General features: G+C 39.4%; 2 protein-coding genes across 7 annotated transcripts in view; both read left to right on the top strand.

Moving 5' to 3' along the window:
- The window catches only part of LOC129727934 (uncharacterized), a 5,732-nt gene extending 4,984 nt beyond the window's left edge, over nucleotides 1–748 (top strand). For all 3 annotated transcript variants that reach the window (XM_055686223.1, XM_055686220.1, XM_055686222.1), the window contains one exon: nucleotides 583–748. The gene's annotated coding sequence lies outside the window, so the exon portion shown is untranslated. The remainder of the gene's footprint in view (nucleotides 1–582) is intronic.
- A 7,727-nt stretch (nucleotides 749–8,475) lies between these two features.
- LOC129729832 (ATP-dependent Clp protease ATP-binding subunit clpX-like, mitochondrial) lies at nucleotides 8,476–56,961 on the top strand. Of its 4 annotated transcripts, none has more exons than XM_055688672.1 (7): nucleotides 8,476–8,746; nucleotides 24,573–24,781; nucleotides 53,604–54,570; nucleotides 55,231–55,507; nucleotides 55,575–55,724; nucleotides 55,781–56,002; nucleotides 56,060–56,961. In XM_055688672.1, the coding sequence occupies exons 2-7, from the start codon at nucleotides 24,709–24,711 to the stop codon at nucleotides 56,273–56,275; spliced, it is 1,905 nt and encodes a 634-aa protein (XP_055544647.1). In that variant the 5' UTR covers nucleotides 8,476–8,746; nucleotides 24,573–24,708; the 3' UTR covers nucleotides 56,276–56,961. The 4 variants fall into 4 exon arrangements, with proteins under 4 accessions (XP_055544647.1, XP_055544648.1, XP_055544649.1 ...); XM_055688673.1 differs by lacking the exon at nucleotides 8,476–8,746 and adding an exon at nucleotides 23,919–24,029; XM_055688674.1 differs by lacking the exon at nucleotides 8,476–8,746 and adding an exon at nucleotides 24,127–24,454.
- Nucleotides 56,962–65,410: the final 8,449 nt, after the last annotated feature.

The following is a 65,410-nucleotide window of genomic DNA, read 5'->3' as shown; positions in this document are numbered from 1 at the left end:
TATTTTTCAAACTCGGTTCTAAATTTTATTTTCATCCGTGACAAAAAATCGGGAGAAGCTGCTAAGCGTAATCGGGGAAAAATGACAAAAAATTATAAAAAGAACGGAACAACGAGATGCTTTCATTAGTGTGCTTAGGTGAAAAGTCACTTATCTTTATAGGTAAGACAGTTGCAGTACGATGACGATTATTAAAAATTAAAAAAAAAATTAAAAATGGCTTATAATTGTAATTACCACAACCGCACGACAATAGTAAGCATCTATTCAGCCTATATCCATGACCATTTTAGAACCCAAACTGAATATGAGTTCTCCAAATCCGACTGAATAACGGCTGCGTAGGTGCCTACTCGACTTTTACTCAACTAATTATAATTGCTTAAGACGTATTTGTATAGCTTAAAAAATATTTCTTGGGTAGAGCGCTAGGTTGTTTTATCCAAGCAAATTGAAAAGAAGTTCGCTCATTCTGTATGTTCTTTGTGGGTAAAGCTTATTTTTTTCATTATTTCAATAATTTTATTTATTGTTTTTTTTTTTCTTTTTAAAAGCAAACTAACGATTTCACCTTTTTTCTAGCTCGACATAGATTATAGACTCATGCATGCTTCTTTGGACTTTGCACACTCAGCCATTGAGACCAAGTGGGATCATATCATCTGCGTAGCTGGAACCTACATTACTAATCGAACCATAGATGAACCTTCTCTAGAACTAATTAATATTTTGAATAACGAAGAGGCTACGAAAGGCGAGTTTTATTTTTGCTGATGTTAAGATTATAATGCAATAATGCTAAACTTTTACAGATGCGCGAATTTTTTCACTGTTACTTCTATTGAACTGCGTGCTACATCCACAGAAAGTGTCTATTAGTTTCAGACCTACGGTGATAAACGGCAGAGACGATACGATTCTCTTTGCAGAGTCTGATGAAGACGCCACAATAAAGCTACAAACTGTTTACAGCAGATAACGCGATCTCAACTTGCCGAACGCACCGAAGCTCATATTTTTTGGATCACCTGCACACCTTACCGGCGTATTCAGAGTCTACTTTGATGATGTGTTCTACAGTGTTCCTTCCGTTCAGCGTGCTGTGGATGTGTACGTGAAATTGTGTACAGTCCTTGGTATAAAACACTCCAAAATTTCTAAACTTATTTGGGTGTTTATAACACGATATGTTTATGAGTTAGTCCTTAAGGAACGTTACGCCACTGTGGAAAAGATTGAGACTTATCTAAAGGCAACAGTACCTAGTAAATAAGATCAACAGTACCTAGTAAATAAGATGTTTAGTTGTTGTATCGGAGGCTGCTTCAAAAGATTTCCCGCACCGGAATCATACATTCGACATCTGGAAAATACTCATAAAGTGCCGAAGCACCATCGTTTTCCCTGTACATTTTCGAAATGTATATCGGTATTTAATAATTTTTACAGATTTAAACGTCATATATCGAACCATAAAACTTCTTCTGTCGAAGATCTTCCTACTGAAAAACTATCTCTAAACAATGAAAAGAATGATAGTCCAGCATCAACATCAAGAGTAGACCCTACTATTATCGAAAATGAATCTATAAACATTGATTCAAATTCAGAAAGATCGTTAAAAGATATTGATACAGCATCACTAAATTTTACCCTCAAACTGCATAATAAGAATAATCTAACTAGAAACGATGTAAGATATATTCAACAAGGTGCTCAAGAAGTATACAAGCAAATTGCTGATGAGATAAACAAATTAACCGTACAACTAAGCGACGCTGAAACTCAATATAGATTAGAAACATTTCTTACAAAGATAAAGTCAACTTTCGAGTTCATAAACACAGACTATAAATTTTTTCATCATTTGCAACTTAGAGACATATACCACCCACCGGCAGTAGTTATTACCCAAGATACCAAAAATGTAGAAACTGTTAGCTTTGATCCAGAATATTGGTTTAGTATAGAACAAACTCGACCTCATGCTGTTATAATGGATCTTCAATTTCAGTTGAGAGCTTTTTTTTAAATTCCAAATGTCTTTGATCAAACAATTACATACATCAAAAAACTAGAAAACACTGGAAGAATAAGAAACTACATTAACGGTAGTACGTGGAAGAGCATTAAATCTAAGTATGTCGGTGACCATGTTCTACCACTGTCGTTTTATACCGATGAGTTTGAAATTAATGATAATCTATCTTCCCACAACAAGAAACATTCGATATGTGGTATGTACTATAAGTGTTTGGCGCTTCCTGAAAAGTTTTCTTCGAGGTTGTGCAACATTTTTGTCGCAGGTATGATAAAAAAAGTTGATATCAACGCGGTCGGTATTAACGTTATAATAGAGAAAGTTATTGAAAGATTTAAATTGGTAGAAGAACAAGGTTTATTGCTAAACATAAACAATGAGAAGATTTTTGTTCGATTTCCACTCGTGTTGGTTCAACGTGACAACCTTGGAGTACACAGCATGTTAATGTTATGTGGAGGATTTAGTGCGACTTATTATTGCCGGTTTTGCAAACGACCGAAGCAAGTGTTGCAGCAGGACACTGAGGAAATTGAATGTGATTTACGAAACATACAAAACTATAATGAAGATATCTGCTACGGAACTCAAAAGGATACAGGAATCAAGGGAAAATCGGAGTTTAGTATTCTGTCATCATTTTCTATAACAGAAAATTTATCCGTTGATGCCATGCATGATATTTTTAGCAATGGAATTTGCAAATTTGGATTTCAAAATGTCTTAAAATATCTTATTCTAACCAAAAAGTATTTATCGCTTGATCAATTTAATGCTCGAAGGAGAATAGTATCAAAACAGTCAATAGATGATTCCCTGGCAAGAATGCCTGATATAGAATGTGACAGGAATTCTAAAACATTCAAATTAAGGACGACAGCAGCAGAAATGTGGTCATTTTGTCACTTTTTTACTTTCATTGCTGGATCATATGTGCCAATTGAAGAACCTGTATGGGAATATGTAAAATGTCTCGTTAATTTGGTCGAGTTCATTCTTCTTCCATCTTTTAAATTACCTGATATAGATCGTCTGAAACAAATGACCAAGCAGCATCATGAACTCTTCTTATACCACTTCAATGAAGAAAAATTACGACCCAAGCATCATCATATTATACATTACAGAAGAGTAATCGAAAAAAGCGGACCAATTTGCAGGTTGATGTGTTTTAGATTTGAGGCTAAACATAACATATTTAAACAGTATGCACATGTAACATCTTCTAGGCGTAATATCTGTTACACGCTATCGATAAAAGCAGCTTTGCAGTTCAGTCACGATTTATTAAACAATGTATTTTTCAAAGTCGATACTTCTCCATCATTTAAAAAAATTGATATATCATCTCGTTCGTATTTTGCTCACTTAGTAACAGAGAATATAAAGCTTGAGGACTACATAGCATCATCTTACAACTGCAAAATCTACGGAACAACATACAAAACTGGAACATTTTTAACTATCATCAGCATGAAGTATCAGAGCTTTATGAAATTGTGGAAATTATAAAATTGAATAATACATTCTTTGTAGTAGGTCAATTATGGCAGTGTGCCATGTACAATGAACATTACGAGCGTATGAAGTTGTTAAATGTTCAACAATTTATAAATTAACTGCTCTCTCTGAATTTGATGGTCCGCCAATAATGGTTCATTCCATAGATAAAAAGTTATATTATAGGAAAAAATGTAATTTCGTATATGATGACAATGAAACATAATATAAAACATTTTTTATAAAACATAAATCTAGATATAAATGTTACCTATGTAGAAATGTTGCTTATGTAATGCAATGTTGTTGAAAAGAATCACAAACATTTAAATTCCAATTGATGTCAATAACTCCAATGCCAAAGTTCGAAACTCAGTCATTTATTTTATAATAGGTATAATTAATACTATGTAAATCCTTGTGATATATAGTCAAATCTGAATAATGCTGAAATAAATTTTCGAAACGAAAAAAATAATGGTAGAAATGTCGAATAATTCAAATTTCTCAGTACTTTTTTAAAACGACGTAAGTGAAAACATCAACAAAACTAGAAATGTTTACAATGCTGGACTTTCATTAGTCAATTACCTCTAGATTTGTTTTAATTTTCACTCACAGCGTTTTAAAAAAATAACTGAGATTCTGACTTCATCTAAATGAAAGAAAGGTTTCAAAATATGCAATCATTTGCATGTAGAGCTATTCTCATTTTAATATCAAATGATTAACATTCATTAAGGATTCGAAATCCAAACACTTGGTGTCTATATATTATAACACATGAATTGAAAGTGTTTTCCTTTTGAAAACGTGGTGTTGCACGGTCAATAATTCTAAAGTGTTTCGCATATGAATTCTATATGTTTTAACCAGTAGGGCGAATTCAAGTGCGAAACACTTTATAATGTCGTGTCAATTTCTTTCAGTGTAGGTATTAAAATTTCCTTTATTAAATATTTTGGCGACACTGGCAAGCCTCGTGCCGGAAAATTGAAATGTTTTATGAGGGCTATTTTGAACGAAAAGAAGAATAACTAGAAGCCACTTGTCACGTCCTGTCCTACACGCTCGTAAATAATAACTCTAAAATGAGTAACATTTGACGCATTTTCGTAAAAAGTGGAACAACTCTTAAATTGAGTAACTCCACAAATACTCAAAACTGAGTAACACTAGGCGTCTTTAAAATGAGTCATTATTACTCAAAATTTGAGTACGACATTACTCATTTTTTTGGGTACAGTTAAGTTTCTTTACTGGCTAGAAATCCGCCACGGCCAATAAACGACACCACATGTTCATCAATAATTACCTTGTAATAAAAGTAAACAGTTATAATGCCTTCTGAGGCGCACACAATTAAAAAACATATGTCACAAACTAAAGCACATCGTAACCATCTTTCAAAATGGACGTCGTTATATGCGACGTTACTCAGAAAGAAGTTATATGAAGGGAACCCAAAAAGTGAGTCAAAGTTACTCAGAATGAAAAAGGACTTCTACTCATTTTTTGACGTCTACGGACATCGTTCTAAACTGAGTCAGCGTTGCTCAGTTCATGAGTTATTATTTACGAGCGTGTAGGTCCAAGCTGAGTTCCAAACTTGTGTAAGGTTTTTTGTAGTAGCAATCCGTAACCAGATAGCGCTACCAGTGCCGCCAGCCTCGTACACCAGCGAAAAAAAATGTATTGTAGCGATGAGGTCACCAGGTGGCGTTAGTGTACAAGTGATTTACAACGCAATTTACTTTGAAAATTTACACGGAAATTTTGATCAATGTTGTTCTTGCTTGGACGTCTGTCTGTGGCGCTACATTACGATGAAGTATAGTATTCAAGATGCTTAACAACTTTGTTAATGACCTAGGATGTTTCTAAAAAAATTACAGCTGTTGAGTCGAGTTAAATGCTGAAAACCATTTCCGTAGGATTTCCGTCAGTCGTCTTCGGCAAAGTTGTTAACCATAAAAAACCAAACTTTGAAGTCGTGAATCGTATGCTTTAAGCTATTTTGAGCTCTCTAGAATAGAAAATACAAAAAATAAGTTTTGTTACCATGCCATACAAATCTTAATATACATTTGAAATGCAATGCGCCAAGTGATAAAACGAACGAACGAATGAAGATAAAACCAATGGACGTCCGATAAGTTCGATGTTCTGATCAAATTAACATTGTTAATGGGCTCCAAATAGAACAAACAAATTTGGTTATGACTTTATGCTATCAAGATTTATTTTATGCATAAAACGACGCCCCACCACTAGATAAGACATACGTAACACTCAGGAAGCAAAAACAAAGCCTTGGTGCTACATTCCGATTCAAAACTCGACCTTCTGTCCCAGCAAACAATTTTGTTGTATAACAGCTTATTAAGGTTTTGTTAAGATGAAATCCGTTTAATAGCAGCTTAACAAGCTGTAAATCAACAAAATTGTTTGTTGGGGTTTATAACACACATACTTCGCAGCCAACTGTTTAGTGTACAGGACAATCGGGTCCTAAGGGGCCGTTCAATAATTACGTAAGCATATTTTTCCACTTTTTACAACCCAATTGGGCTGTTTAGCTATATCACTTGAGATAGCTATATTGTCTAAGCAAAATGAATTTTTACAAAAATCTTCAATTGGGTTATAAAGCCATCCCAAAAAAAATTTACGATTGACGAATGTTTTGTATTGTAACCATAAAAATATGGTATTTTTACTGTAAGCTTGCAAACGATTGTTGTCATTACCATGTTTTAACAACGTTTTTTGTTGTTGAATCTACCACCGACAATAATTTTACCATGGAAAACATTGTCAGTGACTTCTAAATGTATGGGAAAAATGCCTCAAAAAATGATGTTAAGATTCATAACGACCCCCCTTTTTCATGGCAAAAATGGCAAAAACGATGGTTTTTATTGTTCTGAACAATGATATTTGTATATAATATGATAATGTAAAACTGATGTATTTACAATGAAAAATATAACTAAATTAGGGTATAACAATGTACAATTGGGTTGTTTAGCTGTTCACGGATTTACGGTTTTTATATATTATCTGAAAGAGTGTAATTTTCTGAGCAAAACGTGATTTATTAAAACTTTATATCATTATCCATCGATTTTTAAATGAAGAATAAAAATTTGCTCTAAATCGCTACAATGACAGTTGGTATATGGGCAAACTGTCATTGTAGCGATTCGAGCAGATTTCGAGCAGTTTTAAATCGTGATTTAAAAAGCGAAGGACAACGATAGAAATTTTTTTAAAATCTCGTTTAACTTAGAAAATTCAGATCTCTCAGATGATATAAAAAGCTGATATAGCTAAACAACCAAATTACAGCAACTTTTAAGTTTTTTTTGATGTTTTTTTTCGAGATACCAGTTTCTATCTATCATTTGAAAAAGCCTCTTTTTCTGAGCAAAACGTGATTTTTGAAAAATGTTTATCGTTTTCCTTCGATTAATAAATGAATAACAAAAAAATGCTCGAAATTTCTCCAATGACATTTCACCCATGTACGGTATATGGGAGAACTCATTTAAGGCATTTCGAGCAGTTTTTTATTCTTCATTTAAAATCGAAGGACAACGATAAACGTTAAATAAATTGCGATAAATTGCACTCTTACAGTTGATATATAAAAATCAGAAATTCGTGAACAGCTAAACCACCCAATTGCAGGGCTAGCGCTACGATCCTACTGACATCAACAGTCTCTCCCGAGCCGAGACTCGAGCCTACGATAACTGGCTTGTTAGGCCAACATCGTTGCCCGAGCCCAGCTGGGAGGGTTAACGCTCAGGAAGAAATCTTCCAAAAAAGTTGGTACAAAATGAACTACTCGAATGGTTCCATACTTTGAATAAAATCACTGTTTGAGTAGTTTATGAAGGCGGTGTAACGGCACAGCCCTGCTTTTATCTTGTTCCCACTCGGAAAATGCTGCATTGACTTTGTAAATAACTTTTTGACAGTTGGGACTTATGGGATTTTCTTTGGTGCTCGGTAAAGCCGAGAAAAAGAAAATTCATTTTGTTCATTGTTGGTCGAGCATTACAGGTTTTAAGGGGTAACATCTCAGCGCATGTGTAAACGGAATAACATATCACCGCCATTTCTCATACACCTTTATCTGACAGCGGGCACGGCGGGCACATATGAGATTGAGCCCAGGACATGAGTTCATTGTCATTCACTGTTACTCGATAGGTATGTCAATAGCTCGATTTGACGCGTTACCAACCTCATTGGCACTCGGACCCGAAAAGTGGTCTGTTTACCATTATCTCATGTTTTTTCGGGCAAACCGACCAAATGTTGGCTGCAATTGTTTAGCTATATCAGCTTTTTATATCATCTGAAAGAGCTGCCTTTTCTAAGTAAAACGTGATTTAAAAAAATTTCTCTCGTTGTCCTTCGCTTTTTAAATCACGATTTAAAAGTGCTCGAAATCTGCTCGAATCGCTACAATGACAGTTCGCCCATATACCAACTGTCATTGTAGCGATTTAGAGCGACTTTTTATTCTTCATTTAAAAATCGAAGGATAATGATATAAAGTTTTAATAAATCACGTTTTGCTCAGAAAATTACACTCTTTCAGATGATATATAAAAATCGGATATCCGTGAATAGCTAAACAACCCAATTATTGATAGCATATCAGATAGTTTGATCAATTTCTCGCAGTTTTGTAATATTATAAGTGATATCTAGTGAATTAGTTGTGTACCAAAACAGAGTAAAGCAAATTGTGACGGCAGAGAAAGTAGTTTTGGGATTAACGGTACAGAAATAGATGTCCGTGGCGCTTGAAGGCTACCATACCAGTCTCTTGGAAGGCACAGCGCTACATCTTCTCACGCACTGTTCAATCCCCCTATCTGTCAAACGTCATTTTCCGTTTTCGTTAGAGCTGTCATTCGTCGCACGAGAACAGGCCACCTTTGCAGACAGGAAAAAATAATCATCAATCGAGTGTCGTGTTCGCGATCTCTCGCACCCCGTTTGCTTTTCGCGTTTCAAATTCCCGTCTTTCGTGAGTTAGTCAAAGTGTTTTCAGTACTAGGAAAAGGGTGAAAATTCAACTGTCCTCTGCTACGGAATTTTAGTGTCGTGCGCTTTTCCAGTGTCTCATTGTTCGTGGAATACATCGATTCCGGGAACAACCCGCAGGAAGTGCAACGATAGAAGGTAGCTATTTTTCTCCGTTTTAGTTTACTTAATCTTCAGAGCCTAGAGGAAAAAAATCTTTATTGGCCTTTACGTTCTACTGCTGTGAATAAAAAAGGTAGAAAATAAAATGTCCGCCACTGATATCAGTGGAGAGCGCTGATGACTTGGATGATGAAATGCTTGTGAATGCCCGGTCTACAGCACCGAAGCCTATTGCTTGCCGGATTGTCCGATGAATATGAAAGACACCCGTAGAATATTCAGGGGACCTATCTGTTACACGACGTACGCGATATTGTCGTGCGGACATATGCTTTATTTTTAATGCCTGATTTTCCCTGTTGCTTTCCTACTTTTTCGTCTATCACTGTGATCCGCGAGCTTTTCTTGTGTTTCTCGGTCCCCACACAAACTTGGTTGGGGCTGTGGAAGCTGAGCCAATTGCGCCGAGGCGCTTTAGGAGGTGATGCGAAAGTAAATAAGTTATGTCGTAACTAGCCCATTTCAGCTGCGTCGGATTTCGCACTGTCTTCGTGCCTATTAGAGGCAAAAGCGGAAACTTTCCGATCATTTGTATGTTATTTGTAAACATTAGCGGTTCGCGTGGTGTGTGCTGGCGCCTGGCATAAGTTTGGTGACAACCCAACTATTAGCAGTTCGCGTGAATCCAGTTCTATTTCGCCTTAAGTCACTGTCTTACTGGGATTTGTTACGTAATTGTAATAGTTTTCGATTGAAATTAATAGCAAATTACTCGTATGGATTTTGTTTTAGGCTATATTTTTCGTGAGTCGCAACTCCCTAAACTAGGTCAGGGAACAGGTGCAATATTCTTTGTTTTCATCCAATTTCCTTATACAGAAATTGATGGTAACTGGTAGCCTTAACCCTTTCCCGCTCATGGTGACTCTAGAGCACAAAGAATTATAATCATCATATCTTGACATAAAATAGTTTGTTGTGCTTACGATTGTTCCATAAACTTTTATATGCTGCCTCATAGCATCACTGGGCATTTTCTTCAAAATACTACTATTGACAGTAATTTTAGTTAGTTTACAAAAAGTTCAGCTTGAATTTTCTCTTGAAGCTATAAATTTTAATGATAAACCTCGTGAGCGGGAGAGGGTTAATGGTTATATCTCTATTCCAATATGAAGAAATATAAGTGCTGTTTTATCAATAGAAAAGTTTAGAACCTTTGAAAAAACAGGTAAAAAGTGGACAAAACAGAGTACATGGTCAACATGTGAAGCAATATACGAAATTTTATCAGACAAATTATGAACATTACTGGTTTTACAGTTAAACTAGTTTTCGACTTATTGTTTAGCTTGCTTTCAATCCGTGGCATGTGTCACTGGGCGTGGACAAGTTTCGGAGAGAACAGTCTCCCAACGTGAATTTATTGCCACAGTGGCACACTGGAGTGGTGATCGACATAATTTCAAATTACCCTTTTGGAGTGCCAAACTGCTTACCAAATGCCTGTTTTCAATGTTTTTGAACATGCTCTGCATTTGACACAGCTGCACGAAGATTTCAATAGACAAATCATATTATATGGGTTTATACCAGGGGGGCTGCCGTCAAAATTTTGCCTACCAATCATAAATTCATCATGGCACCAAAATTTCATTTAAAATGCTTACACACAATATCTTATTCATTGCAAGTGCACATTGTACTGAAAACAAACGCTAAGTGTTGGTTTTTTTTTTTCATTCACAAACATAATTATTCGAAAATAAGTCAATGGCAATTATGGGACGTTTACTCTATTTCAGTTATTTTAGGGCAAACCAACCAAAAAAAGGGTACCAGAGCCAATGTAAGCAGTTTGACAGCCACACCAATCTCCTGGTTTATACTAATTAAAAAAAACGAAGGGAAAAACTGATAAGAAGAGGTGGAATCAAAAACAGTGGCGTATGAATGAGCATACCAACCGAGCGGTTTTTTTTTCCGGACAGGTCGGATTTTCAGAAGTGGTGTCCGAATTATCCAAACTGGATTTTGTCCGGATTTTTCGAACTGTTGAGGAAACAATGAAATAACCATTATTCCATTGAAAAGATGATTACTAGAAACAAGTAAGCGCATATATTCTGCGTCACGAAATTCAAAGACTACACATTTTCTTGATTTTGTTTTTTTTTTTATTGTATGACCCGTATTTGTAAGGAGACACCCCACGGTGCAGCGTGTCGTCGTTGAATGTAACTTTAATCGTGTCTGACTATCAGTTGTGCTTCTCACTACATCTGTTGTGGTGTAAGTTCTATACTATTTTCTCTATCAGCTGACAGTGTGATGGTGTTGCATCAGCAGATCATATCAAGTGATGTTGACGTAGGCAAAACTGCGTATTATTGGGTTTGAACAAACAAACACATAAGGATCAAAGGTGCGATGCGCAGGAAACTTTAGTTAAAGCCACTTAGTTTGTTATAATGTCACATGTAGTACATTTGAGTTCTTGTTTTAATTATGGATCGATCCAATCGTTTATAAATATTTTTTCTAAACGGTTTGTTTTCACTCTTTAAAACTCACTCTTCAAAAATTTAAAATTTAATTCGTACGGTGCATCATACTTCTTTTATTTATTGGGTTGGGAAACCCCAGAAATGCTTCGAACTGGTTTGTCTTATCTGTTTATCCATAAAAACGTCCAGTCGTGCATTCGTGTATTATTGGGTTTGAACAAACAAACACATAAGGATCAAAGGTGCGATGCGCAGGAAACTTTAGTTAAAGCCACTTAGTTTGTTATAATGTCACATGTAGTACATTTGAGTTCTTGTTTTAATTATGGATCGATCCAATCGTTTATAAATATTTTTTCTAAACGGTTTGTTTTCACTCTTTAAAACTCACTCTTCAAAAATTTAAAATTTAATTCGTACGGTGCATCATACTTCTTTTATTTATTGGGTTGGGAAACCCCAGAAATGCTTCGAACTGGTTTGTCTTATCTGTTTATCCATAAAAACGTCCAGTCGTGCATTCGTGTCTTGTCTTTAATCCATTTATAATGCAAAGTGATAGACGTGTGTTCCCTGTAGCTTCTATATTGGGAGATATCCAAGTCTAGCCAGTATATTTGCATGTTATTCCTGTTAGACTACTGTCACACACGCAGAATTGTTAATTTTGTATCTTTCTGAATGGCATTCTCAATCTATCTTCAATAAGCACTCACTTGACAGCGATCCTATATAGAAAAATCATTCATAGCCCAGCTAATAGGAGCCACTTCGAGTGCTATAAAAAAACGCCTGCAAAACAGATGGAAACTGCTTAAAATAGGTTCGGGGTGATTGGAATAGTGTCCCTCGATTGGTAACTTTAATTGATGATTGTTAAAGTTTGCTAACTTAGTTTTACAATCTGAAAACAAGTTCTAACAGAGAAAACGATAGAGAACAGATTGATATTCTACTGTTTTAATTTCACCCAACACATTTCGAGTACAGTCAGGTTTTTTTTACGCGGGGGATACGTACCTCGTAAAAAAAAACTTTAGTCGTGTCTGACTATCAGTTGTGCTTATCACTACATCTGTTGTGGTGTAAGTTCTATACTATTTTCTCTATCAGCTGACAGTGTGATGGTGTTGCATCAGCAGATCATATCAAGTGATGTTGACGTAGGCAAAACTGCGTATTATTGGGTTTGAACAAACAAACACATAAGGATCAAAGGTGCGATGCGCAGGAAACTTTAGTTAAAGCCACTTAGTTTGTTATAATGTCACATGTAGTACATTTGAGTTCTTGTTTTAATTATGGATCGATCCAATCGTTTATAAATATTTTTTCTAAACGGTTTGTTTTCACTCTTTAAAACTCACTCTTCAAAAATTTAAAATTCAATTCGTACGGTGCATCATACTTCTTTTATTTATTGGGTTGGGAAACCCCAGAAATGCTTTGAACTGGTTTGTGTTATCTGTTTATCCATAAAAACGTCCAGTCGTGCATCCGTGTCTTGTCTTTAATCCATTTATAATGCAAAGTGATAGACGTGTGTTCCCTGTAGCTTCTATATTGGGAGATATCCAAGTCTAGCCAGTATATTTGCATGTTATTCCTGTTAGACTACTGTCACACACGCAGAATTGTCAATTTTGTATCTTTCTGAATGGCATTCTCAATCTATCTTTAATAAGCACTCACTTGACAGCGATCCTATATAGAAAAATCATTCATAGCCCAGCTAATAGGTGCCACTTCGAGTGCTATAAAAAAACGCCTGCAAAACAGATGGAAACTGCTTAAAATAGGTTCGGGGTGATTGGAATAGTGTCCCTCGATTGGTAACTTTAATTGATGGTTGTTAAAGTTTGCTAACTTAGTTTTACAATCTGAAAACAAGTTCTAACAGAGAAAACGATAGAGAACAGATTGATATTCTACTGTTTTAATTTCACCCAACACATTTCGAGTACAGTCAGGTTTTTTTACGCGGGGGATACGTACCTCGTAAAAAAACGCGTAAAAAACCGCGTTATTTAGAAAATCCGCGTAAAAAAACCGCGCTTATCCAAAAATCCGCGTAAAAAAAAACCGCGTTAATTCAAAAATCCGCGTAAAAAAACACGTTTTCTAAAAAATCCGCGTAAAGTAGTCCAGCAAGAAGGGCTTTAGAAAAAACCCGAGACACTCTAGAATCAGTATTTAATACAGTATTTAATTGTCCTCTTTGACGGTGTTTCCGGATCTTTCGGTGGCCGGAGTGTATTTTTTGGACTATGTTTTTTACTAGATAAACACTTAAACGTTTCTGATTCCAAACCCACGTTAATTTGGAAATTCGTGAATTTTTTTTTGAATTAGCGCGGTATCGCGTAAAAAAAAACCGCGTTAATTCGAAAATCCGCGTAAAAAAACGCGTTAATTCACAAATCCGCCTAAAAGAAACCTCGTAGAAAAAAACCTGACTGTATTTCGTCTGAATACACAGGCGGTTCCTAAAGCTGCTTAGAATATGTTCCCTACCCTAATATAATTGTCGGTGTGAATTAAATCTTGTAGGTCATGTAAACTACAAAAAAATGTTGTCGTGGTCAGAAAACCTTTGTGTTGCAATCCATTGCGAGCTTCCACATAATTTGTTGATGCTCGTAGCAATTTCAGGCCATCTAAAAAATAAAATTGTAAATGGTACCGTGGAATGGGGTGGAATTGATCACCTGAAGATTCGTGATAAAAGTTAAAGGGTATGTGCTTGAGTGCACAAACGTAGGCTTGACGTGGGACTATTGTGGGTGTAAAGATTTAATTCTGCCATAGCCATATAGTGCTGGGACTATCCGGATTGAAATATCCGGATATCCGACCTCGGATATCGGACAAATATCCAAAATCCGGATCAATCGGATATCCGAATATTATCCGACAGGATATCCGGATTTTCGGATAGTCGGATATCCGGATATTGTATCCGAACATAGTTTAATGCGAATTATGTAAATAAATACTTACGAGGGGATGAAGGATTGTGAAAAAAGCCATTTTTCGCGTTACATTTCATTCGAACGGGCTTAATAGATAGAAAAAAAAATCCGGATATCCGGATATCCGACTACTCGATTATCCGTATCCGGATATCCGAAAAGTATTCGTTTACACATCCGTGATCCGAGCTTCGGATAACCGGATCACGAATATATCCGGTTAAAAGTCCAAACGTAAAATACCATACACAACAATCCATGAACAAAAAAAACACACACACGCTACTCACACACATACACGCTACTCACACACACATACACACACACGCTACTCACACACACACACACACACACGCTACTCACACACACACACGCTACTCACACCCACCCACACACACACACGCTACTCACGCACACACACACTCACACACACGCTACTCACACACACACACGCTACTCACGCACACACACACACACACGCTACTCACACCCACGCTACTTACACACACACGCTACTCACACCCACACACACGCTACTCACACACACCCACACACACGCTACTCACACACACACACACGCTACTCACACACACACACGCTACTCACACACACACGCTACTCATACACACACACGCTACTCATACACACACGCTACTCATACACACACACACACGCTACTCACACACACCCACACACACACACACCCACAAACGCTACTCTCACACACACGCTACTCTCACACACACGCCCACCCACGCTACTCTCTCACACACACTCCCACGCTACTCACACACACACCCACGCTACTCTCTCACACACACGCCCACGCTACTCTCACACACACACCCACCCACGCTACTCTCACACACCCATCCACGCTACTCTCACACACACACACACACACACACACACACACACACACACACACGCTACTCACACACCCACGCTACTCACACACACACACGCTACTCTCACACACACACACGCTACTCTCACACACACACACACACACACACACACACGCTACTCTCTCACACACACACCCACGATACTCTCAAACACACACACACCCACGCTACTCTCACACACACACCCACGCTACTCTCACACACACACCCACGCTACTCTCTCACACACACACACCCACGCTACTCTCACACACACACACACACACACACACACACACACACACGCTACACACACACACACACACACACACACACACACACACACACACACACACACACACACACACACACACACACACACACACACACACGCTACTCAGACACAGACACTTGGTATACGACACACTATACCTACACAAATTACTATCGGCAGCATCCAAACGGCTTCCAAGTCTTCCAATGGTCCCTTCTAACGGCTTCCAATGGTTCCCAGTGCCGATCACGTCCAGTTTCGGGCTGTATTCCAACAACGATATCTGAATTAGATTACCACTGGTGGGGTCCAACTCAGATCGAAGGGAAGCCGAACTGTTCGCTTTGACGGTCGACCAGGGAATGAGCTTCTCTCAACACGGAATATCCTTTTATAGCGTCACTCAGTGTGGGAAACTTGGGTGATTGGGGGAAGAACCAATCACGTGGAAGCATCTCTGCTTTCTTTCTTCGTCGCTTACGTTGGGTGATGAATGCGATGCCAATTGGCTGGCAATGCCTGAATGCGTAAAATCATTTCGTCTATGTTTTTGAAGTCTGCGTTAGGGAAATATACCAATCGTATGAAAAATGTATGTGGATATTCGACCTTCAAACTTTCCCGCAATTTTCACGGAGTAATAAGAAAATGGTAACTAAAATTATCATGTTATACAAATCTTGTATGTTTTAGCTTTCCAACGGAATATTAACTATTGAAATCGGAACAGTTGTTTGAGCGCTATTAGCATTTAAAATCTTTCATTCCGCCAACCAAAATCGTTACATGTTCAATCCAGTTTTTCCAGAAGGTACCTTAGTGTAGTGTAGAAAGACGTAGTCCCACGTCAAAAAATACTACTAATCAAAAGATATTGCTCTTACAACACTAGGCAATGTAAACGTGTCCTTAAATGCAACTTTTGCATGATTCACATACCTGTCAAAGTTAACCCTTGCATGCCCGGTGCAATTTTTCATATTTTCGAAAAATTCTTCTAACTCAGTCAAAACTCAATCAAATTTGATCAAACAAGTTTTTAAATAACAAAAAAAGTTGAACTTACTTAAAGTAATCTTAGATAAGGGTTAATTACGTTAAATTTGGAGAAGTGAGTAAAGTTTGAGAAAAGCTCAAAAAATGTAATTTTCAACATTGATCATTCCATACCATCAACGAAATACTGATGAATTCGCAGGAAACCACAAAGATTTTAATTTCAGAGCTAGTTTTTGAGCTTTTGCAACAAACCGAATTAAAATCGGTCTAACGACGATCAAATAAGAGCATATTTAGCAACAAGCAGCTCGTGAACCAAGATAAACGAATTTTAACCTGAAATATCGTTATTTTCGTTTCCAAACTAGCTGTAAATTATATTTTTCTGTACAGAAATCATCATTTATCTTTAGCATATCGAAATTAAAGCACATTTCCAAAAGAATGTATTGCTTTCAATGGTGATCAATTTCACCCCAATTTACCTCATAGTACCTTATAGAATTATCGAATTTATTTCATGAAGTAGACGATAGAAATTTCACCAAAAGCCATAGAGGTTTAGTGGAGCACATCCCAGTACTTGTTTTAAAATTATACTATTTCGGGAAAAATGTACATGAAACTAGTTAATTGGAAATTGTTATAAAAATTGATCAATTTCACCCCGTTCCATGGTACTCAGGTTTAGTTCTTACCTTACCTTACCAGTCAGCTCCAGGTCGAAGTGTCCCTTGCTGTTCGAAGAAGTCGTCAGCAGTCACCAGTGAGCTCAGGTACACGAACTCGTCTACTACCCCGATTTCATCACCGCTAATGTGAATTCGTGGTGGGAGGTTGATACTGTCTTCTCTGGAACCTCTTCCTCTCATGTACTTAGTCTTCGATGCGTTTATGGCCAATCCAATTCGTCCGGCTTCTGCCTTCAGTCTAATGTACGTCTCCGTCATCTTCTCAAGAGTTCGTGCTACAATGTCAATGTCATCGGCGAAGCCAAAGAGCTTAGCAGACCTTCTGAATATCATGCCACTCGTGTCGATACCAGCCCTACGTATCACACCTTCCAAGGCGATTCTGAATAGCAAGCACGATAATCCATCCAGAGGGCACAGTGTACCTTCCATCCACTTTTTCTGTACTACCTCCTCCTCCCAAATCTTAGCAGTAACCCAGTGTAGCGCCTTAGCCAGTATTTCGCCATCGTGTTTCAACAGATGTTTTTCAGTCGGTCGATCTCTTCTTTAACCTCCTGGAGGTCAGGGTCTGGAAATCTGTCGTCATCTGCACGTACACCGAGATCTACTACCTCTGCGTCGTCGTCCTCTGCTACATCGCCGTTAAGGTGCTTTTCGTAATACTGCTTCCACCTTTCAATCACCGTGAGAAGGTTACCATCCGGGCCCCGGCACATGTCGGCTTGTGGCACAAAGCTTTTGCGGGAGCAATTTAGCTTCTCGTAGAACTTTCGTGTTTCATTCGCACGGTACAGTTCCTCCATCGCCCCCCGATCTCAATCTTCCTAATGACGCTTCTTTTGTAACATCGAGTTTTGCCTGTTCCCTCCAGTCAACTTCAAGAGTAGCTGAGCCAAGATGCTCTTACGTTGGTAATGCTGCTTCCAGCTGCTGCGAGTACTTCCGTGCAACTTCGGCGTCCCGTAGTTACCCGATGTTTGGTCGCGCTGGGCGACTTTGACGCGTATTTCGCACCGTCGAAAGTTTTCCTAGTGTCCTAGGCCTAGTCAGAATACTTTGTGCTGGTAACATTAATTATCCCAAAAGATCATGTACTATATCTCCTGTTATCATTTTTGATTGTTAAACATTGCATTTGTTTACTGTCCTTAGTCTTTTCAAAAAAGAAGTACACGACATTCTAGGTTAATTACACGACGTTTCGGCCGTTTTGGTGGCCTTTTTCAAATCGATCGTTGAATGGAGCATACAAACTATTTCAAAGAGACCAGTAGCAGTTTCTCGATGAATATTGCGAGAAAGTTTTCATCACAGCCGCGCCAACAACTAGACTACAGCACTGAAAATTACATCGTAATTATCTCCCTCCCAGCTGGTCTCAAGGTACGATGCTGGCCTAACAAGCCAGTTGTCGTAGGTTCGAGTCTCGGCTCGGGAGAGATTGTTAGTGTTAGTAGGATCGTAGCGCTGGCCCCGCAATTGTCCGGTACACTTAACAGTTGGCTGCGAAGTCTGTGTATAATAAACAGAAAGTCGAGTTCCGAATCGGAATGTAGCACCAATACTTTGCTTTTTGCTTTGCTTAATTCTCGTAAAGGAATACTGCGTTGAAAATATTTAAGAGATAAACAAAGCGCTTGAAATATATAAACAACTTTTATCCATGTTATGCAGAACAACATTCAATCAGTCGTGTTATATAGTCGTGTTATGGCTAACGCATATTATGGCTACATCCATATGTGAAAATAATATTATGGCTAACGTCGCTTATGACTATCGCACGTATGGCAACCGTTCATATAGCTAACGTATTTATGGCTGTTGGGGTGTCACCGCAGGTGGATACGTCTAAAACTAAGTACACTAAAGTCGCTTTTTACGCGGGGGATACGTGCCGCGTGAAAAAGCCGCGTAAATTCCGGAGTCCGCGTAAAAAAAACCAGCGTTAATTCTGCATTCCGAGTGAAGAGAAACCGAAATCCGGGCAAAAAAAATACCGCGTTAATTCCGGAATCCGCGAAAATAAAAACCGCCTTAAATTCCGGAATCCGCGTAAAAAAAACGCGTAAATTCCGGAATCCAAGTAAAAAAACGCGTAAATTCCGGAATCCGCGTAAAAAACTCGCGCAAAAAAACCGCGTAAAAAGCTACCTTAGTGTATATGCTAGCCGGCGGAACCGAAGCAGACCGACAACGCCTAGGCAGTAGAAATACGATCGACGGCGATGAGTTCGAGGCAGTCAACAAGTTAGTTTTCTCGGCACTTTTAACTGAGGATAATTATATCAGCCGTAAGATCCGAAGGCGTATTAGCGGAAGTCGTTTATACTATGGGCTCTACAAGCAATTACGGTCAAACAGACTAAGACCACGTACGAAGTGTAACCTATACAAAACGCGACCGTTTGTTCTCTACGGGCATTAAACGTGGACAATGCTCGAGGAGGACCTGCGAGTGCTCGGAGTTTTTGAACGACGGGTACTGAGGATGGTCTTTGGCGGCGTGCAGGAGAACGGAATGAAGGGGGAGGATGAACCATGAGCTCGCGCAACTCTACGGCGAACCCAGTATTCAAAAGGTGACTAAAGCTGGACGGATACGCTGCGCAGGACATGTTGCAAAAATTCCGGACAACTACCCTGCAAAGATGGTGTTTGGAAGAAGACGGCCAGGGGCGCAGTGGGCAAGGTGGGTAGACCATGATGGGTGGAGCGAGATCTGGTAGGGAGTACACGATGTCCCGGGTATTGGAGAGCGGCAGCTAATAACCGAATAAATTAAAGAAACTTTGTGAATCAGGCCATGTCATTATGGCGAAATGCCAAATAAATAAATAAAATAACGTCATTCAACAAAATTACTTAAACTACCCCAAGCACCCAGTCAACCACAAATCGTATATCAATGTATGAAAATTATCGCAAATATATCTCAACGAAGTCGAAATCGTATAACACGCTTTTTATCATGCGCAGAAATTCATCTTGAATTGTAAATCATGGTGGAGTCTTACCGATTTGCGATTGTAGGCTTAGAGTTGTAAGACAGTGTGAAACAAATCTATCGGATATAATCGTATATAAATACGTATATCAATGAATTGCATACCATTATTCCTCAGTACGTATATCACCTCCAAAATAGTACGTAAATGCTGTTTTTGTGCATCAAATGTGAGTTTTTATGATATATATGAGTGCGGATATTGGAATCAAAATATTATTATATGTATGAAAATATTGACTGGGCAGTAGGGTGTTCCAAAGATCATAGAAAATGGTGTTACGAACAAACTTTTGTTCGGCGGCAGCTCTAGAAAATGATGTTTTGCAACTGGCCCCGATGACTTTTTTGAAAAAATCGGTTTTTCTTATGTTAAATCTAAAAAATATGTCCAGTTATTCAATTTTTCATGAAACCTAATCCTTTCATATTTTTTACAGGTTCCTTAGGGTTCAAACTGTAAGGGAAAAATTCGTTTCGGATTGATTATCGTTAATTTATTTTCCTAAAAAAAATCTATCGTTTGGAAAAAAGATTTTTCAAGTATATTTTGATCAATAAAATTGGGTATTAAACCTAATGCTCTCACCAACTGAATACCATTTAAAGTTGGGAATTTTTATGGGGTAGAACATTGCCAAAGACTACATGGCTCTAAAATAACTTGATTTTGAGTTGTTCTTGATGTGAGTTATTTGTTATTTTAGGGCCATGTAGTCTTTGGCGATGTTCTTCCCTATAAAATTTCCCAACTTTTAATGGTATTCAGTTGGTGAGAGCATTAGGTTTAATACCCATTTTTATTGATTGAATGTCAAAGTATACTTGAAAAATCTCTTTTCCAAACGATAGAAATTTTTTTAGGAAAATAAATTGACGATAATCAATCCGAAACGAATTTTTCCCTTACAGTTTGGACCCTAAGGAACCTGTAAAAATATAAAAGAATTAGGTTTCATGGAAAATTGAATAACTGGACATGTTTTTAGATTTAACATAAGAAAAACCGATTTTTTTCAAAAAAGTCATCGGGGCCAGTTGAAAACACCATTTTCTAGAGCTGCGGCCGAACAAAAGTTTGTTCGTAACACCATTTTCTACCATCTGGAGGGTGAGCCCCCGGGATTCCAGACATGTGCAATTTTGGGACACCCTACTGGACAGTAAAGTAAGTTTTTGAAAATTCGAATCCATCACTTATAATCATCCTATACGAAACCGAAAAAGCTCCAGAGATGGAGCCGGTTTGCAACTAATATTTTCATCGACATCAGCGCGTTTAAGGACAATCTTATAGAAGCATCATGAAATACGCTGTTGGAAGTAAACTGCTGACCACTGCTGACCACTGCTGAGCAAATAAAAGTGTTGAATAATGAGAATGCTACATGTTAATGCTGCTACTTGGAGTAATTCAGTGAATAAATTACGATAACAGCTATTTATGCGTTTAAAGTAAAACGTTTGTGAAAAATGTTTCAGGGGACTAATTCAATCGAATTAGCAGAACAACTCGAAAAATTGTCGAAATTTTTGTCGTGTAGTGCTAAACTACACAAATCATCAAATCAAAAAACGTTACAACGTTATTTGGTCATCTTTTCGAAAAAGTTTGCGATTGTTTTAAGTGAAACATAGTGGGTTGAACGTTCTAAAATATAACGACTATGAATACGCTAATCAAAACTCTAAATAACAAGTACACTAAAGTCGCTTTTTACGCGGGGGATACGTGCCGCGTAAAAAAAAAAAACGTTGATTCCGGAATCCGCGTAAATTCCGAAATCCGCATAAAAAAAACCGCGTGAATTCCGGAATCCGCGTAAAAAAAACCCGCTTAAGAAAAACCGCGTAAAAAGCGACCTTAGTGTATTAGTTATTTTGTGATAATAATACGTAATTTAGATTGAATTATTACACTCTACTGTAGCTGAATAAAACAAATTAGTAAATTTTAGCAATAGATACTAGTGACTTATGCTAAAAACTCGATAGGAACTTCCGTAGAAAATGTCTAACTTTACATTTCTCGTTCCCACTTTAATTCTGTGTCGATTGCTTGTGGGTGTTAATTCGGTTCAGAAATTTGTCACACGTGCCACGGGCATGTGCTTTCACGCATGATATATTCGTTTTTAGGTACTGCATTCAGCAAAAAAGGCAGTTCCAAATAAAAATATGTAGCATTTTTCACATATTTTTGATTAATTTTTTTATACAAATAATATCTTGAGATTTATAAAAGAAAAAAATCGTAAGGTGATCGAGTTCAACGAAAATCTCTGTACCTAAAATAATCGCTGATCTTAATGGTTTTTAAATCGATCATGTACATGGTATCAACAACTTCACAGAACTGCCGGATAGTGACAAAAACGTTCCTCGGTTTCAAAGTGCTTTTTTAGTGATGGTTTGAAGAGATATTTGCAAGCGTGGTAAGCTACTGCTTCGAATAAGTCGCACAACTAACACCATATATTAGAAAACGGCAATTTTTGAGAAAGTAGCAGTGCCACGCGTGGATAGAATGTACGGAGAAGATCATTACATGTTTTAGAAGAACAACGCAACCTTCACATAGTGAATCTGGTTCATTTTTGAAGTTGGGAAATTTTAACCGACTTTTCAGCCAAAGATAAACAGCCTTTCAGTTCACCAGAACTGAATCACTTGGATAACCTCGTAAGATACAGAATACCTACACTGGCCCGATTAAAAACCGTAATCCTTCGTGCATGGGACAAAATGTTTATGGAGTTCGTTCGTGCCGTCTGTGACGGATTTGAAAAACGTCTGAAGCTCGTCAAAAGGGCTAAAGGTGGAGTTTGTTAATTAATATTATATTGCTTTTCAATTAAAAAAATAATTAATGAGAGCCGAACAATTTCTATGAGAATATATTGGACACGGCGTGAATAACAATGAGAACCGTATATTTTATCAGCGATCATTTAAGGTGAAACGGGACGTGGTCGCGATCAACTAGAATTTGGCAATCTAATGTTTTCTTGATTTATGAAGACTACGTACATGAAACTTTGATCAATTGTTTTCACAACTGTTGCATGCCTGAAGTAGCAATTTGAGTGCTGTTTATTTAGTGGAAGCCGAATTTTTTACGATCAAAATACAGAAGTAAAAAGAACTCTAACCTCAAAATTGTATAGGAAAAGGCCACAATCCCGTTTCACCTTAATTTTGTGAAGGTTATATGCTATGTTTGGTTACATCCGAAGCAAATACGGCCAAATGATGAATAAAACATCCGCTGATCTGCGTTACATGAAAACCATTGGAAGAACGTACAAGTGAATTATTTTACGTTACCTCGCGAATCGATCCGAACTAATTCATTTCCGACTGTTTTTAAGATTTATTACGTTACTAAAAAGGTTTGTGAGATTATATGGCGTCTCTCAAAAAGTTGTTCAGCATCCGCAACTACAAAGATACTCACTACCAGAAGTGTTGCTGATCAAAATACGGAAGCGAAATTTAGAAATATATCAACATTTGTCAACAATTATCGTATGCTGTAAACGGAATATATTTTGTAAAAATAAATTTTGTCTTACCCAATTTCCAATCACCCAAAACTTACTAGTTAGAGATCAACAAAACTTCGAGGTTAATCTTCAAAACAGTTATTTGTTATTCTCCAATTGAAGTTACATAGAAACAATGTAATTTTATATGGTAACCGAAATTGTTTTTATTATTTGAAACAACAACTATTTTCAAAGTGAATTTACAACCTTTCTTTATGTGTTATCTTTTGAGCCATTTAATTACCTCTCCTGTATTGGCGCACACACTGGTAGGTGTGCTCACAGGAGAAACAAATCAATTTTCAACTGGCTGTCTGCGTCGTTGTTCGCGGCTCGATCTACGGTGACGCTCTATGCGAACAGTAAACCTGCCTCAACCATCAAGCCGGACGGACGGACGGACTGTCTCGCGAAACTCTACAATAACGCGGTAGGATTTCGGAATAGTTTGTTTACGACTCTGCTTCAAAGCAAAGGTCTGACGAAAATAAATTAGAACGAAAGTAAAGTACCTAGTGCATTGCTCTGGTAGTAGTGATTGTTTCTTAGGAAAATGAAAGTGAACGTGTTAAACATAAGCTCGACGAAATTTTAGTGACTCGTTTTGACAGGTTGAATGTCGCGTTGCCAGATTGCTGCTAGCTTTAAAAATTGCGAAAAACTGTTGCGAGGACAAGTTGTACACACGAATTAATAGTTTACCGGGCCAATCTTTTCTCCGTTCGGCTGGCACGGGGTGCGCGGGTTGAGATTTCAACTGTTTTCAACGGAGCGGGCTTGATTGAGAGAGGTTGACGTAACGCGTGAAAAAGCTGAGCTACGAAATAAGCTAGTTTTATTTTAGTGACTACCAAGGTGTTTTTCTTTTCAGAAGAACGCCATTAGATGAGGACAGTTTTGTTAGATCAATGAATGCGAGGTTTTTTTCACGCGTGTTACTAATTATCATTCTTTTCTCGTTTTTTTTTTTCAGAAATCAATTGTGTGTTTGGAAATAGAAAGATTTTATAGTTATTCGAATTGTAGTGATCCAAAGTGAGAGTGAATTTCAACTGCGCGAAAAGTAATAAACAGATAAAGATCAACAGGAGTAACAAGCATCAGTCGAAATGCGCAGCGTGAGAAGCAGCCTTACCATCGGACGACTGGCAATTTACCCGAAGAATTCCAATATTCGAACAGGTCAGTACATTACTTCATATCCTTGACATTGACGTGTGTTTTACTCTACTGTTCAACTTTATCAATACGCTAGACGTACATATAATAAACTGTGGCTCATTTTTTATGCCTAGAACCGTTTTCAATCAGCGTAGTCGCGAACACATGTTTGCAGACGCACAGGTCATAAAAACCGCAACTTATGACCGAAACGAAGATCACAGTGCCGACTTGTGGCAAAACTTATCGCAGCTTCGCGTCAAATGGTCACCACTTTGGTGCTAATTGCCAGCGCACAGCGTCCAAAATACCCAAAAAGGGCCAACATCATTTATCATCTTCTAAAGGTCCTTCTCCTAAGAATCAAGGTAGTAAAATGGCAAACCAATTTCCGGTACCTCTTTAGGCGTTGGAAGACAGTGTTAAATTTGATTGTCTTGAAAAAAAAAAAACAGAATATAGTCTCTGTTGTTTAAAAAATATCCGGTTGATGACAACTATCGCAAGCATCTTCAAGATAAGATCAGAAATGGCAGGTCACATTGATGTGTGGACTGAGACCTTACTTTTTCGAACGGATACATAGAAAAGGCTGTCCGACTGACCTCATCCGATTTATGTCTGCTGTTTTTGGTGGCGCTGAGAGCACAGGTTCATCTGGCAACAATCAAAAAACAGCAACAAAAATACGTCAATTTCCATAAAATTTAAAATCCGCGGTTACCTATCGTCTCACTGCGCCGGCTACAGGGTTTGATTCCGCGTGGCGATAACTGGTCAAAACGAGGACGAGACAACCGATGCTGGATGTGATGGAAAGCAATGACTAGCCACAGATAGCCACTGTCGGTGGGGGAAGAGGAATCGGCTAGCAGTCGAAAACAAGTTTGAACAATCAATTCAATATTTGAACGAGAAAAATGCCGGCTGACCTTGATCTTGGCGCACGCTTATATACCCGGCCATAGCAGATGCTCAGCTTAGGTCGTCTTGGTCGATGATTTGCTGACGTTGCTGCAGGACTAATCGCAGCGAAATGTACAGAAATGGTCGTTTGGCGCTCGAGGGCTTCCGCATAGACCTCCGTTTAGCGCTAGCGGGTGAAGATAGCATTGAAAAGTTCAACCTGAACGTTATGGATTGCCGTGTAATTGGGAGCGTCCGCTACGTTTCTAATATTGGTTTGGAAACAGCATAAAATTAGACCTCTTTAGCCAGACATTTTGAGCCACTGCTTAAAATCTCGATAGATAACCAAACATGTCACTAGAACAATGCAGCACATCGTACGACTCCAGTGATAGTTGGTATCGCCTCTGTAAATATATAAGATGACAACCAATGAATGGAATGACGTGCTTGCTTGTTTTGAACAGAACTTCGAAATCGTACGACTGTCGATTTAATACCGAGAAAAAAACGCAAGTGTATTCTTGCATATGAATGATTTGACTGACTGGTAGGGTGCATTGTAAACTCTTATCTCATTTAAAATAAAGCAAAGTTAACGCACGTGCATAATTTTATTTATGTTATTCTCGCCAGACGCTCAACAAAACATGCGTTAGACTTTCTATAGTCTAGTGTTTCTGCTTCGATTTATTGACTAGATTGATTTTGAAGGTTGAGTTAAAAACGGTTGAGCACACGGATACTTGAAAATGCTGTTATTGGAATATTTCAAATATATTTTTCGAAATTTTTGGAGGCAAGAAAACTCATAGAAGCTACGCAAGAATTTACTGACAAAATGTGATTGCGTCGTTATGGGAATGAAACTTACTGCGAGACTGTGTCCGTATTGTTTCGTATTGAAAATGTATAACCAATACGTTTCTTTGATCATTTTGCATAGGAACCATCTTAATTACAAACACTCCGAGCAGCTTCCATCGAATACCTCAAGCTTTAACTGTGTCTCAAAGGAAGATGATCTTAGTTTCTGTTTTTCAATAAAACTTGAGGTTTTCTTAAATGTTTTTGTGTTGATTTTATCAATATGTATTATAAAAATTAAAAATATATTTAAAACTTACTTTACTTTATATGCGATCTTGGGCTAGTCTTCTGCATTCGCTCTTAACACCCCCGATCGGCCGTGCCCATCTACACCACACATCGAATACGGGGTCTATCAAAAAGTCGCTGGTCGCTACTCAAGCATTCGTGCCGCGTGGCTAGCCCACTGTAGCCTGCCGTATTTTATCAGCTTGATATCCGCATGTTATGATATGCATATACCTAGCGTCCATATGGCTCGTATCTCGTCCTTTTCATAGATATTCCCATCTATCACAATCTCAGTACCAAGAATCTACGAATTTCCACGCTCTCTACCAGGCTCCATGTACTTAATTTTGCTAGAGTTGATGGTAAGTCCAATTCTCGCTGCTTCCCTCTTGAAGGGCACGTTTACCTCTTCTTTTTAAAACTGTTGGTATCAATATTATCCATTGCACGCCAGCTCTCCGTACTGCACTCTCCAAAACTATGTAAACCAAAAGATTCGAGAGCCCGTCACCTTGCTGCAGACTGTCCAACGGCACGAAATCACGCCTGACGCCTGGTGAAAAAATCATCAAGGGTGGCACAAATCAGCTTAATCAGTTTTGTTGGGAAACCGTGTTGAAGCGTAATCTGTCATCACTCGTCATTATCCCCTCTTGCGACTTTAACCATGTGGTCTTTTCAATTGTCAAGTGCCGGAAATTCACTTAATTTTTTACATTTTTTATTGTTAAACTTCCAGTACATTTTATACTTCTAAAATGCAAAAGCTTGATTATTGACTTGGTGGCAACAATGAATTATAAGTCAGAAAAAAACCACGTGGTCATTTCGTTTAAACCCCCCCCCCCCCTTCGTGGTCTTTCGTGGTCATTTGACAAACCCCCCCGTCCCTCGGTTATGACCACGTGGTTTAGGAACGGCCCGTTGCTGGGATTCCCGGGATCCTCGGAAAATTACGCAAGATTCACAATAGTTTCCTATAAAACAGTGCAATAAAACTAAATACTCTATCAAAACACGAAACTGACGTCATCAAAATGTATAGCGGTACTGAAGAAGGCATTACACGAAACAAATATTTGCTTGAAATGACGGTCAATATTTGCTTGCCTTGTAATATCAAATTATTTAAATATCAAATGGTCTGAAACTGGCTTATTTTGAGTCGTATGGAACAGATTATTTGATATTTTATCGTTTCCTTCCGGTTTGTCTCGTTCTTTCACAGAAAACCATTGAATAACGAAACGTTTCAGTTAATTAATCAAAACTTTAAAACGAAATTTTACTATCTATTCAACTGTGATACCAACTCCAAATGAGTTTGAAATATTGTTCTGAGATTTACTACGCAGTTTATTTTTTTTTCAAATTCGCATTGGTGATGGCATAGTAAATATATTTGATATTTGCTACCGTTGAAGTAAACAGAATTATGAGCAAATATTTGGCATAGTGTAACAATATAGCGCAGTATAGTGCGAAGAAATATTTTGCCCAAAGACGTCCATACCAAATATAGTAAATATTGAACTCGTCTAACCTGCCTAACACTCAGCTCTCTTCAACAAACTGAAAGTATCGAACACTCCAGTTTCTAAGAAATGAATCGAGAGCTGGTGACTAAGAAGTGTTCCAGAAATTAAACACCAGCGGTGATTGAGCGGACTTAAGTAAATTTTACAGAAGGAAATTTATTTGGGCTTAATGGAAAATTGTCAGTCGATCTGAAGCGATTATTTGACGAAATAAAAACCCTGAAACCCTGAAAATCTTCTACAAATATTTGCAACAAAAATCGATCGAGAATTTTGGTGTGAACTTTTTTGTTTTTTTAGTAGCTCATTTTTGCTAAGAAATTTTTCCGGGTCCCGGGAATTCCCGGGATATGAGATTTTTCATTCCCGCTCTCCGGGAAATCAATCCCCGTGAATATTGGAAACCCTAAATGGAATGTATGAGAAAAAAGAAAAATTTTACCCTCGGATTTCGGCAGTAGCGATCAAAAGTTTCGTCTTCTCGGAAAAAAACCCTGCAAAATCTTAGTTCAATTGGACTTCGGACTGTGGAGTCTCGAAGCGGTCATAGTTGTACTTTTTTGGTCGATGAGAAATACACAGAAATTGTCGAAATTGTCAAAATCGAAATTATTTTTGAACAAATGTCTTGAAAAAACATAAACCTTCGAGATCTGGTGCTGTTTTCAAAAAAAAAAAAAACATCTTTCTGGGCAAGACTTTCTGACTCCTAAAAAGTTGATTATTAAACAAACATTTGTTCAGAGATTGCTAGATTTCGACGGTTCATGCATTTCTAAAACATTTGGCATAAAAGAAATTCGATATCGGAAATTTCTTGTTTTTTTTATCCGGCAAAACAGTGAAACTTTGTGGCACGACTTCCGGAAGTTATATTACAAAGACTATATACATCTTCAAGACCTTTGCCAGAGACTTGTAATACATCAGTCCTCCTACGTGCGGAGAAAATGATGACTGCCTGGAATAAAGTCAGTTGCTAGACTGATTTTATTAAATTCTTCTCAAACCTAATCTTCTCAAACCCCGGAGAAAAACAGTCCTCTTTTCCGAAGAAAAACTTATCGCCACTTTTTATTCTTGTCACCTATTCATTTCATTATTTATTTTATTTTCTCCTGTATGTGATAACACACACGAGGTGTGTGATGTATTCCACACTTCTATCATCAACAATTTCACTATTGAGAGTAAGTGACATGTTTATTATAATTCGTGCTTGTGTGTATGCCTACCTTTCTACGCTTACTATTTCGAGCCTTGTTGCCTCAGGCCAATATAATCGCCAATTACAATTCGCTGGAGAGGTTTCAACTGAATGGCCTTTTCTGACCAGTTTTATTGTAAGAGGGATTTATTTTTGTCAAGAGGTGTTTGACGAGGCTTTGAAAAATTTAAAAATTGATGGGGGGGGGGGACCTGAGAATAAACCCATGCTTAAGTCCGTTGACATCGAATGACCCTGATTCTCCTAAGATTCGAACCCATGAACACCACCGCTTGTCAAAGCGGACTCTGTCACCTTGTAGCTACGGTATCTAGCATCAGCAGTTTATTCCGGCGAAGGAATGTCGAGAAAATGTCATTTTTGAGACCACGCAACATATACCTACCCTACTGTTTATGTCTTGCGACAAACATCATTTCGAATGTTGTTCTCGAATTGATCGCTGACTGAACTACGCAACGATTTATTTAAACAGCATTCACGTTGCACGGTAAGCGGTATCGCTGAAGATAGCAAGAAAACACTTCATCTTTTACGTTGTTCTCTCCTATTCTCTCTCTTCAATATTCTCCCGCAGTTTTTTTTCCTTGGTGCTACATTCCGATTCAGAACTCGACCTTCTTGTTATTATACACAGACTTCGCAGTCAACTGTTAAGTGTACATGTCAATTGTGGGGCTAGCGCTACGATCCTACTGACACTAACAGTCTCTCCCGAGCCGAGACTCGAACCTACGACGACTGGCTTGTTAGGCCTGCATCGTACCTCGAGACCAGCTGGGAGGGTTCCCGCACTTATATTGTATCTTACATTATGTGAGCGCGCCAAACCACTTTTTTTATTATCCTGTTTTGCTACATGATGGTCATTGATTTAGGATTGATTTTGAGTCGTATGGAACAGATTATTTGATATTCTATCGTTACCTTCCGGTTTGTCTCGTTCTTTCACAGAAAACCGTTGAATAACGAAACGTTTCAGTTAATTAATCAAAACTTTAAAACGGAATTTTACTATCTATTCAACTGTGATACCAACTCCAAATGAGTTTGAAATATTGTTCTGAGATTTACTACGCAGTTTATTTTTTTTTTTAAATTCGCATCGTGTAATGGCATAGTAAATATATTTGATATTTGCTACCGTTGAAGTAAACAGAATTTTGAGCAAATATTTGGCATAGTGTAACAATATAGCGCAGTATAGTGCGAAGAAATATTTTGCACAAAGACGTCCATACCAAATACAGTAAATATTGAACTCGTCTAACCTGCCTAACACTCAGCTCTCTTCAACAAACTGAAAGTATCGAACACTCCAGTTTCTAAAAAATGAAGCGAGAGCTGGTGATTAAGAAGTGTTCCAGAAATTAAACACCGGTGATTGAGCGGACTTAAGTAAATTTTACAGAAGGAAATTTATTTGGGCTTAATGGAAAATTGTCAGTCGATCTGAAGCGATTATTTGACGAAAAAAAACCCTGAAACCCTGAAAATCTTCTACGAATATTTGCAACAAAAATCGATCGAGAATTTTGGTGTGACCTTTTTTGTTTTTTTAGTAGCTTATTTTTGCTAAGAAATTTTTCCGGTCCCGGGAATTCCCGGGATATGAGATTTTTCATTCCCGCTCTCCGGGAAATCTATTCCCGTGAATATTGGAAACCCTAAATGGAATGTATGAGAAAAAAGAAAAATTTTACCCTCGGATTTCGGCAGTAGCGATCAAAAGTTTCGTCTTCTCGGAAAAAAACCCTGCAAAATCTTAGTTCAATTGGACTTCGGACTGTGGAGTCTCGAAGCGGTCATAGTTGTACTTTTTTGGTCGATGAGAAATACACAGAAATTGTCGAAATTGTCAAAATCGAAATTATTTTCGAACAAATGTCTTGAAAAAACATAAACCTTCGAGATCTGGTGCTGTTTTCAAAAAAAAAAAAAAACATCTTTCTGGGCAAGACTTTCTGACTCCTAAAAAGTTGATTATTAAACAAACATTTGTTTAGTGATTGCTAGATTTCGACGGTTCATGCATTTCTAAAACATTTGGCATAAAAGAAATTCGATATCGGAAATTTCTTGTTTTTTTTATCCGGCAGAACAGTGAAACTTTGTGGCACGACTTCCGGAAGTTATATTAAAAAGACTATGTACATCTTCAAGACCTTTGCCAGAGACTTGTAATACATCAGTCCTCCTACGTGCGGAGAAAATGATTTTTTTTTTTTTTCCTCACATAACATTTATTTGACACGGCACAAATACAATTTAATGTTTAACGGCGCCAATTATATCTGATGACTTAAAAACTAAAGCAAATTTTTTATCCTCGCTGCCGACTACGAGCTGAAATTAAGTCTAACTTAAAACTAGCATGGGATTTCCAATCAGTGTTTTGTTGTTCAATGGTCGTCTGATAATCGTCGAATGGCATGTATGGATTCGTTCTGCTGAGCCACGATGTCGTGAGTTGGGACAGAGGCTCGTAGTCCTTGGGTCCTGGTTCTGTTGTGCGGGGTCTGGTTGCTGGTTTTGTGCTTAAGGTTCAAACGTGTTCTTGTCGTTTTGTTGGGTGTAGACGGAGGGGAACGGGACTAGACTGGGGCGTGGATGGATTTCAGGAAAACGTATATAAGGGACATGTAGGATAGGTCACGGCTCGCCAAGACATCACGAACAGGAACAGCCGGCTGTCTACCCTCGGCCTGCAGGGAAGCTATTAATTTAGACCTGGCGTCACGGTGTACAGGGCATGACCAAACCACATGCTCTATGTCGTGATAACCTTCACCACAGGCACAGATACCACTTTCCCCGAGCCCAACACGACGGAGGAGCGCGTCAAATCTATAGTGATTGGACATAAGCCGGGACATCACGCAAATGAAATCCCGACCTACATCCAACCCCTTGAACCACGGGTTCGTCGATACTTTGGGGATTATGGAATGTAACCACCTTCCCAATTCCCCTCTGGTCCAAGCATTTTGCCAACTGATGATCGTATTCTGACGTACAAGTGCGAAAAATTCATTAAAGGCAATTGGTCTTTCATAAATATCACCGTTTGTTGCGCCCACCTTAGCCAAAGAGTCCGCTTTCTCATTACCCGGTATCGAGCAGTGAGAAGGGACCCACGCTAAGGTAATCTGAGTAGATTTTTCGGATAAAGCACTCAGATGTTCCCGTATTTTCCCCAGGAAATACGGAGAGTGCTTAACATCTTTCATCGATCGGAGAGCCTCAATGGAACTGAGACTGTCCGTAAAGATGAAATAATGGTCCGTGGGCATTTTTTCGATAATCCCTAGGGTGTACTGAATTGCAGCTAATTCTGCGACGTAAACAGAAGCAGGATTATCGAGCTTATGGGAGACGGTTAAATTGTTATTGAAGATACCGAAGCCAGTGGACCCATCAAGAAGTGATCCGTCAGTGTAGTACATATTGTCGCAGTTGATGTTTCGATATTTATTGGAAAAAATTTTAGGGATCTGCTGCACGCGTAAATGATCCGGGATTCCACGAGTTTCTTCTATCATGGATGTATCGAAAAACACAGTAGAATCAGAAGTATTTGATAAGTCGACACGATTTGGAATATTCGAAGAAGGGTTAATATTTTGGGACATGTGATTGAAATACAATGTCATAAAACGGGTTTGAGAATTAAGTTCGATTAACCTTTCAAAATTTTCAATCACGGGACGGTTCAAGACCTCACATTTGATTAGAATACGAGAAGACAGGCTCCAGAAGCGGTTTTTCAATGGTAGTACTCCAGCTAAAACCTCCAAACTCATCGTATGGGTCGACTGCATGCAACCTAAGGCGATACGCAAACAACGATATTGTATTCGCTCCAGTTTGATCAAATGTGTGTTTGCTGCGGAGCGGAAGCAGAAACACCCGTATTCAATAACAGACAATATCGTTGTTTGGTAAAGCCTTATAAGGTCTCCTGGATGGGCTCCCCACCATTGTCCGGTTATTGTACGAAGAAAATTCACTCTTTGTTGACATTTTTTCATCAGATACCTCACGTGACAACCCCAGGTGCCTTTAGAGTCGAACCAGACACCAAGATATTTGTGTACCAAAACCTGAGAAATCGTTTTACCCATTAATTGTGTTTGAAGCTGAGCAGGTTCATGCTTCCTAGAAAAAACTACTATCTCAGTCTTCTCCGGAGGGAATTCGATACCTAGCTGTAAAGCCCAAGCAGACAAATTGTCCAAGGTATCTTGCAATGGTCCTTGCAAATCGGCAGCTTTGGCTCCTGTAACAGAGATTACACTGTCGTCTGCAAGTTGTCTTATCGTGCATGAATTTGCCAGACATTCGTCGATGTCATTTACATAAAAGTTGTAAAGAAGGGGGCTTAAACATGAGCCCTGGGGAAGACCCATGTAGCTAATGCGAAAAGTTGCCAAATCGCCATGCGTAAAATGCATGTGCTTTTCGGACAACAAGTTGTGCAAAAAATTGTTCAAAATTGGAGAAAATCCTTGTCGGTGAAGTTTACCCGAAAGAATGTCAATAGAAACGGAATCAAAAGCCCCCTTAATGTCCAAGAACGCAGACGCCATTTGTTCTTTACGAGCATACGCCAGCTGAATATCTGTTGAAAGCAACGCAAGACAATCATTCGTCCCTTTGGCACGGCGGAAGCCAAATTGAGTTTCTGATAGTAGACCATTTGATTCGACCCAGTGGTCTAAACGACGGAGTATCATTTTTTCCATCAATTTCCGGATACAGGATAGCATTGCAATCGGCCTATAAGAGTTGTGATTAGAAGCTGGTTTCCCTGGTTTTTGGATGGCGATCACCTTCACTTGCCTCCAATCCTGCGGTACAATGTTTTGCTCCAGGAACTTATTGAACAAGTTCAACAAGCGCCTCTTGGCATTGCCGGGTAGATTCTTCAACAAGTTGAATTTGATTCTATCTAATCCAGGCGCGTTATTGTTACAGGACAGGAGGGCAACTGAAAGTTCTGCCATCGTAAAAGGTGATTCTATCGCGTCGTGGCCCGGAGACGCATCGCGAACAATATTTTGCTCAGGAACAGAGTCCGGACATACTTTCCTTGCAAAATCAAATATCCACCTACTTGAAGACTCCTCGCTTTCGTTGACCGTTACGCGATTCCGCATTCTTCGGGCTGTGTTCCAAAGAGTGCTCATCGATGTCTCCCTCGACGTCTCGTTCACGAACCGACGCCAATATCCACGTTTCTTTGCTTTAGCCAAGCTTTTAAGCTTGGTATCAAGCTCCGAATACCGTAAATAGTCGCCAGGTATACCTCCCGTCTGGTAGGCCTTAAACGCGTCGGATCTTTGCGTGTAGACATCGGAGCACTCTTGGTCCCACCACGGAGTGGGAGGCCGTTCTTTGATCGTTACGCCGGGATATTTCTTCGTTTGGGCTTGCAACGCGGCGTCGAGAATCAAGCCCGCGAGGAGGTTGTATTCTTCAAGTGGTGAATGATGTTGAATCGACTCGACCGCTTTTGAAATCATTTCCTCGTATAACTTCCAATCGACATTTCGTGTGAGGTCATACGGAATGTCAATTGGTCGCATGCGAGTTGACCCGTTGGTAATTGAAATAAGAATAGGCAGATGGTCGCTACCGTGAGGATCGAGGATTACCTTCCATGTGCAATCCAACCGTAGCGACGTCGAACATAAGGATAGATCCAAAGCGCTTGGGCGCGCTGGAGGTTTCGGGATACGTGTCATTTCACCGTTGTTTAAAATAGTCATGTCGAAGTCATCGCAAAGGTTATAGATTAAAGAGGAGCGGTTATCATTGTATGGGGAACCCCAAGCCACGCCATGAGAGTTGAAGTCTCCCAAAATCAAACGTGGCGAGGGAAGAAGTTCTATTAAATCAAAGAGCAGCCGTTGCCCAACCTGTGCTCTGGGGGGAATATATATTGAGGCAATACAAAGCTCTTTACCTTGTATTGGGGAGGTTAATACGATAGAAAGAATAGCACTTTTTAATCCCTAAAAGTACTCCTCCATATGGGGTGTCTCGATCAAGGCGAATAATATTAAAATCATTGAAGTTGAGATCAATATTTGAAGTAAGCCAAGTTTCACAAAGGGAAAATGCATCGCATTTGTTTTTATTTATCAAAACTTTAAACGAATCAATTTTCGGTAAAATACTTCTACAATTCCACTGTAAGACAGAGATAGAATCCTTCATATACGCAGTTGAATTAGGCATCGAAGGATACAATCGCTGCAAGGAGAGGCCATTGGGCAGTCAACTGCTTCAAAAATGATCTAACTGTTGGGAGGAATGCTGTAAGAAAAAATTTAATTGGATCGGGTACATTGAAAGTTTCAAAAATCCAGTCCACAATGTCAGAAAATTTCACTAATCCAGAGTTTGTTTCATCAACTGGGAGTGTAAAAGGAGCAACTGGGGTTTTAGATGTTCCTGGCAGTGCTGGGAACTCCTTCTGGGACTTTAAATTTGCCAGCCCAGGAGGAGTTTGCTTCGGTTTTTCCGCAGCACTGTTTGGTTTGTTTGTAACCTTCATTTCACTTTGAGAAATCTTAGGACCTTTTCTGGGAAGTTTAGGAGAGGAAACACTTTTCCTCTTTCTAGACTCCCCAGGATTGGCGTAAGATGCTCCCGCTGGTGAATCGTCAGAATCGGTTTCCTCAGAGGGCAACAGATCGAAGGGGTTCGAAGTAACGGGAGAAGTGGTAACGGTCTTCTTCAGCATGTCAGCGTAGGAACGCTTTGAACGCTCTTTGAGAGACCGTTTTATTTTATCCCTGCGCTGCATGTACACCGCACATGTCGAGAGCTCATGCAGATTTTCTCCGCAGTGAATACACTTTTCAGCGTTAACACTGCAAGAATCTTCCGCATGAGACTCCCCACACTTGCCACAACGTGCCTTATTGCAGCAGTAGGCGGCTGTATGGCCTAACTGCTTGCAATTCAGGCAGTTCATGACGCGGGGCACGTAGAGCCTCACAGGGAGACGAACCCGGTGGATCGAGACGTGGCTTGGTAGTGCAGACCCGGCGAACGTAACTCGAAACGAGTCTGACGGAGTGTATACTGTTTTGCCACCGATGATCGATGCTGACCGCAATTGCTTGCAGTCGAGCACCTTTACTTCGGGACACGTTTTGTTCTTAAAGCACCCTTTGGCACTTTGCAGTATACACTCGACGGACAGACTCGAATCGGTTATGACACCGTCGATCTCCACGTCTCGTGCGGGTATGTAAACGCGATACTCGCGTGTGAAGAGCTCAGAGCAAGCTATATCGTTGGCCTCTTTCAGGTTACCGACCACGACACGGAGCTTGTTAGGCCGGACCTTGGAAATTTCGGTCACGCCCTTGTACTCCTTCGTCAGGTCTTTAGAAATCTGCAAGAGGTTCAACTTTTTCGATTTCGGTCCTGCCTTTGGCCGAAAATAAACAGTATAGCTGCCCTGGGCTCCGTCTGGGTAAAGCCTGGGGCGAGGGGGGACTGAAGAATGAACAGGGGAGGGGGTAACAGAAGGGTCAGGGTCAGAGGGGTTCGGGGATGGTGGCGCGGGAGGCGAGGGATCTACATCCATCGCGCTATGTTTAGCGCACTAGCGCTGACAAGAACACGTACCTTTTTATTTCTCCCTTCCAGTAAGGTTGGTTGTCCGATCGTTCGAAGTAGCAGCCGTTACAGCCAGCAGCACCAATACAGCAGCACCAAACAGCCACCAGCAGCGAGCCAGGTGTGAGATCACTCCACACAGCGATACGACTCGCTGACACTGATGGCTTCTTCTTTTTCCTCGTTTGTGTCTCGTCCACTGCTGTAGCACAATCCAGCCAGCAGCCAAATCGGCTTACGCACCAGCTGGCAGTCACGATGCGAAACAGTTGCACAAAGGAACGACCTTGAACCCGGATTTATTTCACTCGACCAGGCAAACAATGCCAACACTTGTTCACACGTCTTTTGTTTTATACTCTATCGGACCGATCACCAAACACGTCCAGTACTGATGCGTGTTCGGCACAGAATGAGGAGAAAATGATGACTGCCTGGAATAAAGTCAGTTGCTAGACTGATTTTATTAAATTCTTCTCAAACCTAATCTTCTCAAACCCCGGAGAAAAACAGTCCTCTTTTCCGAAGAAAAACTTATCGCCACTTTTTATTCTTGTCACCTATTTATTTCATTATTTATTTTATTTTGTCCTGTATGTGATAACACACACGAGGTGTGTGATGTATTCCACACTTCTATCATCAACAATTTCACTATTGAGAGTAAGTGACATGTTTATTATAATTCGTGCTTGTGTGTATGCCTACCTTTCTACGCTTACTATTTCGAGCCTTGTTGCCTCAGGCCAATATAATCGCCAATTACAATTCGCTGGAGAGGTTTCAACTGAATGGCCTTTTCTGACCAGTTTTATTGTAAGAGGGATTTATTTTTGTCAAGAGGTGTTTGACGAGGCTTTGAAGAATTTAAAAATTGATGGGGGGGGGGGGACCTGAGAAAAAACCCATGCTTAAGTCCGTTGACATCGAATGGCCCTGATTCTCCTAAGATTCGAACCCATGAACACCACCGCTTGTCAAAGCGGACTCTGTCACCTTGTAGCTACGGTATCTAGCATCAGCAGTTTATTCCGGCGAAGGAATGTCGAGAAAATGTCATTTTTGAGACCACGCAACATATACCTACCCTACTGTTTATGTCATGCGACAAACATCATTTCGAATGTTGTTCTCGAATTGATCGCTGACTGAACTACGCAACGATTTATTTAATCAGCATTCACGTTGCACGGTAAGCGGTATCGCTGAAGATAGCAAGAAAACACTTCATCTTTTACGTTGTTCTCTCCTATTCTCTCTCTTCAATATTCTCCCGCAGTTTTTTTTCCTTGGTGCTACATTCCGATTCAGAACTCGACCTTCTGTTTATTATACACAGACTTCGCAGTCAACTGTTAAGTGTACATGTCAATTGTGGGGCTAGCGCTACGATCCTGCTGACACTAACAGTCTCTCCCGAGCCGAGACTCGAACCTACGACGACTGGCTTGTTAGGCCTGCATCGTACCTCGAGACCAGCTGGGAGGGTTCCCGCATTTATATTGTATCTTACATTATGTGAGCGCGCCAAACCACTTTTTTTATAATCCTGTTTTGCTACATGATGGTCATTGATTTAGGATTGATTTTGAGTCGTATGGAACAGATTATTTGATATTCTATCGTTTCCTTCCGGTTTGTCTCGTTCTTTCACAGAAAACCGTTGAATAACGAAACGTTTCAGTTAATTAATCAAAACTTTAAAACGGAATTTTACTATCTATTCAACTGTGATACCAACTCCAAATGAGTTTGAAATATTGTTCTGAGATTTACTACGCAGTTTTTTTTTTTTAATTCGCATCGTGTAATGGCATTATATTATATATATATTTGATATTTGCTACCGTTGAAGTAAACAGAATTTTGAGCAAATATTTGGCATAGTGTAACAATATAGCGCAGTATAGTGCGAAGAAATATTTTGCCCAAAGACGTCCATACCAAATATAGTAAATATTGAACTCGTCTAACCTGCCTAACACTCAGCTCTCTTCAACAAACTGAAAGTATCGAACACTCCAGTTTCTTAGAAATGAAGCGAGAGCTGGTGACTAAGAAGTGTTCCAGAAATTAAACACCAGCGGTGATTGAGCGGACTTAAGTAAATTTTACAGAAGGAAATTTATTTGGGCTTAATGGAAAATTGTCAGTCGATCTGAAGCGATTATTTGACGAAATAAAAACCCTGAAACCCTGAAAATCTTCTACAAATATTTGCAACAAAAATCGATCGAGAATTTTGGTGTGAACTTTTTTGTTTTTTAAGTAGCTCATTTTTGCTAAGAAATTTTTCCGGGTCCCGGGAATTCCCGGGATATGAGATTTTTCATTCCCGCTCTCCGGGAAATCAATCCCCGTGAATATTGGAAACCCTAAATGGAATGTATGAGAAAAAAGAAAATTTTTACCCTCGGATTTCGGCAGTAGCGATCAAAAGTTTCGTCTTCTTGGAAAAAAACCCTGCAAAATCTTAGTTCAATTGGACTTCGGACTGTGGAGTCTCGAAGCGGTCATAGTTGTACTTTTTTGGTCGATGAGAAATACACAGAACTTGTCGAAATTGTCAAAATCGAAATTATTTTCGAACAAATGTCTTGAAAAAACATAAACCTTCGAGATCTGGTGCTGTTTTCAAAAAAAAAAAAAAAAACATCTTTCTGGGCAAGACTTTCTGACTCCTAAAAAGTTGATTATTAAACAAACATTTGTTTAGAGATTGCTAGATTTCGACGGTTCATGCATTTCTAAAACATTTGGCATAAAAGAAATTCGATATCGGAAATTTCTTGTTTTTTTTATCCGGCAGAACAGTGAAACTTTGTGGCACGACTTCCGGAAGTTATATTACAATTCGCTGGAGAGGTTTCAACTGAATGGCCTTTTCTGACCAGTTTTATTGTAAGAGGGATTTATTTTTGTCAAGAGGTATTTGACGAGGCTTTGAAGAATTTAAAATTGATGGGGGGGGAGGGGGACCTGAGTGTACATGTCAATTGTGGGGCTAGCGCTACGATCCTACTGACACTAACAGTCTCTCCCGAGCCGAGACTCGAACCTACGACGACTGGCTTGTTAGGCCTGCATCGTACCTCGAGACCAGCTGGGAGGGTTCCCGCACTTATATTGTATCTTACATTATGTGAGCGCGCCAAACCACTTTTTTTATAATCCTGTTTTGCCACATGATGGTCATTTATTTAGGTTACTCTCTCTTCAATATTTTCAAAATTCACATTTGTTATTACTAGTGAAAATCCCATTTCACCACTGATCCATCAATTCAGGTTTTATATAGGTATTCTACCCTGATGATGATTAATGGAGAATTGTATATGCAACCACTGAGTCGCAGTTTTTGTAAAACTACCGTGAACAGTATACTTCAATAAAGTCAATTTATTAATAAGACAACTTTTTCTGACGCACCGTCAACAAAAAAAAAACAATCAACAACGATAAACATCCTTGACCTAGTGGCCACTGTCGCCGATTTCACGTGATTCTTTCGCAGTTCAGGGCCGCTGGAGTCGCAAGATTGGCACTCTTTTTGCGATTGCAAAACATATCCATCGAATGCAATCATCTTTGACCTTTTGTAAGTCAAAAGGAGTTGACTGTGGCACGACGCCCATTCAGACGGTAACGTGACCGCCCGTGATTACTTCTGTCCACCGCCTGCCGAGTGAAAACAATTTATATTCAAAGCGCATATCGAGCGTCTCATCGCATCGTGATATCAATAGCCTCCCAAAAAACAGCCGCCAGTTCCATTTTTGGTGCGCCGCCGTTCAACCTATATATTGCGGCTACTGTTTTCAGCGTATTCATCGCACGTCGTCTCAGCCGACTGCCCCTGAATCGAGTCGTGGCTGCGATGTAAACAAACAATGCTAACGCGGTCGATGCGTCGGCCGACGCACAACGCTCCGGTGGCGACCTTTTGTGCCGATCTCCCACTCTAGCTCAGTCGGGCTCCAAGCTTACCCAGCTGGGGGGCAGAGGTGATCGATCATGTTGTCACCTGTATGTACGTCTCATTATTACCTTTCGTTGATGTGTGGTTGACGAATAGGGTAAATAAAAATGTCACCGGAATAACTCTTAAATAACTGTTTTTTTAAGTAGACAAACAAATCCTAAAATTTCACGCATTGCATTCTAGGAATTCAGTTTGAACCTTCTTCTACAAAGCGTAATCTTCGCCACAGTTCCGCGGTCGTCCTGTACGCAGAATAACAAAATTGGGTCAATGTCGTCCTCTTCCTGATTGCATTGGCCCCTTATCGTAGAGCCGGTACGGCTCGCTCGAGGGCCGATGAAACGTTGACATTGACTGCGTGATACATGCCGTGAATATGTACTGTAATAATCATTACCTTTCAGCAGGAGGCTGTGGTGTGTCGATTTGCGTTTAATCCAGGGTTGTTTGGTCACCTTAAGTATGATTGTGTGGAAAAAGTTTACAGCATTAACGTAAAATATGGATCTCTTGTTCTTTTTGATTTATTCCAGCAAATTTGATTTATTCCAGGTCAAAACGTTTTTAACATTCAGTCAGCACAGTTCATTCCACGGATGGTGTCACAACTAACTTGCAAGTGAAACGGAAACCCGTATTGACGTTGATTGGCGCTTGAAGTGCAAGTGGTTGTTGTTGAATTTTATGCAAATCAAAGAATACCAATATACTGGCTAGGCATCACTGCAAGTGATCATATGCTATAGCGACTGACAGAATAGCAAATAACAGACTCATAGTGCGCTAAACCGGTTTTCCCGGAGCATGCGATTGCGTGTGGAGAACTGAGCAAATATATGCACTATGTGCATCAGAAGAGTGTACTTTTTCGCCAACCGAGCAGCCAACAGGCCGTCAGGTTAGGCCAGGCCAGGCCAGACATGCCATTCAAGGATCCTGTTCTCGTTGACCTCCGATGGGGCAGGGTTTTTGCAAGGCGAAAGCAGCTTTTGCCGTTGGCCGCTTGGGGCAGCGAGAATTCTCACATTTGTTCGACATGGATTCGTAGGGCCTGGCTGGCTATGTACTACTACCAAGTGGGTACATTGGCATTGATCGAAGGCATATTTGCCGTTAACTAAGCGCAATGACCGATTGATGGATGGATCACGCGATCGCGCGAACTTGTGAAAAAGAAAATTAACAAGTTGGTGAATCCGAATCATGACAAATAAATTTGGTTGACGCTTTGAGCGTTCGATGTGCAGTAGAAAAACACGATGTATTAGTGAAGTGAAATAATGAAAAATGTTTATCTAGTTGAAGAAGCAAGTGTTTATTTCCGGAATTGCCAGTTATTTCGATAACAGATATAGTTTGTTTTTTTTCTTGGAAGATTTGAAGTCGTTTCAGATATCATAATGTTCACAATAGCGGTAGTTCATCGAATGTAGGGAACGACTTATCAACATGAGAGCAATTCCACTAAAAAACAGGCAACCATTTAAATCGACAGTTTTTTATTTGGTTGAAACTATGCATAGATGCCATTTTGTGCTATTGTTTATAATTTTGAATTATTTTTTTAATAAAGGGGGATTGTTATTAGCTTAAGTATTTATGATACATATTAGTAAAAAATGAGTATGTGTGTTTTTAATCACAAATGGTGACTTCTCAACACTGTGAGACTTTTCTGCAATCGACTGCATATGGCACGAAGACTTTTACGAAAATGCTTGTGTCATCGCAGAACAATGAATTTGTGACTCTTGGAGGTAAATCACGAAGATCTGAAGTAGATATGTTGAACAGGACTTGACCCAAGACTGAACCATAAGACACACCTGCTCTGACAGAAAATTTATCAGATTCTGGTAGACAACCTTTAGAGTTCGATCAGTTAGATTTTTTTTTTTAAATTTTGATTATAAAAATTGGAAAATTGAAAGTTGACAATTTTGCAATTAAACCTTCGTGCCAAACACTGTCGAATACTTTTTTATGTCTAAAAGAGCAGCTTAAGTGGAATAACGTTCAAATTTGTTAGCTTATATCATATTAGTAACTCTGACCAATTGATGAGTAGTGGAATGCCCATGGTGAAATCCAAACTGTTCAACTGCAAAAATTTAATTTTTATTGATGTGTTACATCATCCTGTTAAGAATAATTCTCTCAAACAGTTTACTTATTGAAGAGAGCAAACTGATTGGTCGATAACTTGAATCCTCAGCTGGATTCTTATCCGGCTTTAAAATAAGAGCAATTTTTGCATTTTTCCATAATTTGGGACAATATGCAATTTTATTTATTTATTCTTTTTTTTATCATTTTTAGAATAAAAACGGTTTGTTTGGTAGGTGTAACATTTTCGGTAAAGTTTTATATGATAATTTTGTCTTTTTGTATAAAATATATACGCTCGAGAAAAAAAAAATTTTTTTTTTGAGAAAAAAATGAAAAAAAGTTATCTAAAAAAGTTTATGTTTTAAATATATTGAAAAAAAAAACTACAAAAATAGGCTCAACATTGATGGCAAATAAGAAACAAAATGTTAAAATTTTCCACAAAAAGAAATTAAAAATAAAGCCAGAACGTTTGGTTTGATAGATTCAACGTCTTCAGCTAAGTTGTAGACAGTAATTTTATCCTTCTAAAAAGAATCTACACACTTTATTTTGGTTTATTATTTTGTTTTGGTTTTATCAACCACCGTATTGTTTGTTTTTCGATTATTTCCACCGTTTGTTTTTTTTTTTTATTTTACGTCAAATATTCCTTTTTTCGTTCATTCTTTTTCATTTTATTTATATTTCCTTTTATTTTGAATATTTAAAACAGGTTCAATAGAATTGTGTTGATGGAAAGTAGGCTTTTTCTGTTTAAATAGAACTGTTGTATGTAGGTAATTGATTTTTAAGAGTACATTTAGTACTCCCACCGGGTATTTTGTCAATCGCACAAAACGTGATGTTTTCAATTTCTGTTCTGTTGATTGTTTGCTTATTTTTGTATTGTTATTCTGTATTTGCATTTGAATACTTGAGACGGTCATTTGCATGAAAATTCAACCTTGATTTGTTTTATCTTGACATGCTTTTTTAACATTTGATTGTTTTATAATATTTGTCCCTAGTAGAGTTTGCAATATCGGGAACGATTTCCCGGGAAATACATTTTCCCGGGATCCTCGTATCTCGGGAACAAAAATATTGCTTTCCAAAATCCCAGGATTCCCGAGTTGCTCGAAAAATTTGGCTAGATTTACCATAGTTTAGACCACTAAAGTGACAAAGGCATTACGCAGAGCAAAAATTTGCTTCATTTTAAGCATTTTAAGCCATTTTAAGTCAATATTTGCTTGCCGTAAAATACTACATTATTTGCTTCAATTTTTTGTAAAAAAAATTTGCTGTCTTGTTCAGCAAACGAAAAATTAGGCAAATATTTTTTCTTTGTTTGTTAATAAAAAAATTTGAAACCTGTAAATTGATAAAAAGTTTTGGAACCCATAAATCAGCGCGACGAGAAATAAATAATTTCATAAAACTCAAATTTAGTTTAACCTGCGCCTTGGCCGCGATTTCACATTAAAGATCATCTTTGCAGGTTAAATACATAGGCAAATGCTCTAAAGCTGACTTATTCTGAGTCGTATTGAACTGATTATCTAGTATTCTATCGTTTCCTTCCGGTTAGCCTCGGTTTTTAATAGAAAAACGCCGAATGGCGTTTTCTTATACTTCTAATACGAAAATTCTTATACGGAACTACACTACTCTTTTATCAATGGTGATATCAACTCCAATCCAGCATCCCACGAGCGGTAATTATTTTCAAAAAAAAAAACTGCGCAGCAAATCAAGTTTGCATAGACAGAACAATATTTCAAATTATATCCAGCTTTCCACGAGCAGTAATGGCGGACAGTGCACGCAACCCATTTTGACGTCTTCTGTAGGTCGGGTAATTTTCAATCACAGTAACGGAGTGAAAAACATAAAAACTTTGCAACGTAGCGTAGCAACTCAAATAAACAGTTTTGCTTATGTTGATCCGCGCCGCGCGACGAAATTTTTATAACCCATTTTTTTTTTTTTTTTTTTTTTTTAATTTGAAAATAATTCGCATCGTGTAAAAGCATAGCAAATATATTTGACGAAAATGAACGAAATGGCTTTGCTACCGCTTTAGTAAACAGAGTTTTGAGCAAACATTTGCTAAATTGTAATAGTAGAGCATATATATATATATATATATATATATATATATATATATATATATATATATATATATATATATATATATATATATATATATATATATATATATATATATATATATATATATATATATATATATATATATATATATATATATATATATATATATATATATATATATATATATATATATATATATAAATATATATATATATATATATATATATATATATATATATATATATATATATATATATATATATATATATATATATATATATATATATATATATATATATATATATATATATATATATATATATATATATATTGGCCCAAAATATTTTGCCAAAAGAAGTTCTTTCCAAATATAGCAAGCTTTCTCTTCAACAAACTGAATGAATTGGACACTTCGCCGCGCCTAGCAGGCTAGAGCCGGGTTGGCTCGTGCTGTATCAAGAAGTCGTCTCCATTCAACTCGGTTCTGGGCTGTATGGCGCCATGCTCCCAGGCGTCTTATCACTCGTAGGTCACTTTCAATCTGATCAAGCCATCGTGTACGCTGTGCTCCTCTGTTTCTGGTGCCGGAGGGGTTACTGAAAAGGGTCGTTTTAAACGGGTTGTCGTCCGGCATCCTTGCGACGTGTGCGGCCCATCGCAATCTGTTAACTTTAATCAGATGTGCAATCAGATGTGCAATGGGGATCTCTCCTGGCAGCGCGTGCAGCTCATGGTTCATGCGTCTACGCCATTCTCCGTCTTCAGTCTGTACTCCACCGTAGATGGTTCGCAGCACCTTCCGTTCGAAAACTCCAAGGGCTTTGAGGTCCTCTGAGAGCAGTGTTGTCGTCTCTAGCCCATAGAGGACTACCGGTCTAACTAGTGTTTTGTACAGTTTCGACTTTGCACGGCGGCGCACTTGATTGGATCTCATTGTCTCACGAAGTGCAAAGTAGGCACGATTTCCCGCTTGAATGCGTCTCCGGATCTCCTTACTGGTGTTGTTGCCAGCGGTCACCAGCGATCCTAAGTACACGAACTCGTCTACCACCTCAAGCTCATCGCCGTCTACGGTGATCCGGGGTGGGAGGCTGACATTGTTCTCCTTGGAGCCTCTTCCCTTCATATACTTAGTTTTCGACGCATTGATCAGCAGTCCAATGCGCTTAGCTTCCGCTTTCAGTCTGGTGTAGGTTTCCTCCACCGTCGCAAAGTTTCGTGCTATTATGTCGAAGTCATCAGCCTAGCCGTTAAGCTGAACCCGTTTCGTAAAAATCGTACCACTCGTGTCGATGCCCGCTCTTCGTATAACACCTTCGAGGGCGATGTTAAAAAGCAAACAAGAGAGTCCATCACCTTTTCTCAATCCTCGGCATGACTCGAAGGGACTCGAGAGCATCCCCGAGACACGCACGTAACACATCACACGGTTCATGGTAGCCTTGATCAGCCGCGTCAGTTTATCCGGGAAGATATCCTCGTTCTCGTGCATGATCTGCCATAGCTGTTCTCGATCAACTGTATTATAGGCTGCCTTGAAGTCGATGAAAATGTGATGCGTGGACACGTTGTACTTACGACATTTTTGCAAAATCTGTCGGATTGAAAAAATTTGGTCTGTGGTTGCGCGGGCTCCCATGAAGCCCGCCTGTTACTGCCCCACGAACCTCCTTGTTAAAGGTGTTAGACGTTAGAATAGAACTTGGGAGAGTATTTTATATGCAGCGTTGACAAGCCACGATAATTGCAGCACTCCAGCTTGTCGCCCTTCTTATAGATGGGGCAGACGACTCCGTCCATCCACTCTTCCGGCAGTTTTTCCTCTTTCCAGATCTTGGAAATGACCCAGTGTAGTGCTCTAGCAAGCGTTACTTTACCATGATTTTTTCTTCAGCTTCCCAACCTCCCGCTGAATTTCGTGGAGATCGGGGGCTAATACCCGGTCATCTACTGCTGGCACTCCCAGGTCCGTTCCAGTTCCGCTTCCGTTTGTTGCATCGCCATTCAGATGTTCATCGATGTGCTGCTTCCACCTGTCGACCACCTCGCTATCGTTCGTGATGAGGTTACCTTCCATATCCTTGCAAAAGTCGGCTCGCGGCACATAGCCTTTACGGGATTGGTTAACCTTTTCGTAGAACTTTCGCGTCTCATTAGCAGTGAACAGCTCTTCTAGCTCTTCATGGTCACGATCCTCTTGCTGGCGCTTTTTACGTCTCAGGATCGTGGTCATGTCGTTCCTTACCCGTCTGTATTTGACCAGGTTCTCTCTCGTCCTTACCCTCAGGTAATTTACCCAGGTCCGGTTTTTCTTTGACACCGCTGCCTGGCATTCCCCATCATACCAGTCGTTTCTGCCACAATAGGGTCTCAGGTGACACGTGTCCAACCATTTACCAACCGAATTGGACACTTCAGTTTCTAATAAAATGCAGCAAGAGCTAGCATCGGTGATTCGGAAGAATTCTAGAAATCAAACATCAGCGGTTATTCAGCTGACTTAAGAAAAGTTTTACAAAAAGAAGATATATGATTTGAATATGTTTTATTTTGTTTTTTTTTTTTTTTAATTCGTTTTTCGGGCGAATTGATAGTAAAATTGTTAATTGTAAACGATTTTTTGTTACTTTTCATTTATAAATTTTATTTGAAATTTCACTTTTGCTGAGATAATTTGTTTTCATTCCCGTTTCCCGAAAAATCAATTCTCGGAAATATTATTCATAGATTTTTCTTAAATTGTATGACGTTGTCAAGCTTTGTACTTACTTTGTTCTTCAAGATTTTTCACATGTCTGTTATGGTATTTTTATTGATTACACTGGTGCACTCCAAAAGCTCAAACCGGAGAAAATTGAAGATTATAACTATTCAACTATTCCTGTGAATTTTGGTGTCCCTAGCCACTAACATTTTTTCAGAGACTTGAATGAGTTTTGTCATAAACATAACGTTGAAGCGACGAACCCGGCAATTACTAAGCGAACTCTCACGTAAGTTGACGCGTTTTGGTAACAGTTATGGGCACCAAAATTCATAGGAATGGTTGAATAGCTATATTCTTTCATTTTTTGCGGTTTAAGCTTTTGGAATGCACCATTTTTTCATTTTGTCGACCAGTGTTACAGTGCTCTTTCGATTTTATCAACAGCCGTTTTTGCCGTGAGTCATAATTGCCTTGAGAAAAATCGCGAAAATGCGATGGAGATAAATCTTGGCTGATTTCGTTACATGTGCACCAAACATTTATTCAAATTCTTTTTTCTTAGAAGAATGAAGAAAATCAAACCAAAGTGTTTGATGCTTTAAATTGAAAGGTTTCGCTTGTATGCTTACTTGTTTTATAGGTTATCGTATTTCGATAATTGCATATGCCCGGATATTAGGGAATAGGGTAACTGTGCAGTGCACATGCTGCACAGGTGGACCAGGCGCCGAACTATTTTTTTTGTTTATTCATTTGTACCTTGAACCTATATTCCATTGAAATAAAAAAGTATACCACTTTTCTTAAAATATCATAAATTTCAATTGAATCAAACACAAAAAATTAAATTTTTATCGTTTTGCTAAATTCACGGTAAAATTTTTTTGACCGTGGAAAAAGCGATTGTTTATTTTTGATTATCTGTACAGATACAGATTATTCTCAGATTATTAGCATTTTTTGAATGAAGTTCACCTCAAACTAGTGTAAGTTTTTTCTTGACTTTACAATCACGAAAATCCATTAGTTTATAACATGTTTTCTGCAGGGTTCAACGATTTTGTTGGAAAGGTAGTCAAGTTGCGCGAAATTTGTCTCATCATTCGTTGTTGCACCACGCATTCATATTAATTCAAAACAGTCAATTAGGATTGAGCAAAAAGTAATAATGATCTCACTTGAGCTCATCATTGTACAGAAAGCATTGCTAAGTGTTAACATAGGCCTACAACTTGGGTTGGTATCCATCATTAAAAATTTTTTAATCATGATCTTTCCAGCGAAGGGTACTTATCTAGTTTATGATCTACGATTAATGAACAGCACACTTGTGGTGAAGCGCAGCTGTTTGTTTTCTTTGCTGGCTAACGCAGGTCTAAGTTTATGGGTAGTTCGGGTCATACCCCGTCTTGTCCTTTCGTTGCTTGCTTTTTGCCACTTGGTAAAGAGCATAAACTGCGTTAGACGCGATGCTAATTTGCGTAATCTGCCTACAGGCGGTTTGGATGGTTTCTCTACGAAGGCGTCAAAGTGAGAGATGTACGAGTTCAATTAACTCTTCGAAGGCTGGGAACCGTTAGTACCATTGCCATAACTAGAAATACGTACCTTCAGTTCAATTCAACTACGAAGCACATGAAATGCGAAGAGGCCCACAGTAAACGATTTGGTTACGGATCAGCTGTTGTTGCCCCCCTTTAGCGTTATGAAGGTCGAATTAATGCTTGGTTGGTCGATAAGCCACTATTCTGCCACTCTGCGCCTCTGTTCCTAGTGTCGTTGTCGCGGATTCCCTAATGGCCATGCGGATCATGGTCCAGCCATCCTCGAGAGAAGCTGCGCCGTGCTCCTCTGCCGTGGGTAGTGCCGCTTCAAGCTGTTGTGCGTAGACTTCGGCAGCTTGCGGGTCCCGTAGCTGCTTGATGTTGAGCCGCGGGGATCGGTTCTGTCGTGTCTGGTAGACAGTCGACAAACCGCCACTAAGTAGTGGTCCGAGTCAATGTCCGCACCTCGGTAGGTGCGTATGTTGGTGATGTCCGAGAAAAATCGTCCTTCGATGAGCACATGGTCAATTTGGTTCGTTGTTTGTTGATCAGGTGATTTCCAAGTGGCTTTGTGGATGTCCTTGCGGGGGAAAAATGTACTTCGGACTACCATTCCTCGGAAAGCTGCAAAGTTGACACATCTTTGGCCGTTGTTGTTAGTTTCGGTGTGCAGACTTTCGCGTCCGATCACCGGTTTATACAAGTCTTCCCTTCCGATTTGAGCGTTCATATCCCCGATGACGATCTTGATGTCCCGCTGCGAGCAGCCATCGTAGACGTCCTCCAGCTGCGCGTAGAAGGCTTCCTTTTCGCCATCGGGTCTTCCTTCATGCGGGCAGTGCACATTGATGATGGAGTAATTGTACAACCGGCCTTTAATTCTCAATACACACATCCTGTCGCTGATCGCCTGCCACTTGATCACACGACTTTGCATCTTGCCCAACACAATAAAGTCGATACCCCGCTCATTTGTTGTGCCGCCGCTCTGGTAGTACTGGGCCCTGCGGCCACACATCCTCCGTACAGTTTCTCCTTTCCGACAAAGTTCCTGCAGCGCTACGATGCCGAAGTGACGGGGTTCCAACTGATCCAGTAGAATCCTGTCGCCACCCGGGATGTTCAGCGATCTACAGTTCCATGTTCCGAGTTTCCAATCAGTGTCCTTTTTTCGTCGCCTATGTCGTTGCCGATTGATCCGGTCCGTTTCTTCTTCTTGATTATTCGTAGTAAAGTGTTTTTGCCATGCTACCTTACTAGGGTGGCGATGGCTAGTCTCGCGACGGGGTTGTCATCTTAGATTTAGCTGGCGAGACACCGCGTTTCATGATTCAGCCGCCCGCTCCGGGTCAGACGCTGTTGTACGCCGCCCCTAACATGGGGAACAGCCGCGTACGTTCCCCCTTCCCAGTCAGCATACGACCAAAGTTGCCACCGGGGGTTGGTTACCCGATCTCCGCTAAGGTTACTCGTATTCCGGTCGGCACCACGTGGAGGTTGGGATAGGAGTTGCTGGACAGAGGTGAATGACCACAATAGGGTCTCAGGTGACACGTGTCCAACCATTTACCAACCGAATTGGACACTTCAGCTTCTAATAAAATGCAGCAAGAGCTGGCATCGGTGATTCGGAAGAATTCTAGAAATCAAACATCAGCGGTTATTCAGCTGACTTAAGAAAAGTTTTACAAAAAGAAGATATATGATTTGGGCTTAACGCAAAATTGTCAGCGGATCTACATGAAGACCCCGAAACCACCTCTGCTGCACATATTGCATTAAAAAAAATTGATACATTGCATTAAAATTGCGTCAAAAAAATCAATCGCACATTTCTGATATGAACTTGAATATGTTTTATTTTGTTTTTTTTTCTATTTCGTTTTTCGTGCGAATTGATAATAAAATTGTTAATTGTAAACGATTTTTTGTTACTTTTCATTTATAAATTTTATTTGAAATTTCACTTTTGCTGAGATAATTTGTTTTCATTCCCGTTTCCCGAAGAATCAGTTCCTGGAAATATTATTCATAGATTTTTCTTAAATTGTATGACGTTGTCAAGCTTTGTACTTACTTTGTTCTTCAAGATTTTTCACATGTCTGTTATGGTATTTTTATTGATTACACTGGTGCACTCCAAAAGCTCAAACCTGAGAAAATTAAAGATTAGAATTATTCAGCCATTCCTGTGAATTTTGATGTCCCTAGCCACTAACATTTTTTCAGAGACTTGAATGAGTTTTGTCATAAACATAACGTTGAAGCGACGAACCCGGCAATTACTAAGCGAACTCTCACGTAAGTTGACGCGTTTTGGTAACAGTTATGGGCACCAAAATTCATAGGAATGGTTGAATAGCTATATTCTTTCATTTTTCGCGGTTTAAGCTTTTGGAATGCACCATTTTTTCATTTTGTCGACCAGTGTTACAGTGCTTTTTCGATTTTATCAACAGCCGTTTTTGCCGTGAGTCATAATTGCCTTGAGAAAAATCGCGAAAATGCGATGGAGATAAATCTTGGCTGATTTCGTTACATGTGCACCAAACATTTATTCAAATTCTTTTTTCTTAGAAGAATGAAGAAAATCAAACCAAAGTGTTTGATGCTTTAAATTGAAGGGTTTCGCTTGTATGCTTACTTGTTTTATAGGTTATCGTATTTCGATAATTGCATATGCCCGGATATTAGGGAATAGGGTACCTGTGCAGTGCACATGCTGCACAGGTGGACCAGGCGCCGAACTATTTTTTTTTTGTTTATTCGTTTGTACCTTGAACCTATATTCCATTGAAATAAAAAAGTATACCACTTTTCTCAAAATATCATAAATTTCAATTGAATCAAACACAAAAAATTAAATTTTTATCGTTTTGCTAAATTCACGGTAAATTTTTTTTGACCGTGGAAAAAGCGATTGTTTATTTTTGATTATCTGTACAGATACAGATTATTCTCAGATTATTAGCATTTTTTGAATGAAGTTCACCTCAAACTAGTGTAAGTTTTTTCTTGACTTTACAATCACGAAAATCCATTAGTTTATAACATGTTTTCTGCAGGTAGTCAAGTTGCGCGAAATTTGTCTCATCATTCGTTGTTGCACCACGCATTCATATTAACTCAAAACAGTCAATTAGGATTGAGCAAAAAGTAATAATGATCTCACTTGAGCTCATCATTGTACAGAAAACATTGCTAAGTGTTAACATAGGCCTACAACTTGGGTTGGTATCCATCATTAAAAATTTTTTAATCATGATCTTTCCAGCGAAGGGTACTTATCTAGTTTATGATCTACGATTAATGAACAGCACACTTGTGGTGAAGCGCAGCTGTTTGTTTTCTTTGCTGGCTAACGCAGGTCTAAGTTTATGGGTAGTTTGGGTCATACCCCGTCTTGTCCTTTCGTTGCTTGCTTTTTGCCACTTGGTAAAGAGCATAAACTGCGTTAGACGCGATGCTAATTTGCGTAATCTGCCTACAGGCGGTTTGGATGGTTTCTCTACGAAGGCGTCAAAGTGAGAGCTGTACGAGTTCAATTAACTCTTCGAAGGCTGGGAACCGTTAGTACCATTGCCATAACTAGAAATACGTACCTTCAGTTCAATTCAACTACGAACCACATGAAATGCGAAGAGGCCCACAGTAAACGATTTGGTTATGGATCAGCTGTTGTGGTCCCCCTTTAGCGTTATGAAGGTCGAATTAATGCTTGGTTGGTCGATAAGCCACTATCTGGAACTGGTTCATGCACATTCTATATTGATGCTCGTTTGCTGACTGACAGCTTCTGCTCGACTATTCAGCCGGTTCAGTCACGTACGCAGTTATTCCCCATGAGAGATGATGTTCAAAAAGGTACCTATAAATTTTGCGCTGAGTTTTTATCAAGTCTACCGGTATAATGTTTATGCCAGACGGCTATTATTTTTTGTCCAAACGCTTGTTGAATCAGCATTCTCTTTTTCTTCATTTTTTTTTCAGGTTTGCTTTGTCTGTTAGCATCTCATCAGAGCAATCATCAGCTCCACTGTGCCTCCGTCGATCACAGCCAATGCTGCGGTAGCAACAACAACAACCACCACGCTCATCTGAAGGAACACAGCCTCAGGCGGTTCCATGTTACCACCGTTTGTGAAAAATCATCAAAAAGCGGATCAAATCCACCCACCGGATCCAGCGGTGGAAGTGGTTCCTCAACATCCGGTTCTGGTGGTAATGGTAAAGATGGCAATGGAAAGGAACCACCGAATAAAAAGAACGTTCTATCTTGTCCCAAATGTGGGGACCCATGTACGCATGTAGAAACGTTTGTTAGTTCGACACGTTTCGTGAAGTGTGAAAAATGTCATCACTTCTTCGTGGTGTTGAGCGAAGTGGATTCCAAAAAAACCATCAAGGATACGGAAACTAAAGGCCAGCGAAAACCGCCCCCACCACCGAAGAAAATTATGGAATACCTCGATCGACATGTGGTTGGACAGGAGCTGGCGAAAAAAGTGCTGTCCGTGGCTGTGTACAATCATTACAAACGAATCTATCACAATCTGCCGCCTCCAGCAAACAGCAGCGGGCAAACGGGGTCCCAGCAGATCGATTCAATGTCACGCAGTGGTGATTTGCTGCACATATCCGGTATAGGTCATACTATGATGAGCTCTGCTCCGTCGGAAGTACCGCGACCACCGCTTACATCGTCCAACGTTTCGCAAGCCCACCAGCCGGGTTCCGACCTGCTGGACAAAAAAACCCATGAGCTGAAGTTGGAAAAAAGCAACATTCTGATGCTCGGCCCGACCGGTTCGGGCAAAACGCTACTCGCACAAACGATTGCGAAATGTTTGGATGTTCCATTTGCCATCTGTGATTGTACCACGTTAACGCAGGCCGGCTACGTGGGTGAAGATATCGAGAGTGTCATCGCGAAGCTGCTGCAGGATGCCAATTACAGGTCAGTTTCGATGGTTTGAAGGGTGGATCCGGCCTTTGAATTTCAGTTTATCATCTTATGCAGATTCAATTTAAACTCCAAGTTTCGGAAATTGAATCACGGTCTGCAGTTTTAAATTGCAGATTTCAGAAATAATTTTAGACTTTCCGAACTTCCGTCCTTTTAGTTTCACTTGCAAACTTTTGAGTTTCTATGTTTTAGAATTAAAGTTTTATATTTTTATCTAACTATTTGTGATTTTGGTATCCGCAACTTATATTACATACCAGGCAAAAAATTTCGAACATCATTTCATTTTAACTGATTTTAATTTGTTTATTCTTTTTCCTGAAGGTTATAAATCATGAACACCTGGCTGAGATCTAGGAGTTTTGAGATATTGAGCTTTGATTCATAGGTTGTGGAAAAAGTTTGGGTTACAGATTTTGACCTTAAATATGTCATTACGTGTTGCATTTCGATTTGATTTGTATTATTTTGATATCTTCGTAATGATATATTTTATCTCGTAATGACGATTTTAAATGTCTCAATATCTCAATTTGAGTTTACTGGTTTCTAATTTAACGTTTAATAATTATTGACAATTCGATAATTCATCTACTTTTTTGAATATAACGATATTAATAACTCATAACTTTGTATTTTTTCAATTTTCAGCGTTGATCGTGCCCAAACCGGAATCGTTTTTCTCGATGAGGTAGACAAAATCGGCGCTGTACCCGGAATTCACCAGCTGCGGGACGTTGGCGGTGAAGGTGTTCAACAGGGAATGCTCAAAATGCTGGAGGGCACTATCGTGAATGTGCCCGAGCGAAACTCTCCCCGAAAACTGCGTGGTGAAACCGTGCAGGTAGACACCACCAATATTCTGTTTGTGGCATCCGGTGCGTACACCGGTCTGGATCGGCTGATCGCTAGACGATTGAATGAGAAGGTATGTTTTAGTTTGATTTCGTTTCGCACAACCGGTACAACACAACATTATGTCATTTGAATTACAGTATTTAGGTTTCGGTATGCCAGCTAGTTCTTCTGAAGGTCGACGAGCGGCTCAAGCGTCCGCATCACCAATGGATGACGATCAGGTTGAACGGGATGCCAATTTGCGGAAAGTTCAAGCAAAAGATTTAGTTGAATTTGGCATGATTCCGGTAAGTTTACTTACAGCAATAATTAACTGGTTACGTTAATTTGCGTTTTATTACAGGAATTTGTTGGACGGTTCCCAGTTTTGGTTCCGTTCCATAGCCTGGACGTAGAAATGCTGGTTCGCATCCTTACAGAACCACGAAACGCACTTGTGCCACAGTACAAAGCTCTGCTCGGTATGGACCAGGTGGAGTTAACCTTTGCGGAAGATGCACTCAAACAGATTGCCCAACTTGCAATGGAGAGGCAAACCGGTGCGCGTGGCTTGAGAGCTATAATGGTGAGATAACTATTAACACTGCAGCAAACATAGATATTCATAAATTTCTTTTTTTAGGAAACTCTTTTATTGGAACCGATGTTCGAAGTTCCCGGTTCGGATGTCAAAACTGTTCATATTAATGAGGAATGCGTACGAGGTCAGGCAGAACCAACATACATTCGTCGGAACCAACCGAACTCAGCCAGCTGTGATCCAGATACACCCAACAACAACAACAGTCCTCAGGCACCCGAAGAAGAGGAAAACACCAAGCTGCGTGTGAAACAATGAAAACTCGTGTGATAAAACCGTAAAGCGACTGCTACACTAAATCACTACAGGTAGGAAGTATTAGTTTAGAACATAAAGCTTATATTTTGTTCTTCCTACTGCTAGTAATGATGGTTGCATACTGATTTTGTCTCAGCATCGCTTCTCTGAGACTCACAAACAAAGTGCAAACTTGTACATAAAAATGTCTTGCTTTTACTCGAGAGCAACGAAAATATAAGACAGAAAAAAATAGTAAATTATGACCACTCGTTAGGTGTAAGACGAGAAGCAACTGGTGTTTAGGTTCCTTGTTTAGTGAGCGAATCCTTTAAATTGAAGATCGTTATTCTTCCTACTGAGCGTACGATGAAATGTGATGAATTTTCCTATGGTCCAGGTAAATTATATCCACCCCTGGTTTGATTGCTACATACTTCAGTTGGTAACAATTGTATGTCTGAATAATTTGGTCTCCTTTGCGCCTCGGATGCAGTTCTATATCTCTTACCTATTATTACTTAACAATAGAAAAGAAGACAGCAAATAAAGAGAAGGTATAAATTGTAAATAGTGGAGTATATTTAAGTATCAACTTTAAAACAAAAGCTGCATAAAAATAGACAAGAGTGAACGCTAGGCTAGTGCTAAAACATAGATGAATCAATTTATTTGAAACTGACAAATACATTCGAAGTGTTTCGAAATTTTGTTTGAATAATATCTGGAAAAGTTGAGAAATACCGCTTGGTTTAAGTTGACTGAATTCATATGTCATCACAGGTCGAATCAATTAAATAATGTTTAAAAAATATTATTCTTTTTGTAACCGCCAACCAGAAATTTCAAAGAGAACAGAAATGCTAACAAAACTGTATAAATGTATAGAATGAGTCATTCACATTTCATGATTACAGCTTCACAAGATAGTTTGGTTGTTAATAACATGCTTTCTGGCGATATTGCATAACTGGCGCAAAGCTCAGCCCATAGATAAATCGAATATTCCCTTGGCTCTAACATTACAGAAAGCCTGAATGAAAGATAACGTGTTGTTAGCTTCGTCGTACAGTCGCCAGTCAAACCAAAAGTCGCCCGCCGGGAGAAACTGCGGCAGGAGCGAAGATTTCGCCTCGAAATCGCTGATATTGTATCGTCCCTTTAAGAAGACACACGATGATTCAGTTTGATTGAAGATACTTTCTAGCGTAGAATTGATCATACATAATGGACATGCTTTAACCCAGTCCACCTGCGATGTGACAGCGTTGAATACAAAGTCGGCCAACTTATTGGTACCTTTACCCCATTCCTTTTCAATAAATTCGCACAGATTAAAATCTATCTTCATCAACAATGGCTGCCATCTATTGTATTTATAGTTCATAGTAAATGCCAAATTTATAACATTCGCTGGTTTAGTCAAATTGATATGCAAATTTATTAGTTCACCCTTCCGGAGCTTAACATTGCACACGTGAACCACGGAGTATTTGTACTGCTGATCTACACATAGAAGTTTTGTCACCCGAACTTGATAAGGACGAGTTGTGTTCCAAGATGAAAAATCTATTGGAGCAATTTCCGCTTGACCGACGAAAAACGTGATTGCCGAAAGTGTACAAATCAAAAGCAACGAGGGAAACACTACTAATGTGGTGAACATTTTTCTAGAACTGATGTTTCGACCAACTGCTTCATGGAAATTGAGTGTTAAGTTTTAAATAATGACTGTAATTATTCGATACTCACGGTAATTATTGAGTATTATCTCGAATTTAACGGCAATTGTGGTCACGGTGGCATCTGAGTGCAGCGTGGTAAATGTACGCGGTCATTATTCTTGATCATTCGAAATCAGGTCATGTCCGCTAGTTACTTACTTTACCCTCGGTCTTGGGCTGCTATCCTCCAATCGCCCCTAACACCTATTTCGCGTGCATCCTCGTCGACAGCACACATCCAACGAGTGCGGGGTCTACCCCGAAGTCGACGACCTCTATCAGGATTCCTGCTAAATATAGCCTTCGCTTGACGCTCATCCGGCATTCTCGCTACATGCCCAACCCACTGAAGCCTGCCGTGTTTTATCCTTTTTGTTTTTAGCTTGACTATATCCGCCGATTTGTATGCCTGGTACACTTCATGGTTCATGCGTCTGCGCCAAACACCATTCTCTAGTTTGCCGCCAAGGATTGAACGGAAAATCCTACGCTCAAAAAAGCTCGCCGATCAGCCTCTTTAAGCGTCCATGGTTGATGGCCGTAGAGAGCCACCGGAAGAATCAGTGTTTTATAGCAGTGATGGCATGAACTCGTGCAACTCGTGAACTGAGTAACACTTTTCCAGATTTGAATCCAACTTGAATCTGCTTCCTCTCGATAGTTTGAGTTTTTTTGAACCGCACGCTCTGATCGATTGAGTTTAAATGCGTGCAATGCATGCAGTGCACGATGTATCCAGCGATGCAGGCGATGATGTAACGCGATGAGTTTTGTTTTTAGATCGAATTTATGCTTTCAAAGGACAATGCAACAAACTGTTGCAGCAGACGCGGTGCGAATTTCATCGCATTTCGATTTTTATGCAATTGTTGTTATGCAGGATTAAAACTCAAATCCAACTCAAGTGTAAAGCACTGTTAGTAGGGTTTACGTGCAAACCGAAAATAAATGTGCAAGCAAGTTTTAAAACTCACTTGGATACGAGGGCAAAGTCACACTGCCTACTCTGTTTTATAGAGTGTAAGTTTAGTACGTATTTGCAGACTGCGGGACCTTAGCTGGTTACGTAGTCCGTAAAAGGCCCTGTTTGCGGCTGCTATCCGCCTCTTTATCTCACGGCTAACCTCGTTGTCACATGTCACTAATATTCCCAGGTAAATAAATTCGTTGACTACTTCAAATGTTTCCCCATCTAGCACCACCGCAGCACCAATCTCCAACGGACTACCACGCACTCTGCCAGCCACCATGTATTTCGTTTTGGCAGAGTTTATGACAAGCCCTAATCTCGCAGCTTCCCTCCTGAGAGGTCCGAAGGCCTCTTCCACAGCTCTACGGTTGATACCAATGATGTCGATATCGTCCGCAAAACCGAGAAGCATGTGCGACTTCGTAATGATGGTGTCGCTTCTCTGCACACCAGCCCTCCGTATAGCACCTTCCAATGCGATGTTGAACAATAAGTTCGACAGCCCGTCACCCTGCTTCAAACCATCTGACGTCACGAACGAGTCCGATATCTCACCGGCTATCCTGACGTTTGATGTAGAACCTTCAAGGGTGGCACGTATTAGCCTAATCAGCTTTGTTGGGAAGCCATGTTCAACCATAATCTGCCATAACTCATTTCTCTTGACTGAATCGTACGCTGCCCTGAAATCTATGAACAGATGGTGCGTCTGCAAGTTGTATTCTCGAAATTTATCGAGGATTTGTCGCAAGGTAAACATTTGGTCCGTCGTGGAGCGTCCCCCTCGAAAACCGCATTGATACTCGCCAACAAAGGTCTTCTGCAACGGCCTCAGTCTGTGGAACAGGATGCGGGAGAGAATTTTGTACACGGTATTGAGAAGAGTTATGCCCCGATAATTGCTACAGTCCAGGCGATGGCCTTGTTTGTAGATCGGGCATATGAGACCCTCCAACCAGTCCGAGGGCAATTCTTCATCAGACCACACTCTCAGCATGATCCGATGGATGGCACGATACAGCTGTTTGCTCCCGACTTTGAAGAGTTCGGCGGGAATGCCGTCCTTCCCGGCTGCCTTGCAGTTTCTCAGCTCTTTCACTGCTTTCTTCATCTCATCCATGGATGGTGGATCCACAGCTTGACCATCATTCTCAATAGTCATCCTGCTCCTTTCGACTTCACTGTTTCCCTCACCGTTCAACAGCACACTGAAGTGTTCCTTCCAACGCCTGGCCACCTCTGTTCTATCGGTTATCAGGTTCCCCTCCCTATCGTTCGTTTCGATTCCTGATTCCGTTGACCTTCTTGTAGAAGCTCCTCGCATCGTGCCTGGAGAAGCAACCTTCCGCCTCCGCATGAATACGCTCCCAATGCTGTCGTTTCTTCCGGCGATGGAGTCTCTTTTCAGCGGCTCTAGCATCTCGATATCTACCCATGCTCTGACGAATCACAGCCGTGGCCAACATGTGACCCCTGGCACGGTTCTTCTCCTCCGTCACTCGCTGGCACTCAGCGTCAAACCACTCATTGGGCGCAGCTGCCGCAGTTGTACCCAACACTTCTCGCGCTGTAGTGCTGATCGAACTGTGGATGTGCCTCCACTGTTCATTCAGGTTCCCTTCAACTCTTTCCTTAATCCGTTCATCAACCTTCTGCGAGTACTCTGCAGCCACTCCTTCAGTTGATAGCCGCTGGATGTTCAACTGCATCCTCCTCGTTGCCTTGGGTTTCAGCACGTTGGACAGCCGGGCGCGGATTTTGGCTACTTTGGTCCGCTAGTTATCGCAGAATAAAGATCCTGATTGTAAATAATTATGATTAACATAAAATAATTATGATTAGAATAATAAATAACAAGGATTAACATTACAATAGTTTGTATGGAGAACATTTCAAAAACATTATTTCGATAAGACGTCCTACACAAATTACGTCACACCAGGAATGTAGATTTCAGATCGATGGCCGCTAACAGGATTCCTGCTAAATATAGACTTTGCTGGTCGCTCCCCCGGCATTCAAGCTACATGTCCAACCCACTGAATCCACTGGTGTAAAACTGTATTAAAAATGGTCGATATTCGACCATAGGTCATTGGGTATGGAGACACTCTTCGACAAAATGTACCCCAGCAGTGGGAAGCACATAGTCTTAATTAAAATAATTATGGTCAGAAATTCCTGTTTTTTTGGGGCTGAAAATTTAACTAGACTGGGTTGATTATAGCCAACGGCGATAAGGGGCAGGCACCCTTGAAATATTTATAAACTAGTGAAAAAATATATTTAATTTAAAGCACTAACTGGCACACTGTTATAGGCACATTTTGTTCTCTTTCTATTTAAATACCGAGGAAAAATACAAAAAATCCATAAGTTTATAATTCTAATGGGCATTTACGATTTCAACAAACACGAAATCGAAGTATGCTGCGACAACGAACGATCATGAGAAGTTTTACGTCAAAATCGTATTCGTTTTCGTCGAACTTTTTCAACACTGTTTACCTACGTTATTTAAAAAAGTGCTGAACAATAATTTATTTTCCCAGTGGTTTTAGTATTCGTGGCTATTCGAATTTGCTACGAAGTGGAGAAGCCGTGACGGTTATTCTTGTTGTTTGAAAAAAGTTTTAATAATACAGTGACTTGAAGATATCAATAGCAGCATTTCGGGAAGCGTTGAGAAACAAGAAAAAATAAGCAAAAATCAAGAATAAATTGATTTAAAGTGTTTATAAAAGGCTGACAGAAAATATTCATCTTATCATAGCTAATCATAGCGAAATGAAGAATAAAACCTTTGATCCTGTTTCCAATCACGCACCAAATAGTAAGTACATATAGCTGCCAGCATAAATTTGGATGTATTATCTCACGATGATACGATCATACGATGTATGACAAACTTGTAGTCCCTAAGTAGTACTACAAGTTTGTCGAATAGTGTAATGCTCTAACTCTTATGCCTGAAGCGTAAAAGCCTATATTCGGTGCAATATTCAGTCAATATTCGCGGTGAATATTATAATATTCACTGCGAATATTGGCAGAACATCCCGCTGAATATGGGCTCTCACACTTTAGGCACAAGAGTTAGAGCATTGCTTTCTTTAACAGACTTGTAACATTACTTTAAGACTGCAAGTTTGTCGTACATCAAGTTTGAAAATTGTACTTGTGGAGCGAGCTATCAGCACGCGGCAAATTGAATGGATTTGATACCCCGAAATTGAATATGCAACCTTGTATAAGGACATATTTTAGGCCAATTCTTTGTTTTTCTTTGGTGCGAGTTAATCCTTCTGCCACAAAATAGGACAAAAAAATATATTTTTTTGAGCTTCTGGTCGTCTATCTTTATTCACTTAAGACTTAAGACTAAACTACAATTCTTTTAATACTCTTATATATAGCCTCGCAGCGAGTGTTTGTTTATGCTTCCTGTTTATGCTTTGTATAATCAAAAGATAGTGCTGATGCAGACTAAACACTACTGGTGAGAAATAGATTATTTTCATTCTGGGAATTCTGCTTTATGCTGATTTGGCGACGATGATGGTGGTCCTGATGAGATAAGGTAGCTTGCCGGATATTGGTGACGTGTTCTGCTTAACTCTTCCCCTCTAAAGTAACTTTGTCCTCAAAGTTGAACGGTTCGAAAAGGTGATGACATATTGATGAATGATTCGATTTCCTTCTATCGTTCTTCTGATAAATCTGTGGTTGCTATCTCTTGGTCCGTGATGATGAGATCATCCTTTTTGGTGGTAGAAGTGTCTATTGTTGTAAGTGCAATGTCTTTGTTCTCGGTGCTTGGTATATAAATTTTTGTGTCGATTATTGTCTTTCTGGAAAGATAGAAATATATCCCTATCACAGAGATGATTGAAATTATCGTTAATCCTCCGAATGATCCGAATATGTTGAGTTAGTGAATTATTTTCTAGTTTTAATATTTCAAGTTTCTCTTGGTGCTCCAGTGTTAGATTTCGTAGATAAGCTGCGGGAGGTGAATCTAATGTGTCTGTTTCGGTTACCAATAAGCCAGTTGTGGGGTGATACGGTCGTCCAGGTATAATAGCTTCGAAATTAGAGAATAGTTCTCCGTTGATTTATATGTCGCAGTCTTCGAATTGGATTAGAAATGAGCCATTCAGCTGCTTATTTGAATTGCTGCAATTAGATGAAATTTCTACGTGTGCGTCATTGATTAGAATAGAGGCGTCGTTAATTCGTTTGACTAAGCCTCTTGAGACTTTTTCGAAGGTGCAATTGGAATGTTGTCCTCGTATGAGCCGGTCTATGCAGTTATTGGGTAATGTTAGAGAGGTGGTTTTGCACAGGTAGTAGTTGCTTTGGTCCTCGCATGGTTGTTTTGATTCGTAAACATGCGTAAGGTTGCGCATGAGGTAATTTCGTGACAACAAAATTCGTCTGTTGTTCTTAATAATAGAGTCTACATAATCGTATTCATAGACGTCTTTTGAAAACTGTGGTACTTTTAGAATGTATACTATATGAGTATTGTTTAATGTTACTTGTGCTGTACATTGTGAGAGTAATTCTTCAAACGATGACACGAAAATATCGTGCCTGCTTAAGAATGTGGCGATTCTGTTGAAGTCTCGCATGGATACTAACTTGCTGCTTGGGATGCCATGTTTTGCCATCAAGATCGCTTCTTCTAGTGTTTCTATCTGGTCTTGAAGTGAGTCTAGATTGGATAGGATCATAAGATGATTGATTTCGAGAGAATGGTTTTTTGCTCTTTCTTTCTCTAGTGTTAGCACTTGATTGGTGATATCTGTGACCTCTTGTATTCTTTTGCTGATAGCTTGATTTATTATGACTTGTTTGTTGTTTTGTGTGATGAGGGAGTTGAGCGTCATGTTGATGATTTTCAGGTCGTCAGCGTCTGGACTGCCTGCTACCCATTTCCATACTGTTTCTATTGTATCCCACCTCTTGTGTCTTGTTACTAAGGGTTTTAAATTAAAAAAGGTTTCGTACAATTTATAATTTTGGATTTGCATTAATTCGTATAAAGGATCGGTTGAAGGGTTTGCCTGAATTCTTTCATTGACATGAGCTATCGTATTACCTATCTGCACCAGGTCTATTGGATGTACTATTCTTGGCGTATGCGGTTGACACGCAGAAGGCGAGTCTGTGAAAAGAAAGGAGTGGTATTATGATTTTTGTTCTATAGTGTCTCGCCTAAGGTTTACTTTATGAATTTTCCTATCATTAGAATCGATGACGTACGTGTCATGATTTTCCTTAATCTTTATTATATTATATCTACTTTTTCTTTTGTTATTAGAGCTTGTTTTTTCATATGCGTATGTATCTGGTAGAAATGTTTTATAATTCTTTGGTGTTATTTTATTTTCCTTATTTTCAAACAATTGTAGTATTTTTTGATTGTTTTCTTCTTTTTGTTTAGCGAATTCCTCAAATATTAAGTTATCTGTGTTTTCTCCTATGTAAATAGCCTTAGGTGTTTGTTTGGTAAAGGAATGTATGAAACTGTTATACTTGTGTGTAGCCTCCTGAATGAGGTTATTAACTGTAATATCTGGATTGAGTGCTTTTATACACCTTGCTATTTTTCTAATTGTTGAATGGCATCTTTCGACTTGTCCGTTTGTTTCTGATCTGTGGACTGGTGTTTTAAAAATTCGAATTCCTAGATTTTTTATGCGTTGTTCTATTACATTTGAGACAAATGAACTTTCATTATCAATAACAATCTGCGACGGTACGTCCCAGTCATAAAGAAGCTGTATCAGAACGTCCCCTACGTCTTGTTTCGACTTTGATTTTACCAGTCTTATTTTTAGAAATTTTGAAAATTTATCTAAGGAAGAAATGAACAAAAAGTTTGCATTGTAAACAAATATGTCGATATGAATAATATCACCAGGGTATTTTGGCATTGGTGTTTTTACTGGTATGTATGGTTGCGGTTTACGTTCGTATTTCTCAGTTTTGCAAATCTAACAAGTATTGACGTAATTTTGAATCAATTTGTTCATTCTAGGGAAGTAATATGTTTTCAAGAGCTGAAGTGAATTTTCTTTGGCGTTACGGTGAGCGAAATTGTGCGTGTTTTTAATTTCTTCAAGTTGTCGTTCTGCCTCTTCTATGTCTTCCACCCTTTTTTGGGAAAATCGAGCTTTGACAATTTTGGGGTTGAAGTTTTCTTTGTAAATTTCTTGAATTCGACCCATAGTAGGTTCGTCGGTTAAAATGCCGTTAAGAATTCCAGGGATTAGGTATTATTTCAATTTTTGTTGTAGGTAGTCATTTGTGAAATGGGGTTCTGTAAAAATATACCTCTGATAGTTTTCAAATGGTCGGTTCTGTTCAAAGCTAGAGTTTCTTCCTATGACGAAAATAATTTGATTGCGGAAGACATTTATCGGGGCTTCTGTTGAGGGTATATAGGAACTGTCA

The sequence above is a fragment of the Wyeomyia smithii genome, chromosome 3 (assembly GCF_029784165.1).
Source record: "Wyeomyia smithii strain HCP4-BCI-WySm-NY-G18 chromosome 3, ASM2978416v1, whole genome shotgun sequence".
NCBI classification, from domain to species: domain Eukaryota; kingdom Metazoa; phylum Arthropoda; class Insecta; order Diptera; family Culicidae; genus Wyeomyia; species Wyeomyia smithii.
Note: the sequence above shows the minus strand (reverse complement) of the source record. Positions and strands in the feature narration are given on the sequence as shown.

What these genes read in the sequence shown, in the direction of transcription:
- LOC129729832 (XM_055688672.1), top strand. Translation starts at nt 24,709, where the DNA reads ATGCGCAGCGTGAGAAGCAGCCTTACCATCGGACGACTGGCAATTTAC. An exon ending in GAATTCCAATATTCGAACAG is followed by an intron (nt 24,782 to 53,603) that starts GTCAGTACATTA and finishes TTTTTTTTTCAG; the next exon opens with GTTTGCTTTGTCTGTTAGCA. An exon ending in CTGCAGGATGCCAATTACAG is followed by an intron (nt 54,571 to 55,230) that starts GTCAGTTTCGAT and finishes TTCAATTTTCAG; the next exon opens with CGTTGATCGTGCCCAAACCG.